The sequence below is a fragment of the Chionomys nivalis genome, chromosome 1 (genome assembly GCF_950005125.1).
Source record: "Chionomys nivalis chromosome 1, mChiNiv1.1, whole genome shotgun sequence".
NCBI classification, from domain to species: Eukaryota; Metazoa; Chordata; class Mammalia; order Rodentia; family Cricetidae; genus Chionomys; species Chionomys nivalis.
In genome coordinates, this window is record NC_080086.1 from 147,698,889 (window position 1) to 147,760,458 (window position 61,570).

The 61,570-nt window shown below is 45.4% G+C and overlaps 1 protein-coding gene, 1 long non-coding RNA gene and 1 other non-coding gene across 3 annotated transcripts; 2 read left to right on the forward strand and 1 right to left on the reverse strand.

Annotated features, from left to right (window-relative positions):
* Positions 1 to 746: 746 nt before the first annotated feature.
* On the reverse strand, positions 747 to 9,311 carry Tomm7 (translocase of outer mitochondrial membrane 7). Its single transcript, XM_057775020.1, has 3 exons — positions 9,124 to 9,311; positions 5,467 to 5,515; positions 747 to 916 (listed from the first exon to the last, which is right to left on the reverse strand). The coding sequence occupies exons 1-3, from the start codon at positions 9,224 to 9,226 to the stop codon at positions 901 to 903; spliced, it is 168 nt and encodes a 55-aa protein (XP_057631003.1). The 5' UTR covers positions 9,227 to 9,311; the 3' UTR covers positions 747 to 900.
* A 28,377-nt stretch (positions 9,312 to 37,688) lies between these two features.
* On the forward strand, positions 37,689 to 39,795 carry LOC130884764 (uncharacterized). The gene is made up of 3 exons (XR_009058109.1): positions 37,689 to 37,727; positions 38,212 to 38,253; positions 39,317 to 39,795. It is a non-coding gene; the product is annotated as an uncharacterized LOC130884764 (long non-coding RNA).
* On the forward strand, positions 37,785 to 37,855 carry LOC130889860 (small nucleolar RNA SNORD93). Its single transcript, XR_009058653.1, has one exon. It is a non-coding gene; the product is annotated as a small nucleolar RNA SNORD93 (small nucleolar RNA).
* Positions 39,796 to 61,570: the final 21,775 nt, after the last annotated feature.

The following is a 61,570-nucleotide window of genomic DNA, read 5'->3' on the forward strand; positions in this document are numbered from 1 at the left end:
TTTTTTTTTTTTTTGGTTTTTGGTTTTTCAAGACAGAGTTTCTCTGTAGCTTTGGAGCCTGTCCTAGAACAGAGCTGGCCTCGAACTCACAGAGATCCACCTGTCTCTGCCTCCCAAGTGCTGGGATTAAAGGCGTGCACCACCACCACCCGGCAACTTCAATTTCTTACACTGGAAGAAAATGATGCTATGATGTGCACACACCCAAAGAAAACTCTGGACTCCCATTTAACCTACAAATAAATCAGACAATTCCTCAACACCACTGCCACGCCCTAGCAGTGCAGACACTAAACCCTCATTTCTTAGAGTCAGAACCTAATCTGAGTGCATGGAACATCCCAGCTGTCACCAATAGAATCATTCCCACTCTCCACTGAGAATGTCTGAGAGGCTACTAACTCACTTGTGAAGGGAACCTGAGGTCCATGTGTTAAGTGAACAACCAGGAATTCATCGGAAAGGCTTTTACTTTTTAAGGAAGTATCCAAACACACACATAGATTTCCTGTTCTAAAAAAGAAATGTAATAAAAGGATTGATTTTTCACCTGATAGTCCCAGGACTGTTAATTCACGGAAGGCTCAAGGCAGACCAGTGAGTAAAACCATTTGCCAGCGAGTTATACGGCAGACGGAGAGAACAAACTTCTGTAGTCGGTTGTCCTGACTTCACACTGGCAAAACACACATCACCACCACCCCATTCCATCCCACCCTCCGCACAAATGTTTTAAAGACAAAACATAACATTGTTAAAGTATTTATTTTGAAAGTCTATCATGAGTCAGTACAGGCTCCACTCTGCCACAGACGCGTTGAAACGATGTCTTTCTCATCCAGCCAGAGTACACACCTTCCATGTTGGATTGCTTCCAAATCCAGATGACCAAACAGGCCTTTATCCCCAAAGTAGGCTAAAACATTTGTGAAGAGGAAAAATAAATTAAACATGGAAACAAACACTTTCCAGACACAGCTGAAGAACCAGGTCTTACATTTATGTTTGTGTTTCCCTATCAATCTCAGTGACTAGAGGACAAAAATCCATCAGCAGACAAAATGAGCAACGAAAACAATCAAACACAGAAATACAGTTTTATTACCGTGAACACGGCTACCTTGGGAAAGGCAAAGGAAATTTTCAGTTTATATATAAAATGAAATCAATAAAGACAAATGATTATTTTTATTAACTAAAAGGACCAAGGAGCCCAAATTAAATTTTATTATTATTATATAAAGCATCAGGAAAACAGAAGAAACCTTTCCCTAAGTACTTTCTATGAGTCAGACTCTGGAAAGTCCACACTCCAACTGGCATTTCTGCTTCTAAGTTACCATAATTCTGACATTGGAACGGCTACAGGATGGAGGAGGAAGAATGAGATGTGACCTGGGGCCTTAACCTTAACTACACACATCAATAGGATCACTGAGTTACTATTTCCACTTACACTAACTTCTACCCAAAATGTTTAATTCATGAAGGGCAGCAACTCCATGTCATTTGTTAAAGGGAGGGGTAGCACCGGGATTCAAGAAAGAAAAGAGATGCTTCATGTCTAAATGTTATTGGCTAAAAATGTGACTTAATGACAATGAGATTCTGTAGTTTATTTTTAAAGGCCATTCAGGCCATACCATGCCTAGAAAGCACAATGCATTTACCATACCTATCAGATATGAACTCAAGTTTCCCACTGAATCCAAGTATTTTTGCATACCATTAAGATTTGGAAACAAAACTCTACACTTATTCAGATTTCTTTCTCAGTGGATAAACACCCAAAATAAAGAAAAAAGACAATCCTCCCTAGTCTGACAGGTGACTTTGTCAGTCTCCCCGGCACAGCGGGTGAAATTACTAACAGGGCAATCCATTTTTCCCAGACAGGGTTTCATCTAACCAGGCTGACCTCACACTCGCTATGTAGCTTATGATGACCCTAAAGTTTAATATTCTTGCTGGGCAGTGGTTGCGCCCACTTTTAATTCCAGCACTTAGAAGGCCAGCCTGGTCTACAGAGTGAGCTCCAGGACAGCCAGGGCTATAACATAGAGAAACCCTGTCTTGAAAAACCATGTTTTAATCCTCTTGCCTGCACTTCCTAGGAACTCAAATTTCAGATATGACCATTATGCCCCATTTATGCCAGAGGTTGGACGTTAGGCAAACATTCTACTAACTGAACCAAATTCCCAACCTTCGACTCTTTAAGGGAAGACTTTTGTTAGCACAAAAAAGAAAAGAACATGAAAAAACAGAGTAAAGAAATGAAAATGCATACAGGAAGCTGCTCCATCTGGCCTGCAGTTTTGAGGAGTCAAAACCTGCTGGGATAACAGAAGGATGCATCCTGTCTCACAACTGGATCCTAAGCACTTAAGAAGCAAGGACAGCTGAGCAGCTATTCTACATGTGTGTAAGATCAATGAGTATAGAAGTAAGCCACAAGCAGAGCAGGAAAGACACTGAAGAATAGACATGGGACCTGTTTCAACAAGGAAAAAAGGAAGAAAGATGCAGCAAGAAGATATTTGAGGTTGGGGCTCTCTAGAAGCAGGTTTCGTCACATAGAAACTGAGGGGAAAGCATTCCAGATGTTAGGAGCACATGCCTTTGCTTATCAGACATGAGCAAAGACACAGTTTATTCTGCATTGCCATACAGTCATGTAGTTAGAGGGGAAATTTTTCCTTAAACAAACAAACAAACAATAGCGGTGGTAGCATAGCGCACACCTTTAATCCCAGCACTAGGGAGGCAGAGGCAAGTGGATCTCTATAAGTTCAAGGCTAGCCTAGTCTACGTAGCAAATGTCAGGGCAGCCAGGGTTATATAGAGGAACCTTATCTCCAAAACCAAAAACAACAACAAAAAACTACTTATAGTTTATTGACCAAATTACCCAACAAGTGGTGTTAATATTTACACAAAATATTGTTACTCAATTCTCACGGCAACCTAATTTAGGAGGTATTATACCCAAACTATAAAAGAGGAAAAGAGGAAAGAGCATTGAAAGTGTAATGGTGTCTTGAGGAAACATACTTGATACTTTCCAATATGTGGAAAATATTCACACAGCTTGACCAGTACTGACATCTACGGCAATGTGTCTTAAGTGAGTGTTTCTCTAAAGATACAATTGTTTGCAATCACTGAGCTGCTCAAGAGCAAACTGCCTCACTACTTTACAGGAAAATTCCTTGTGAAATTTATAGTTCAATGAATCAAGACTAATGGGGATCTGTGAAGGCAATTTTAAAAAGCCATTCCATGAGGTGCATTCCTGTAATCCTAGCACTCAGGGAGCTGAGTTCAAGGCCAGCCTGGTCTACACAGTGAATTTAAGGCCAGTCTGAGACAAACAAGACTTTGCCTCAACTCCCCTTGCTCTCTCCCCTCCCCCACAATGAAGTCACACAATAAAAAGAAGCTGTGTCATAACAGGACCAGAGAAAGAACAAAGTAAAGAAATAAAAAAGAGTCATCTGATAAGAATTTTAGCAGGAAAAAATTTAACTGCACACCAATCAAGTCAAGGGCACTTTGGGGATATCTACTACCTACCAACTGTGTGTCCTGTTCTGGAGAACGGAAGTGACAATTATAGATAAAATGTACAAATCACCTAAAATTACTGGCACATTGTAGATGGCCGCAAGTAATAATTTGAAAATCTGAAATTAGAGGGGTTGGAGGTATGGCTTACTGGTAGAATGCTTGCCTGCTATGCACAATCCCTCACTACTCCCAAGAAAAGGAAAAGAAAATTTGAAATCAGAAATACTTCTAGAGGCCGGGCGGTGGTGGCGCACGCCTTTAATCCCAGCACTTGGGAGGCAGAGGCAGGCGGATCTCTGTGAGTTCGAGACCAGCTTGATCTACAAGAGCTAGTTCCAGGACAGGCTCCAAAACCACAGAGAAACCCTGTCTCGAAAAAACCAAAAAAAAAAAAGAAATACTTCTAGTATGAGCATTTCAGGCAAGAAATACCCAAACTGCCCATTTTTCTAAAAAGGTATGTTCTGCCCATTCTTTACAAAGAAGTGACTTGGAAGAAGGTTTGAAAAAAACTGAACACTTGGTATATCAAATGGAAGCTGTTAGGGTAACAATGGATGCCTGAGAAACACGCTGCGTTCTCACGGCACCACTGTAATTAGTGCCCACGGTCAGCATAGTGACTGCAGCATCAGCCCTTCCAGAGCACGCCTTCCTGTTGAGACTGCTTTTACAAAAATATTTACAAAGCATTTACATACGTGTATATTGTTCTCACAAGTTGCTACATTTTAAAAGTTCAAATATAAAGGTCTACTGACCAGCCTGAAAGAATACTGGACGGTGATAGAACCTTTAAGAGCAAAGCCTTGTGGGAAGAAGTGAGATCATGAAGACATGTCCCTGCAGGGGATACTGGGACTCTGTCCCATCTTCTCTTGGCTTCCCCATCACCAGGAGGTGCAAAGGGTATCCTCTCGCTCCTACTACTGCCACGGACTGCACACCAACACCAGAGCAGCAGGGCCAAGCAACCACAGCCTAAGGCCTCTGAAAAGTAAGCCAAACAAACCTTTCTTCTTTGTAAACTGACAGCTAGCAAGTCACAATGAAAAGCTGACTAATAGATGAACACATGCATATACATTAATATGCACACTTTGCATGAAATTTTCAAATAGCTTATGTATCACCAACAATAATTGCTTCTGGATAACAAATTTGACAATGTATTTTGGGAGCTATATGTATTGACAGACTTCAATTTACTAATCTCATAAGAATTTATCATGAAGAAATAAAATCAACAAAAACTACATGCACTAAAAAGCCTTGGAGCTGAAGAGCTATGCTGGCAGTTAAGAGCACTGGCTGTTCTTCCAGAGGACCAGGATTAAATCCCCAGCACCTACATAAAAGTTTACAGCTGTCTTTAACTCCACTTCCAGAGGATCTGACACTCTCTTCTGGCCTCCGTGGTCACAGGCACACGCATGGTGCACAGACATACATGCAAGCAAAAGACACATACACAGAATAATACCAACAACAATAATTTTTAAAGGTTACATTGTTATATAGAATACTGAAAAACCTAAATAATTGACAAATAAAAAATTATATGGTTTATCAATTCTAAATTTAGGTGAAAAGACCAAAATTCTATATATGTATCTTTGTTAGACTATGGTGTAAAAGGCTTCCCTTTCATGTTGTAAGATGATTAACTCTTTTTAGAATGTATATCATTATGACTATAACACAGTAAATAGAGAGGGGAGGAAGCAAAGCAGTTATATAGTAAGTAATATAAGATAACTGGTCCACAGTTTTTCTCCCAACAACCCAAGAAAGACCACAGTGGCTGGTAAAATTATAGGTCACTGCTTCCCAAAGATTCAATACCAATTAATATATGGACATCTGCCTCCAAATGTTGATATTCAAGAGCAATACCTTAAAACCGATGGTTCAGGCATTCCAGGATCTGCACCCCTTGTAAATCCTGAAGGGAAAAATAAAAACTTTCAAATGAAACAATTACAACTCCAGTAGACAAAAAGCCTACAGTCACATCTCTTTCAATCCGATCCAGGATGTCTCAACTGACTTGTGCTGTTGAAGGTTTCTTTTTTCTTTCTTTTTTTTTTGGTTTTTCGAGACAAGGTTTCTCTGTGGCTTTGGAGCCTGTCTTGGAACTAGCTCTGGTAGACCAAGCTGGTCTGGAACTCACAGAGATCCACCTGCCTCTGCCTTCAGAGTGCTGGGATCAGTGTCACTATTCCCAGCTGTAATTTTAGTGCTTCATGGAGGATAGTACTATAAAGTATGACATGACAGAAACTGACGTTGGTAATAAAGAATCTGTTGGAACATTTGCCAGCAAAAGGTTTCTCGTTATTGAGACAGGGTTTCATTGTGTTAGCTTGGCTAGCCTCTGAGAACCAACTTGGCCTTGAACTCACAGAGATCCGCCTGTTAAGGCCTGTGCCACTACACCCAGCTGAACAATAGGTCTTAATATCCACCAACTGGAAAATAATTTTCTATAGTTTCCTGCCTTTCTGTAAGTCTTAGCTCATACCCTGATGACTATTCTACATTGACTATTGAGGATGTTCATAACAGGCAGCTTTGAAAAATATCACCTCTCTAGAGACACACTTACAGCCTTTATAGAAGGTTCTGGTTCCCAAACCCAGGAGTCCTGTCTTGCACATGGTGCAGCTGCTGTCTGGCCCTCTTTGCTTGGAGTTTTGCATTGGGTCTTAGGTTACTGGAGTAAAAGTGATATTCTTACTCCAGCTACTGTTGGGAAGAATGAACTCCTTTGTGTATGTCTGACCCAGAATCTTTTGTTATCTTCCAGTGTCTGAAAGCAGCAGGTTAGTTTGTTGTTCAAAGTAGGATACAATTCAGATCCCTCGCGGTTGTTGGTGTGTGGCTTTCTTTCTTGACAAACTTGGGATTCTACTACCATAGACTCCCCAGTGCTGGCCACCACACCCAGCCCTTCAGAGTTCTTGACATTATCCAGCAAATTTGTGCGTATGTGTGCAAATTCTATTTAAATGGTAAGTTTCATTTACTTGAACTTGTAATTAGAGTGTATTATTAAATAGGTGGATAAATAATATTAAGGGACTTCACTAGTCTTTGCTTTATAAAGAGAGTAGTTTGGGGAAGATAAAGTAAGATATCCTCAGTTATACCTTCAGAAAAGGTGTCATTTCCCTTTATCTCTAAGCTCTTCCTAGTCTTCCAGTGTGGTGTGGGACTTGTAAGAGTCTCGTGGAGTGACTGAGTGGGCACAAGGCATGTTGAGAGTGAGTTCCAAAACAGCTACATAATAAAGAAACCCTGTCTCAAACTACAAATAATAGCTGGGCAGCAGTGGTGCACAGAGCTAGATCCAGGACAGGCAAGGCTACGCAAAGAAACCCTATCTCGAAAATCAAAACTCAAACCATAATAATAATAATGAAAAAAATATGTAATAAATTAATCTGCAGTTTCAAGTTTTAGTGAGAGAAGATGTAGATGTTGAGCCTGAGAAATAGCTTAAACATAAACTGAACCTTACGTCAGTGTGCAGGAAAAGACAACGATAAACAGGAGTGAGCACCGGACACGCAGCTGTTAGCATCAGTCTTAAACACCCTGATTTGGATGCTGGGTGAAAATTATTACAGTGTCAAGTCCTAGGAAAGGAATCAATGTGCATCACCCAGTCCTCAGACCAAAGTGTCTGACAAGTTGCTACCGCTTCTAGCAAAAACAGAACCTCTATACAGACATAGCTGTGCAAACCTGCAAAACATTCACAAGTGGAACACAGGAGGATGTTGAGATTACAGCCAAGCAAGCCTAGGCTGCATGGTAAGGCCTGTATGGGGGCGGGGTGGAGGGGTCAGGGAAGGAAAGGGAGAGAGAGGGAAAGAAGAAAAGAGGAAGGGAGAAAGGAAGGATCAAAAGGAGAAGAACCCAGTACATCGTTAATTCCAACTACACCAGAGATTGAGGCAAGGCAGGACTTCAAGTTCAGCTGGCCTCACCTACAGAGAAACTATGAAAATAGAGGGGCCTGCAAAGAATTGTTTGGACAACATAGCCTACAAAAACAAACTGTCAGCAGGGCAAGGTAGCACAAGCCTTTAATCCCAGCACTCTGGAGGCAGAGGCAGCAGGATCTCTGTGCATTCAAGGCCAGCCTGGTCTATAGAGCAAGTTCCAGGACAGGCTCCAAAGCCAAACAGAAACCGTGTCTCAAAAACAAACAAAAAAAAAAAACCCAAAAAAAGTAACAAAAAAAAAAACAAAAATAGGCTGTTGCAATTATTTGTTTTAATCCTTGATACCTAAAAATGTCACTATCTGTTATTTTTTTTTCTTTTAAAATAGAGGAGAGCCTGGCGGTGGTGGCACGCACGCCTTTAATCCCAGCACTTGGGAGGCAGAGGCAGGCGGATCTCTGTGAGTTCGAGACCAGCCTGGTCTACAAGAGCTAGTTCCAGGACAGGCTCCAAAACCACAGAGAAACCCTGTCTCGAAAAACCAAAAAAATAAAAAAATAAAATAAAATAGAGGAGAAAGAGCTGAGTGTGATGGTACAGGCCTGTAATTCAAGCACTTAAAACATGGAGAAAAGAGAAATCAGGAGTTCAAGGCTAGCCTGAGCTATGTGAGGCATTGTCTCAACAAAAATACTAAAGGAAAAAGATTTAAGTCCTACCAAAACATACAGGTTATCACTGCTCGCACAAACCTCACAGGTACTACAGCTGCCTGGAGAACGCCCAGCCTCGCTAATGGCTCTGCAATTGAGCATATTTTATCTTACAGAATGCAAGTCATCTACAACAACTGGAAGTGGCACCTTGTGAGGGTCCTACTTGAACATGTGAAATGGAGATTTGAAATGTCAAGTTACATACTCAAGCCCAGAGAGCTGAAGCTAAAAGTCCACGCTGCTTCCCTTTGATGTTATTGACTGGATATGACAATTAAGATTAAAAATATAAAAAGAAAAAAAAAAACACTATTCAACCAGAGCCAGGGTAAGGTCTAGTGGGCAACTCTGGGTGAAAATATTTGCCTGAACACTCGGGCAAGGAGGGTGTGGCTTTATGGTTCGGTTTCTTTCCCTGCAAGATGGAGTCAGTAACTTTGGGGGGGGGGGGGGGTCACCGAAATCCTTCATTACAAAAGTAAGAAAGGTTAGGCTTCAACTACTGTCGTGATTACGCTTCGAGGCAGGGATGTTTTAACCTGATCTAGTTTCTTTCCATTTAGGTCACCCTACAGGAGGAGAAACGCTCTGAAAGCCGGAGGAGTTGACTCTTTCTTTAGGGGGCCACCTAACCCTAAAATCAATCCTGAAAGTTCTTGCTTTACAGATGTAAGGATATGAGGGGTTGTGACTGGTTAAACACTACCCACAGGGTTAAAGGAAGGAACTAGAAGTGGGTTCTCGAGCCCGGCCAGCCAGCTTCACAGAACGTGGACAACACAGTTACCCGGGTTTATTTTCCCCGCCCCGGAAGACCAAAAATGAGACTCCGAGACCCACCAGCCCCTGCCCTGCGGCTCCTCCCAAGTGTTTCTCCCACTGACCCAGGTAAATCACGAGAGGAATGAAGCCCCAGCGGATGGCAAACTGGCCGCCCTTGAAGAGCTGCTGCAGCCTCTGTTTGGCTTCTTTGCTCAGCTTCACCATGGCGACGACGGAGCACTGGAATGAGGAACCTCCACAACGACGACCGCGTCGGGATGCCGAACGGGAGAGGAACTGCGCATGCGACCTTTACGGCAGGAGTCGTGAAGCATCGCCGGCAGAGGCCGTAATTCGTCGTCCTTCACCTTGTCGCCCGTGAGAGGCGCGTGCGCTGTAGATTTGCTGCGCTCAGACTTTCACGTGTTTTGTTAGTTTGGCGTATGAATTGGGCTTTTTCTTGGGGTTGGGGGCCGGGGCGGGGGAGATGCAGGTTGTTTTGCTTTGTTTTTAAAGACAGGGTCTCTCTGTTTAGATCGTGCTGCCCTCGAACCCATGAGATCCCTGCAGCTGCCTCCCGAGTGCTGGGATTAAAGGTGCCACTGAGTTTATCACCTGCTTCCCTGGTTGCTGTAGGATGCAGTTAACAATTATTTGGGGCTTCCATTTGCCTGGAACTACTCCTGTTTCCCCTCCACACACACACAGTCTTTAAGCAAATCTCCCAGTGTTCTTTCTTGAGATAGAAGAGATTCTAATTAAATTACAAACGACAGAATTTCAGTCTGATTAGGTCTACAAGTTTTTTACCATCACAAAACCAGCTGCTTAAAGCTCTCCTAGAGCTATTTTATTTTATTTATTTATTGGTTGGTTGGTCGAGACAAGGTTTCCCTGTGTGCAGGAACTAGTTCTTGTAGATCAGGCTGGCCTTGAACTCACAGGCATCCACTTGCCTCCCTAGTGCTGGGATTAAAGGCGTGTGCCACCACCACCCGGCCATCTCCTAGGTTTTCTTCCACCTTTGCACCCATGCTCTGTTGTTTTGTTTTGTTGGTCTTTCAAGACAGGGTTTCTCTGTGTAACCCTGGCTGTCTTGGAACTTGTAGACCAGGCTGGCCTTGAACTCAGAAATCCTCCTACCTCTACCTTCCAAGAGTGTTGGGATTAAAAGAGTGCACTGCCTGGCCTGTGGTCTGTTTTTCACATCCCAACATTATCAGATTTGGGAAGTTTCACATGAAACTCCAGGTTTATTTGTCTGTTGTGACAGGGTCTTAACTGTGTAACCTTGGTTGTTCTAGAACCCTTCTATGTAGTCCTCAAACTCAGATCACCCCACCTGGTGCTGAGGTTAAAGACTGTACCATGAACCATGCCTGACCTTGGTCCAACAGATTCCATTGCAACAAACAGGAGTTAAGGAGCTGTGACTCCTGTTGGCGTCTGTGAGAGGGCTCCTCCTCTGCTTTAAGTTCCAATACTTAACTGACCTCAGGTTCACATCTTTTCCTCCTTAACATAGGAGGTCAGTGGTTGTCCTCTCTGGTTGGACATTCACTTTGAAGAGATTTAGAGCTATAGCCAGCCATACCTTCTGGAGGGATCTACACCTACAACACTTGATTAGTTTGGGGATGAGGCCATTTTTTTGTATATGAAGTTCCTTGAGTGTATCTGATATTTAGTAAGAATTCCAAAGTAGCTGTCTGGATGCAGTCATATTTGAATGTTTGATTACAGGTCTAGGACTTCTTGATTTCTCAGAGAATTTCTTCGTTGTTTGTTTGTTCAGTTTTGTTTTTCAAGACAGGGTTTCTCTGTGAAACAGTCTATGTCTATCCTGGAACTTGCTCAGTAGACCAGGCTGCCTTGAACTCAGAGAGGTCTGCATGCCTCTGCCTCCTCCCAAATGCTGGGATTAAAGGCATGCACAGCCACCACCCAGCCCAAAAGTTTTTCTTTTTTATGTGTCTAGGTGTTTTGCTTTTGTGTATGTTTTAATGGTTTAAGTAAAATCTTGCAGGTTCCCTGAGAAGTGCAGCAGCAGAAATGCTGCAGGTCCCCGAGTGGCAGCAGAGGCCATGAGATCACACCGCAGCGGGTATCGAAACCACAGCAGGCCACAAAGGCAACCGAGTCCCAGGCAACAAGCCACGTGGAGGGTGAGAGACCAAGATGGATAGGCACGCCATGCAGAGTGAAGTTGGATATTTATTTAGTGGGTTATGGTAGGGAGGTGTAGGGTTCCCTGGTATCAGTGTTGTGATTTTAAAACCGCTATGAGAGAGAAAGATGCCATGCAGCAAGGTTCACGTGGAGGGGTTTTTATTAGGGGAAAGGGAATATAAAGGAGGGAAGGGGATGGGGGGAGACAGGTCTCTGGAGACAGGAACGGGGGAAAGACAGGCAGAGAAGCAGAGAGAGGGAGAGGAGAGAGAGATGGAAAGTAGACAGGGCTCTTTTAAAAGGGTACATAATGAATGTGCATAGGAGGTGCCCTTAGTGGCTACAGCTGAGGACATGTACCGTCAGAACCCCAAGGGCAGGCCAGCACAGATGCATGAATACTCAACAGAGTCACAGGTGAATGTCAGCCACTTGATGTGGGTGATAGGAGCCAAACTCAGGTCTTCTGCAGAACAGCGCACTCAGCCACCGAGCCATCTCTGTAGCCCCAGTACTCTTTTTTTTTTTTTTAACTTTTAAAAGTTAAGCTATAATGTCATGATTTTTCTTACATTCCCCTTCCTTCCTCTGAACTCCTCACCCTCTAAACATTCTTTACCTTGCCGGGTAGTGGTGGTGTACGACTTTAATCCCAGCACTTGGGAGGCAGAGACAGGCAGATCTCTGTGAGTTTGAAGCCAGCCTGGTCTACAGAGTGAGTTCCAGGACAACCAGGGTTGTTACACAGAGAAACCCTGTCTCAAAAAACAAACAAAAATCCAGTGACTTCACTAGCCTTAGCTGGCTAGGTTTCCAGGACCTGGCACTGCTTCCCTCCTGTTGAGCAGGTCTTATGTACAACTAGACAGCTGTTAGTTACTGCCAAGACATGAGTGCCACTATTTCACCCCAGTGTGTAAGTCTTTATATAGCTCCTTGTTGACTGAGCTCCTCCAAAACAGACACTTACCTATCTTCCTACTCAAATGCTTGGATGATAGTGCGGTGAATCTGGAGTCTGGCCCCTCGGGTCCAACAGAACTGAGGTGATCTTCCTTTCTCAAACCCTCACTGAGCCTTACTGTGTGGTAGACTATTTCTGTGTTTATTTGCTTCTTCATTAGTTAAATGGAATGGAATCCAGAGCCTTGCACTTGATCAGCATGGACTGCACCATTGAGCTACACCCCTGGCCCAAGATAACTCTCTAAAGTGGTTCTTTCTTTCATCAGTGAGTAGTTAAGAAGGGACTAAATAGCTGAAGATCTGAGCTCTTTAGGACAAGATTGTGTACAAGATATGATAGAAAGACAAATGGAAGAAACGAAACGTTGCCTAGGAAACTCAAGCTTTGAAGACCCAGTGTCAATCCATCTGGAGAGAAGGAGAAACTTGAGAAGGTAAAATCAGTGGAAGCTGTGGGCTATGCTGAAAGATGTCGCCAAGGGTGGTGGCCCAGTTCTGAGTTTGTTCTGTTTACCCAGTCAAGACTGCCACTCCCTGACAGCCACAAAGTGATGTTACCATCCCTCAACATTGACTTCTACGGGAAGGTTGGGAATAGGGGCGATCCTGGAGTGACTGAAGTTTGTTGTTTATGTTCCTAAGGTATTTCTGTCAAAGGAGGGAGGTTCAGAATCCTAGCTGTCCTTGATGTGTCCTCCAGGTTCAAGTCACCTAGAGCACAATTTTATAATAGCCAGATGCTCGGGGGTCTTCCTATCTATGGTCTCCACCCACACTATCTAATCTACACACTAGTTAGCCTTAGACTTCTGATAGAGTTTACCCTTGTCCCTCCTTTCTTCAAATGCCTCCAGGGAGTTACAAAGAGTTACTCCTGTAAATCTGTTTTGTTTGTGTGATGGTTAACCTTTGTGGTCAGCTTGACTGGATGTAGAATCACTGTGGACAAACAACTCTGGGTGAGTCTATCGGGGTGCTTCCAGAAACTGAGGATAAGACTCACCTGGCAGTAGCAGCGCCATCTCATGGGCCGGGGTCCCAGGCTGTGCAGAAAAAAGAGATGAGCAACAGCATTAACCTCTGCCCTCTGTCTAGGGAGGAGATAGCTGTCTCGTGCTCCTGCCTCTGATTTCCAGACCAGGATACACTTAACTGATCCCAAATAAACTCTTGTCCTTAACTGGCCCTTGTCAGAACAATGAGAAAAGCAACTGGAAAGGGTACTGGGGATTGGACTAATGGCCTCAAGAATGCTAAGAAAGTGAGAAAGAGAGAAAGTATGACTGAGCTATAGCCATAGTCTCTGTCTCTGTCTCTCTCTAGATAGATAGATAGATAGATAGATAGATAGATAGATAGATAGATAGATAGATAGTCCTGGCTGTCCTTGCTCTGTAGACCAGGCTGGCCTCAAACTCACAGAGATCTGCCTGCCATTGCCTCCAGAGTGTTGGGATTAAAGGTGTGTATCACCACCACCCAGCTTCTGTCGTTCTTTTTATTTCAACAAAGATCTTACTAAGTTGTCTCATCTAGCCTTGAATTTGCAATCATATTCCTTCATTTCCCAAGTAACAGGCCTGGCTATAGATCACGCTAAATATGTCTTCTGAAAATAAGCATAATTTTCAGAATTCCTGTGAGGAATAAAAGTAGTAACTGTTTATGAAAGGTTTTTACAAACATGAGCGTGTCGACCGTGTTGTGATATCATAGTCGATAAGACAGGAGAGGCAACACCCTGGAAGACAAGAGTGTTTAAGTAAAAAATAGTTTCCTTTGTTCTTTTGGAATCAAAAAGAAAATCAACTGAATCAAAGGAGAGCTCGCAATCAGGAGAAGCTTCACGAAGAACAAGGCACTGAACTGATCTTAGCACCGCCCTTGTTAGGCATAATGTTTTGTTTATTGTTTGTTCTTGAGGATTGAGTATGGAGGTTTTTTAGTGACCTGTGCTCTGGGTCACTAAGGTACAATCCTCACTTACAGGTTTTACACTCTAGTTAGACTTGCAGATGAGCATACAAGTAAATTATTCTTTGTGTGACCAATTTTTTGAAAATAATAACATAAAGATAAGATAAAGCACAAAGACCTGGTCAAAAGGTTCGCACATTCCTGACTCTCACGGAGATATGTGATTGTGGTCAGGTCTCTTAGCCTCTTGGAATCTTCCTCACGTGCGGAAGAGGAAACGATACCTGCCACCGTTGCTTATGTAAGCGCTGCCGAGGAGCCTGATGCAGTGTAAGCTACGGAGCATCACCTAGCAGTGATTGGCACGCATAGCAAACGCTGTAGCTGCCATTCTTTGTAGTTTTTGACTAGTTTTAAGGATCAAAATTTTCCAGACTTTTTCTCCAATTCTAAAATTTCTATGGAAGAGGTTTCTTGGCACCAGCTCCACCTATTACACTTAACACTGCTAGGTGGGAAAGAAAATGGCATATATTATATGAATAATAGCATATGATACACCCAGTGTGTAGATGGAGCGTTCACTTCAGTGTCCTCGCAGTAGCCACACAGACACTTTTGCTGGCTTCTAGAGTTCCATCTCAAGAGTCAGTGTGCTCTCAAGGTGCACAGGCTAGGACTGCAGGTGATAAGGTAAGAAAGACCCTGGTCACGAGGGTGTCACAGGGAGTTAAGATTTATTTTTACTGTAAACAAAGCTGTAGGCTTTGGTGAGATTCCTAGAAAACTTTTGAGTTCATCCCTGGGAAAGGAGTAAGGCCATATATGCTTAAGCCTTAGGCATGGTCATTGTTTCAACATTCTTATTTGAAAATAGTTCTGTATAAAAGGAAGATTGTGTCGGCAGCCTCCACAGCAAATCCTGTTTGTTACTGGGTTGGAATTTGTGGCTCACCAGGTCAGAGTCTTCAGCCAGGCTCCCGAGTGAAGAGCTCCTTTCCTTTCCCCTGTCCCCTTAACTTTCTCTTTCCCTCTTGCCCCACTGTGTGTGTCCTGAAAGAATGCATCCGATTCTTAGTACAATGCAATGAAGAACGGCTTAGAAAACGAGACTCGCAAAGATCAGAAGTGCCAAGACAGGAGTAGAATTCTGCAATTGACTCAACAGAAGGTCTGTTGGACTCTAGCATCCAAACACCGAGGAGGAGTCGCCCCCAGAGACGCATCTCACACACCACAGCCGATGCAAAAGCATGAGGATTTTATTAATTCTGTCATGACAGGGTCCCCCAGCATTCGGGAAGCCGAGGGACCCCGAATAGCTGGTACAGTCTACTTTTAAAGGGGCCACAGAAGCAAGGGGGGTTATTCTTTGACTATTCTGGTTGGCTTATTCAAAAGGGCTATCACCAATAATTGACTGGAGAGCTGTTGCCAGATCAAGTGAGGTAAGAGGTCATTTTGACCCCGTTTCCCAGGGGACTGAACCAAAACATACGTATATGGGTAATTGTTCAGGAACTGAGTACATGCGAGTGTAGCTGTTAGGTCCTTGGTTCCCAGGGGAGGAGGGGAAGCACTATGGCACAGAGGCTGAGAGGATTCAGAATTGTCAAAAATGTCTTCAGGATTGTCTTAAAGTCTTACATTCCCTCCTCTTATTTGGTCAAATATCTCATCTTGAGATATTAGTAAATTTGGAGAACTAATTGGTTCTGTACACAGAAATTAACAAACCAGTGTTGTAGGCCCGTCATAGATCAATAGAAGGCACCAGGTTCTGTTGTCCTGGGACTTGGGAGAGTTAGGTTTGTCCCCAATTACAGGACATATGAGAGCTGATATGGTTGAAACTGCCAGATGAGGCTATTTCCTCATACTAGGGAGGTCCTGCTGACAAGCATAGCCAGCAAGATTGTGTCAAGCTGGGGTCAGTACTATTTAGCAAAGAAAAGGTTCCCACTATCAGATTAAACAGTTGCTGGCCTGTATTAGAGCTTGCCAGCAGTGAAGCAAGGGTTGCAGAAGGGTTCTTAGCACTAGGAGTGGGGCCCAGGGCCTTGGCAAGGAGGCGACCTCAGCAGGGCTAGCTGGCCCTGGTCAGGAATACCAGATTGGGCCTTAGTACTATGGTCACTGGAGGTGTTACAACAACTCACAGGGCGAACAGAATCCCTATGTCTTTTCTTCCTGGATCATACAACCATAAACCCCAAGTATTGCCTGTTAACTGGTTAGCTCTTTTTTTTTTTCTCAGTGAAAGTGATTGTGATTTTAGATTTTTTTTTTGTGTGTGTGTGGTACAGGTGAAAGAGACTAAGTTCTTTTTGTTAGCCCTCAACCAGGAGACATTGACATTGGTTTTACGTTTCCAGGCAGCACAATAAAATACTTTAGCCCCCCCCCCCGCAGTACTGCTTTTCCCCCCGGACAAATATATCATTCAGAATATTTGCATACAGGATAAAAGTTTTCAGGGGTTTGCTCAGTATCCTCCAAAGAGTCTTTTGTTAAAACTCACACAGGTCAAAAGTTAGCTGGGAGAACCAGGTATTCAGGGGATGAACTGCAGTGGCTAGCCTTAAGGCTCGCCCAGTCTCAAAGTCAGTCAGGGTCCAGGTTAAGTCCTGAGGTATAAACATCAGGGCAAAGATCAGCAAGCCTGGCAGAATCAGGCCTCCTTGAGAGGATTTTGGGTACGCTGAAGCTTTTATTTGGATGGTCCTGGGTCATCCTGTGAAAGTGCAGGCTTGATGTGAGACGCATGGATCCAGGCTGCAATACCGTCCACTTTGAGGGTAGTAGGTGTAGGGTCCCTTTCAGCGAGGTTCAAGGTTCTGGGACTGGTGTCTCCGAACGTACACAGAATCGCCAACCTGGAACAGGTGTGAGATTTCCAGGTGCCCGGGCTGGTGTTGGGAGGTGCCAGCAAAGAAGCAGGGAGAGTAGCTTAGTCCAGCGGGCAGCAACAGGGATAGCTAGGGCCCCTTAGGGAGGGTCTAGTCCGGCCGGCAGCAGCAGGCTCTGGTCAGCTAAATACCATTTCATGCCCCAAGTCCTTCCCGACACCCATGGAGACAGTCCTGCTGCTCGCCCCTGGGAGACAAGTGGGGGAGATGTCACAGGTCCCTGTGCTCCACATGGAGCATTGTTTTGGGGAAGTATTTTGGACCCCCATGCCCAAATATCTCCTCCAGGGGAAAATCTTCTGCCAGCCTCCAGGGGCAGCTGTGGGGGATATGTATCTTGGATATCCCAGGAGGCTAGCCCTGCTACTAGTTGACAGGAATCAGGGGTGAGGGCAGGGGTATCAAAACAAGGGCTTGAGAGGTGTGGATTGCAGGTATGAGAGGGCAGCTGCTGTTCTGGCTGTGGGGTGCTGCAGCTTTCCTCATGTCCCTCCGGATATACCCCAGGTGTCAATTCTGGAACAACTGAGAGATTTCCAGGTGTCAGGGTGGCCAGGGGTCTCTATGCCTGGGCTCAGAGGGCTGGAGAGCCTTCAACTGCGCCTGCAGATCGGGTGTGTGAGCAAATGGGTTATGAGGGGCCTTAGGAAACCAAGGGGGGGAGGTCCCCTATATTGGATCTCATAGGGGGTTAGTCCAAGCTTAGACGGGGTGTTTTGCACACAGAACAGGGCTGGGGGAGGAGCTGTACCCAGTCTCTAGTGCCAGATTCCAAAGGCTAATCTGGTTTTATTTATCCTTTTTACCTGTCTTGAACTCTGGGGTCTGTATGCACAATGTAATTTTCCCCAGTCTTACCTATGCCCTGACTTTTTTGAGCAACAAGGCAGTTTTACCATCAACCTCGATTACCTTGAGCAGGCCAAACCTCGAGAATATTTCTTCTTTGATCTTCTTAGTCCTGGTAAGAAGAAGCTTTTCTGCCATCCGCCCGATGTCTCTTTAAGTAGGCTGCTCAGCTCATTTACCATTGCTGCCCTGTCTTCTTACCAGCATGCGCCACCAAAACCAGCTCTTCTTGGGCATTTGCTGTACCCCAAGCTTCCCACAGCTGCAGTCTGGGAGCTGGGGGCAGTTGTTCTCTGTGAAACTTGCAAGCAGCTCTGGAAGGCTGCTTGGAATTGGGCTCCAGCATCTCCAGGGCCCTCCTCGCTTCAGTCAGTAGCTACCTGCCGGGGCAGGTGGCTGTAAGCAGAGTTCCAGGCTTGGGCTGTGACCAAGGCAGCAGGAAGGAGGATTCAGCTGGCAGTGGCTGCAAAGCCTTCCTCAGGAAGGTGGACATGGCAAAGGCAGAGAGCAGCCTGCTATTCTTTACAGCCCTGAAGAACAGTAGGGGAAGTCAAAGTCTCCAACAGGTCTTTTTCTAATAAAAGCGTGGGACACTCAGTCCTTGCGTCCATGGTCAAGTGCTTTAGACATAGCGAGGGGGAACTCTTCCCCTCCCCCCCATACACCCCAGAATCGAACACCTGGGTGCACAGCGTAAGGAAGGGGCGGGGGGGGGGGGGGATTTCAGTACTGTCACTGTGGCTGCTCTCAGGTGGGCAGAGCGCTGCTTCAGTACCCGGATGTGCTCGGCGCCATTCTCTGGCCCACTTCTGCTCAGCAGCTGCTTTGGGAAGTGTCTCCAGCCCAAAGTCCTGTAGGGTCACTCCTCCTCACTGAAGTCCACATTTGGTCACTCAGGGGCTGCTCTGTCTGAGGTGCGCAGTCTGCAGCTGTCGTCTTCTGTTGCCTCCCTATCTGTCTAATTTTTTCCCTTTACTAAGTCCTGGAGGGAGCATCTCTGCAGTCCCTCCATTCTCTGCAACTTGCTGTCTGATGCTGACTGGCCTATAAAAGACATCACTACATTGGCTTGGCATTCTGCTGCTGTGGGATCAAAATGGGTGTACATCCTGTACCCCTCCAATAGTCTTTCTAAAAATCCTGTAGGAGTACTATCAGACCTTTGTACTATTGCTCTTACCTTAGTCGAATTAGCAATTAGTGGGGGGCTTTGCAACCCTCCCCCTTTTTTTTAGACCCGCCAATTGGATTCTGGCAATAAAGATGGAGCTGCTCCCTACCAGCTGGAGTATTGAAGTCCAATCCTCTATCTTGTCCAGTGATTGGGTTGGCCTGCTGTCAGCTCCTGGGACATTCTTTTGAGCTTCAAAGAGAACTCACTGCTTTTCCTCTGTGGTTAGGAGCACCTGTAAGAGCTGCCAGCAATCACCCAAGTGGGCTGATGGATAACCAGAACAGATTCTATAAGCTCGGTCACGGCCTGAGGGTTCCGAGAAAAGGAAGGGTTGTTAGTAAAGATTAGAGGCAGAAAAAGGCAGTATTGTAATTGGCCTGCTACTGAGCGAAGGGGAAATGTTTGGGAAGTCACTCTCATCCTTCCCCTGTATCAGCATAGACGCTGAGTACTGAAGTTTTCAGGGCTAGGGCCCGACCAGCGGGGCTCCTCAGGAATGAAGTTCTTCCTCCGGAGAGGAGGGAGAAGTCTGCCACGCCCGAGCACTTGGCTGGATATCAGGAAGAACCGGAGGTGCCTGGATTCTGGGTTTCTTTCGCTCCTGTACAGGAAAGAGAGAAGACGAAAAGGCTTGGGGAGGGGCAGCCACCGCCTCCTCCAGCAGTGTGGCTGCTTTCGGAATCAGGGAAACTGATGATGGCCAGGGGGCTGGTGCCAGGTTGTGAATTCCTGCAGGTGGATTTTAACAAAGACAAATCAACATACAAAAACAAAAATACAAAGAGACAGACATAAACTCAAAACCAGAAGCTGGTGCTCTCACCACCACTCTGGTGTAGAACTAAAAATACACAAGAACAAAAAGACAAACATAGCAGAAGCCGCGCGCGGTAGCAGATCCAAAAATACAGATGGAGGATCACATCTCCCCTGGAGATTGGGCGACCTGGTCGCCCCTCCCTCCCATAAATGCCCATGAAACGTCTTTCAGGGCCGGGGCAAGGGATCTCAGGACACGTCTGCCTCCTCCCTGAGCCCTTCCCTGCGCAAGTACAATTCTCAGACTACTGATTTACAATTACACAGAAACAGAAACACAATTCACAAACAGACATAAAAATGAGCTCGTTTCTTTATACCTCCAACTGGGTTTAGAGAGTGTCTGGGAGCGACTTGTTTCCCAGTCAGGGAACCAAATGTTGAACTCTAGCATCCAAACACCGAGGAGGAGTCGCCCCCAGAGACGCATCTCATGCACCACAGCCGATGCAAAAGCATGAGGATTTTATTAATTCTGTCATGACAGGGTCCCCCAGCATTCGGGAAGCCGAGGGACCCCAAATAGCTGGTACAGTCTACTTTTAAAGGGGCCACAGAAGCAAGGGGGGCTGTTCTTTGACTATTCTGATTGGCTTATTCAAAAGGGCTATTACCAATAATTGACTGGAGAGCTGTTGCCGGATCAGGTGAGGTAAGAGGTCATTTTGACCCTGTTTCCCAGGGGACTGAACCAAAACATACCCATATGGGTAACTGTTCAGGAACTGAGTACGTGCATGTGTAGCTGTTAGGTCCTTGGTTCCCAGGGGAGGAGGGGAAGCACTATGGCACAGAGGCTGAGAGGATTCAGAGTTGTCAGAAATGGCTTCAGAATTGTCTTAAAGTCTTACAGGTCCTTGAGAATTGGTTGATAACACACCAAAGAAGCTAATTAGTTCACCATGGTTACCAAGAAAACAGTGCCCTGCTGTTAAAATGCAGCCAAGTAGATGAGCCAAATGAGAAAGGGAAATTTTTTTTATGCATCTTGTTTCTCAAAAATATTCTGCTTAGAAATATATGGGAGTAGAATACTATGTGCTTTCCTGGGCTTCAATTCGTTTTGTTTTTCGAGACAGGGTTTCTCTGTGGCTTTGGAGCCTGTCCTGGAACTAGCTCTTGTAGACCAGGCTGGTCTCGAACTCACAGAGATCCGCCTGCCTCTGCCTCCCAAGTGCTGGGATTAAAGGCTGGGTTTTAATTCTTATGTTGGTCTCTTTGTTCTGCTAGGGTGCTTTTGAGAGGCAATTGCCTGCTGTCATGATGCAGTTTAGAATTCTTAAGTACCTCAAGTAAGCATATGCATGAAAATTTTTTTTAACAAAGAAGAGACCAGGTAGCTCACACCTTTAATCCTAGCATTCAAGAGGCAAAGGCAGAAGCAGACAGATCTCTGTAAATTTACGGCCAGCCTGATCTGCATATCAAATTATAGGCTACCCAGTGCTGCACAGAGAGACCCTAACTCAAAAGAGAAAAAACAAACAAACAAACAAAAAAGCAAACAAGTATCCTTGCAGCTGGGCACTTCATGCGCTTCTCTAATCCAGCACTCAGGAGGCTGAAGTAGTAGGATCAGGAGTCAAGTTCTTCCTCAGCTAAAGTACACAGCATTCAAGGCCAGCCTGGGCTCCGTGAGACTCTGTCTCATAAAATAAAATAAACAAACAAAGCACCACTGGGACATTAACCAAATATATGGCTACATTAGGGAAAAGGAGTTTCAGGAAACCCAGCCACTGTTGAAAAGATTGTGACCATTTGTTTGGGGAGAGAGTACTCCTGGTAACCCTAAAGAGAATGGACCCAGCTGTAGGCAGACTGTGCATTGTCTTAGCAATCTAAAAGAAGAGTCATAGAGGGCCGGGAGTTGCAGGGAAGCTTCACAGACGTGAGCTAATCGATAGCTGATCTTCCCCCATGCTAACTTAAGTAAATTCACCCCCAACTCCCTCTACTCCCCCAGATCCACAGCCGATATTTTTAAGGCTTGAAAAACAAAGGACAGAAATGCAAGAGCATGCATATTGGGATTGGGGGGGAGGGGGGATCACAGGAGAGCACTTAAGTAGAACAGAAAACTCCAGAACTCCGGGCAGGAAACCATGAGACCAAGTTATAAGAAACAAGACAAAAAACAAAACTGTTGAGTTAAAAAAAGAATTGGGTTCTAGCCAGAGAGCAGTTGCAAACCTGCCAAGTATTTTTAGGAGGAAAAAAAAACATGAAAAGTGAAAACATTTTTTAGAGCTTAGGTGCCTCCCCCCTTCCAATTTTCTTTTCTTTATCGAAACAGAAATTGTAAACAATGGGGCAGAAAAACTTCCGAACTAGATTGCTCCATGGGCTGAAAAAAAATTTATTGGGATCAAACAATCCTTCTGCTCACCTGGCCAAAGTCCTTCTATTTAGGAGAATGTCAGCAGCACTGATTTATTTTTAATGGGGTGGGGGCTTTGAACCTAACACAAATAAAATCATGTAACTTAAGCTGAGACGGTGTGAAAGGGCACAAGGTGGATGTTCTCCTTCCCACTTTTAGTGCCAGTGTTCTCTACATTCTTCCAGAGGCATTTGCATTTGAAGGAAAAGGCACACTACAGGCCAACCCATCCTCCCCCCCAAAAAGGGGGAAGTTGAGACAAGGTTTCTCTGTAGCTTTGGAGTCTGTCCTGGAACTCTGTGGAGCAGGCTGGCCTTGAACTCACAGAGATCCACCTGTCTCTGGGATTAAAGGCATACATCACCCCTGCCCAGCTATCAACCCATTCCCTTTTTAAATGAGGTCAATATACACATATTTAACTCATGTTTTAACTAAAAAATTTAGTTAAATTTAGTTTAAATTTAGTTAAATTTAGAATTCATTTGTCTGAATGCCTTATTTTTAAAAAAATAAATAAATTGGATCATAAAACCATGTATTTAAAATTCTGTCTCCTCTGCACCTCGCCGCCCCATTCTACCCAGAGGAAACCTTGTGTCTGCCTTCTCGTATTTCCTTCCAGAAGTGACTAAGCATATGGACATGAATAAGGACTCGATTGCTGTCTCTCCCTTGCTTTTAAAATAGACAAATAAGATACATACTATATATACACTAGCTTGTCTCTCTTTTTACTTAAAAGTTTTTTAGAAATACAAATGACATCTCTGAATTGATAGTATTGCAGTGTCAGCTTCCTGACCGTGACCATGTATTATATATGATCATCTTATTTAGGGAGAAGCAAGCGAAAGACATGTAGGACTCTGCTATTTTGGAGCTTCTTGTGAGTCTTGAATTATGTCAAAATAGCCGGGCGGTGGTGGCGCACGCCTTTAATCCCAGCACTTGGGAGGCAGAGGCAGGCGGATCTCTGTGAGTTCGAGGCCAGCCTGGTCTACAAGAGCTAGTTCCAGGACAGGACGGACCCAAAGCTTCAGAGAAACCCTGTTTCAAAAAACCAAACAACAACAACAACAACAAAAAAAAACCAACAACTAACGTGCACAGCAGAAATCCTAATAGGAACACAAAGGCCAGAAAATCAAGAGTGTATATCTCTTACCCTTGCCATCTCTCGTCACTTCTTTTTAAAATTATTATTATTATTATTATTGTTATTATTGTGTGCATGTGCACACGTGTGCGTGTGAAGACAAGCACATGCCACAGTGCACATACACAGATCAGAGAAAGACTTTCAGGACTCCTTTCTCTCCTCCCACTTCCCAGTGGCTGGGGGATTGGACTCGCAAGTACTTTTACCTGTCGAGCCATCTCCCTGCCCACCTTCTCATCACTCTTCCCTTACCCGAAACACTGGAATTATCAGCCCTGCTACTTCACGATTATTCTGAGGAATCAGCAAGTTGATAGTTGCAACAATGCGTATTCAAGTCGAATCCACCGGCAGGCGTGATTCTCTTCTACAGGCTGATATCTCAATCCTCTAGTCACAGAAGTAGTAAGAGATACCTTGTGACAAACAGTCTCGGATGAAGGAGTGCAAGGAGAGCTGCCTCTTCCAGTTCGTGTTGTTTTTAAGAATAAAACGGGGGCTGCAGAGGTGCTTCAGCCAGTGAAGCACTTGCCATGCAAGCCTGGTGACCTGGGGTGATCCTAGCACCCATGTAAAATACAAACCTTCTTACAGAGGCCCTTGTCTCTCATACCAGCACTGGGGAGGGATAGGGGCATGGAGGTCTTTGTGCTCACAGACAAGAAGTAGGGGAACCTGGGGTGTTAAGCACACAGGGTTGTTCAAATGCAAAAGCGGTTTTCCTCCCAGAAAGCTGGAGCAGACATATTTTCTAGCCTGGTGATCTTTGCATAGCCTGTATGGCTGAAGAGTTTCCAGTACTGGGTCTTCCTCCAGCCCCTTTTTGTTTGTTTGTTTGTTTTTTGGCTTTTAGTTTTTCGAGACAGGGTGTGTATGTGTGTGTGTGTTTAACAGTCCTAGCTGTCCTGGAACTTGCTCTGTACCAGGTTGGTATACTCACAGACATCTGCCTGTCTCTGCTCCCCAGTGCTGGGATTAAAGGTGTGCACTGCCAGCACCCGGCCAGACCCGTTCTTGTAAGTTTGTTTTTCCTCAGTCTGTCTGCAGACCTCTCATTATGGAAGATGTTACACGTACTCTGCCAAAGTTTCAACGTAGTTCAATGTATTCACCTGTGATCTGTATTTAACTTATTTTGTTCCTCGAAGAGATTAAGGTATGGCAGAGAGAAAGAAAGAGAGAGAGAGACAGGGAGGGAGGGAGAGGGCGAGGTTGGTTGATCTAGGCAAGCTTTGTTGTGCATGGGGACTGAGTTCATCATCACAAGATTAGTTCTCGCCAGACTGTGCTGTGTTTAAATATGTCTAAAATAAACAACTCAGGGTCAGGCTCCCCAAGTTTTAGTCCTGTTGTGCAGAACTGCCTCCTGCCTTCTCACCTTCACGACTCTCAGCTGCCCGTGAAGGCTGCAGAGACTCCCGCGGGGAACAGAGGACTGGAAGATCCTGGAGGCTTGCTAGCAAAAAGTCTAGCTGAAACAGTGAGGTCCAGGTTCAGTGACAGAACCTGTCTCAGAAAATAAGGTGGAAAATAATTGAGGAAAACAGCACCATTAATTTTTGACCTCCATATGTGTGTGCAGCAGGACCACATACACAAAGGCACACACACACACACACACACACACATACTCATATACTCATAGACAAATACATAGAAAAAAACATTTAAAGCAGCTATAGAGAAGTTCCTATTAAAGCACTTAGGAGCCTGGCAGGGCAGAATTACAAATTTGAGGCCAGCCTGAACTACATATTGAGCTATAGACTAGCCTAGGCTATATAGGAAGACCCTGACTCAAAAAAAAAAAAAAAACATAAATAGGCCGGGCGGTGGTGGCGCACGAGAGGCAGAGGTAGGTGGATCTCTGTGAGTTCAAGGCCACCCTGGTCTACAAGAGCTAGTTCCAGGACAGGCTCCAAAGCTACAGAGAAACCTTGTCTCGAAAAACCAAACAAAGAAACGAAACCATAAATAAATAAATAAATAAATAAATAAATAAATAATTTTGAAATGAGTTTCTGGGTCCTTCTGGGTTATTTTTATTTTGATTTAGTTTTTGGTTTTATGGTTTTAGGTTTTTGCTTTTTGTTCTTTGGGGTTTTTTTTTTGCTTTTTGAATTCAATCAGAAGATGTGCTATGTGTAGTTATAAAGATTAATATTGCATTTGCACAGTGGATTCAGATTGAATACATATCTTTGCAACTGTCAACTTACTGAGCCCTCAGAATAGTTAGGAAGTAGTGGAGTTTGTGATTCAATGCTGCGGGTGGGACAGTTAATAACTACCCAACAGGTTGGCCTCATGGCAGAAGCATGAGACACATTGCTGTCCTGGACACACAAAAATCAGCTTTAATTTAAAAGTGAAACAGTCCAAAGGGCTCTCACGTTGGGATGACTTTCAAGCTATTAGATTCCATCAACCTCTAAGGCCCACTGGTTAACAAATACCGTACTAGTTCATATAGGCTGGAAAGTGGAATGCAACTTTTGTTTCCGTTTATTTTATGTTTTATGTTTTTTCCCCAAAGAGATCTTTATATTTACTTTCCCTAAGCTCGAGATAATTATGTTCCCAACACTTGTCTTTAAATGTGTTCAAGCTAAGCTGAATATTTGATAGTCCGTGGCATAGACCGAGCTTGGAACAGCCCAAAGACTTTTTTATAAAGGAGACTGGAGCGCCCCCTGCAGGCACCTCTTGCTCACTGCTGACACAACGTGGACAGCTCTTCCAGAGGCTTCCCCATGAGCCATTTATGGGCACACCCCAGGTGAGCGAAACCAGATAGGGGTCTCAGAACTTTCTCCAAGGTGACTATGGAGAATCTGGACGTGCTATCAGCCTGCTATGATCCTCCTGGCTGTCCTCCTCATCCACAAGAACGGTCTTTAGCAACCCTGTTCTTTAGGATACATTATTTAACAAAGGATTCAACTCAAACAGGGCCAACTAGTCTTTTCTCAAAAGAAAAAGAAAAGAAAAAGGTGGAATAAGGACAAAGAAACTCTACTTCTGTCAAGAATGGACTCATGAATGAAAGATGTAATATATAATGTGGAGAGGCAGAAGAGGCCATTTTTCCCACCACAGGCTCAAGAAACATAAGGTAGGAATCAATGCAAGAAGCATGAAGCACACACAAAGAGGTTCATCTGACTGCTGGGTGAATCCAGTCCTTCCTAGTCTACTGCCTTCCCCGCTGTGGCCCACCCGATGCAGAGGCAAGGGTTCAAGTATGAATATGGAGTGTGAAGTGTCGGTGAGTGTGTCTCTATGTTGTTGACACAAATAGGAAAGGAGGAGGAAAGAACCAAAAGGGGAAGAGATGGGAAACCCAGTGGATGAAGGGGGAAAGCAATGCCCCTGAAAGCACTCTGGTACAGGACTTACCGCTGTCTGTTAGAGGTAGGACCACGTCTTAGCAGAGGCATAGAGCTCAGATCTCCACACTCAAGTAGAAAATACAACCACGGGTAAAATTACCCTCCTGCATCTTTAGGAGATTCTGGACTTAAAAAATTAAAATCCAGTGTACTCTGTACCTACGTAGTACCATTTAGTATGGAGTATCTTCACTGAGCTACACACAAAAAATTTAAATCTCAATGTGAAAACATGATTTACAAAACTTTCCCACCGACCTATTACTTAATTTATTAAGCTCTCATTTCACAATAAATTCTTCCCCATAAAAGCATTGCTATTAAAGGATATTGACTGGATAGGCGATTATGGATGTAGACAGGTTGTTCGGGTAGCTGATCAAATAGAATTTGGAAGTGGTTTGTACTCTAAGATAAAACTTAGACATGTACATCGAAGTCCTCCTAGCGGGAGGTCCCACAGTACAGCACACCATCTGTTCAAATCCTTTTAACAGTGGCTTTTGCAGCTCACTGGCTCTGCAGTCTTGGTGCGTGAAAGCCAACGTTGCATTTTAAGTTATAATTACTATGTCTTAGAGATGCATGAAACAAAAATGCCTCTGACCTGTTCACCCCTTGCCCAAGGACCCATAGGTCCTGAAATGCTGGAGGCTATTGTTTATGGGCGATATCACGCCATATTTTCCCTCCCCTAAACAGGTTTGTTTGACCCATCTGCTCCAGATATGCTTGATCACATGTGGGCAAGAGGTTTACAGGCAGGAAATACATCGGGAAATACCCTTGCCCCAATTGCATGTCGGTTAGAGGTACATCAAAATGTGTGCTTGCTCCTGATTGGACCTGATGGGAAATGCAATGAATTGTGGGTTTTCCGTCTTAAGCCACTGAAAACTGTGACTCAGGGTCATTTTCCAGGAACGTGGATATGGACCTGGCCAGAGCCCATCCACCTGACCAGTATTTAGTTAAAGCCTGCTTCAAATTTGGCTTTAAACTGTGGTAGTAGTCTTATTCTTGATCAGTGGGATTAGCAGGTGATATATAGCAGATACCTTTAAGTGTTAGCCTTTATTACTGGCCAACAAGTGTGTAGAACTACACACTATCACTGCTGATTTCAGGCCAAGGCTTTTAAGTGATGGGACGTGCACGGGAGTGTCTTTTGGGGTACACTAAGCTGTTCCAGGCCCTGGAGGAGTAGGTAGCTTATGTAGACACAGTAGCTGAGGTCTGAGCAACAGCTCATACTGGGATGCCAAGAGAAGTAAAAGTTTCACCAAAGGGTTAAACTCCAGCAGGAAAAAGTGGAAAACAGGCCAAGGATGTAGTTTAGTAAAGTGTTTACCTAGCATAACACTTGAATATCAACATTTCTCCCTTTTGTTTACTATAAAACATGAGTTAGGGATAGCAAGTGGGGGCAGGAAATGAGGGCACCGGGTTCTTGAAACTGCTTCCTGCTGACCTGAGGGCTTCACATTTTGGGAGACCTGAAAAGACTAGGGTGCTGGCCAAGTCCAGAAATGGCTGACTGTTTTACTTCACTGTCCAAGTTCTGTGGGGCTGCCTGGTGCATGGGTACCTGGCAAGATGCTGGCAGAGGAGTAGAGGATAAAGTTAAGTTTAGGGGACAATTTTTTTTTAGGTAATTGAGGGAGGGGAGTCCCCAAACCAGAAAAAGGTGGGAGGCTTAGGCTGTTGATTGAGAGTACTTCATAGAGGGGTGCATTTGACCTTTTCAAGGTGGATCTAAGCCGACTCCCTGGAGCTTACAAGAATTCTTTAAGTTGATAAAAAGATAAGTTCTGGACACAATATCGACAGGGACACAGACAACCTTTACAAGAGGCCATTTAGAAGGGCAGAACTCCATTTCAAAACACATTGTGCCAGACATGGTGACACAAGCTTTTAACCCCAATACTCAAGAGACAGAGACAGGCAGAGCACTGTGAGTTCAAGGCCAGCCTGGTGGTCTACATAGTAAGTTCCAGGTCAGCCAAGGCTACACAGTGAGACCCTGTCTCAAAAAAAATTATATACACACACATACACACACAATTTTTTTCTTTTCTTTTTCTTATGGAATATTCATTTATTCATTCACACAAGGAATAATTAGTAACTGTCATATACTATACAGCATTTGATATACACCAGGAGATACAACATCGATATGAATGTTTCTCCCTCTTGGAGTGTCTGCTAGTAGGAAGGGCATGCAGTGCTAACAATTGCAGCAAATGCAAGCATGGTATTCTTTGTGTGTTGAGTTCTCTTCTAAGCCCTTTCTACAAATTAACTGCATTTGTCTTCAGTACAACTTATACAGTAGATGCTGGTACTATCCCCATTGCACAGAGGGAAGCTGAGGCATTGGCAGGCTAAGTAACTGTGTGCATAGAGTCTTGAATGTGGAGAATTCTATTTGTGTCTATGCATTTTGTTGATAAGTATAGGTGTGGTGGAGGGTGTGGGTGAGGAAATAGAAACAGGAACAGAGATGGGTAGGGATATAACTATTCACTTTTCAAGAATAGGAGACTCCCCTAAACTGAAGGAAATAAGAAGGCTTAACTTTTCTACTCAGGGAAACCAATTGAAAAATAGATCAAAAGATAGATAGAAGTCAGAAAGATTAGGGGCCGGAGAGATGACTCAGCTGGTAAGAGCTCTTGCTGCTCTTCCAGGGGACCCAGGTTTGAATCCCAAACCCCATTTGGCAGCTCACAACTGTCTGTGACTCCAGTTCCAGAGGCTCCAGTAGTGCAACTCCACTTGTACGCCTGTAGTGTACTGCCTGCATTACAGGATGGTTCGCAAGCCAGGCAAGGGGCTGGAGATTGAAACACATACACACATACACACAGAGACAGAGACATGGGTCATCTTTGAATTCCCCAAGAATGTCAACTTCATTGTGTTCCAGGGAAGCTTATATAGGCTCTCCTTGACTAATGGCCAAGCCCTAGCTCTCAGCTGCAAGCTCACCAGAAACCACTCCCCTGCCATCAGGAACTCCTGAGGGTCTCGTGCTCAGAGCAGCTGCAAACACAGGAAAGCAAGTTGTTTGCTCAGAGCAGCTGCAAAGCAAGTTGTTTACAGGAAATTCAGGGTCTGGGGGTCTGCAGTCCCCAACAGGCTTCAGAGCTTCTGGCCTCTGTGAGCACATGGTACATGGACAACTATATGCATAAATAAAAATAAAGAAACCTAAAAAAAAGAAGATAGGTAGATGATAGAAAGTAGACAGACATACAGATTGTAGATAGATAGATAGATAGATAGATAGATAGATAGATAGATAGATAGATAGATAGCTTAGGAAGCTGGAGCAGGAGAACCATGAGTTTGAGGCCAGCCTGGGTTGCAGAATAAGATCTTGTCTCAAAAGTAAAGAAAAAGAACAGAAAGAGGAGAAGTATAAAATAGGAAGCAATGGAGGAAAGGGTTTTTGGTTTTTCTTTTAAGTTGAGTAGCTAGGGTAGGTGACATTGGAATGGTCATGGTAGATTTGTAAGGTATCACAAGCCAAGAGCAGCAGGTCCCAGGGTTCAGCAGCAAACTCCAAAGATGATATAGATAGGGAAAGAATGATGTCTCAGTGGTCACTGTGCTGAGGGCAGCTCAGGCAGATGTGCACAGAGAGAACACATGTCAATTGTCCCCACCCCTGCCATGAGTCTCTCCACCCTTACATGATGCAGCTTCCATCTGGAGAGACACAAAAGGGGGGAATCAGAAACCCCAAAGACTGAGCCTTCAACAGAAATAGACTGAACATTGACCTCAAAAGCCTATTTGAATTATTGAATCTGAATAAATTTAAGTGAACCAGGATGTAAAGTCCCCCAGGCATCTTGTGGCCCCGTCCAGCACAATGCTGACTCATGGGTGAGCAAAACAGATCCACAGAAGGAAGGGAACACAGCATCCACGATGCTGCTGCCCAAACTTCAGGTGGCACCTCATGACTAGGACCGGGGAAATGATTGGGGATAGCAAAGAGAAGCCAGTGTGCTGCCCTGGCATGCCCCTCCAACCCTCCTCCCGTTAGCAGAAAGTCTGTCTCTCACAGGGTCTGAAGGACATGGGGAAGGGGAGGTTAGGAATCAAGCACACTGTGTCCTTCTCCAGAGAGAACAAAAAGATTACTCTGTTTTTCATACAGCTTTTCTATATCTAAAAGTGTAATTTGGGAGAATCTGTGGCATTTTCGAATTCAATTATGCAGCACAGATTTAGAGGGCCTAGTAGTGCACGCGCATAGATTTATTTCTCAATATCACATACCAGACTTTTCCTTTTGGGCTACCAACCAGCTCCCAAATCATGACACAGAGACTTTTTATTAGTTATGAATGTTTATATGAATGTTTAGTCTTCTCTTAGCTCTTATTTTAATCTGTTTCTCTTTATCTACATTTTAGCTCAGGGCTTTTTACCTTTCTTTCTGTACGTCTTACTTTCCTGCTTCCTCCAGAGTCTGGCTGGCTGGTGGCTGCCTGGTTTCTGGCCCCAGGTGTGTCCCTCTCTTTCTCCTCATTTTCTTTTCCTTTCTTCTCCTCTCTTCCTTTGAGCCTAGATTCTCCTCCCACTTATTTTCTCTGCCCACAAACCCACCTATACTTCTCCTGCCTAGCTATTGGCCACTCAGCTTTTTATTAGACCAATCATGTGCCTTAGCCAGACAAGGTAAAACAATGCAACACATCTGTACATAATTAAACACACATCATTACATCATTAAACAAATGCAGTGTACACAAATGTGACACATCTTTACATAGTTAAATATCCTGTAACAGTATCAGTTGTAGCTAGTGACAGACATAGGGCATAATCCTAGCCATGAGATATAAACAGAACCACCAAATGAAACTCTGGAATGAACAACTTATAGAAGAAAAGGCTACATCACATATAAAGGTGTGTTGCATGAAATGCAGATGAGCTACTGAATGTGCAGCAGCCGTCTGTGATCACGAGGAGTCCATCACAAGGGCCAAAATCGCATTTTATGATAAACACAGTAAGAGACTGAAGAGATGGCTCTGTGGTTGAAAGCCTTCACTGCTCTTCCATAGGACAGGAGTTTGATTCCCAGCACCCATACAGCTTCACGCAACTGTCTGTAAATCCAGTTCCAGAGGATCTGATGTTCTCTTCTGGCCTCCATGGTACCACATGCATGTGGTCCACAGACATCCAAGCAGGCAAAGTACCCATATACATACAAATTCTTTGTTCTGAGATGCCATGTGAGGAAAATGAAATCAGTGCTCAATTAAGTCTCTGTAGTCAGATTTCCCCCTTCCTTTCTTATGTGTGTGTATGCATGCTGGCATATTGTGTTCATGTGTGTACACGTGTGTATGGAGGCCACAGGACAACCCTTAGGTGTCATACCTGCAAGACACACAGCATGCGGAGGACATCCTTCAGGGGCATCTGCTAGAAAGACTCACTCTTTGGCCTGGGGTGACTGGCAGCCTACTGCCACCTACTGCAGGACGGACTCGCCCTCGCAGCCTCTGTGGGTCAGGAATCCGGCTGGGGAAAGCTCTGTGTAACCTCCCTGGCTTCCACAGGGGCGAACTCCTCCCAGGCTCCACGAGAATTCCCTTCTTAGTTTGCTTATGTGACTGTTGGCTGAGGACTTGAAGTGGGCCTCCCACAAGGCTGCTCGCATCATGGCTGCTGGCTTCTTCTGGGCAGGGCAGGAGGGTAAGAGACAGTGAGACAAGGTGCTTGTCTGAGCACGCAGTTTGTGACGGACGCTTTAGTCCTTTGTAACCTGCTCGGTAATAGCACATCACTTAAAGAGCTCATTTATTGTATCTGTACTTTCTACTTACTTATTTTAGCCCTGGCCGTGCTGGAACTTGTAGACTAGGCTAACCTTGAACTCAGAAATCCACCTGCCTGCCTTTCCAGTGCTGGGATTAAAGGTGTGTATCACCACCCCCGGCTTATATCTTTATTTTTTTAGTATGATTTCAATATGTATTTATTTAGTAGAGACAAGGCCTTGCTGTCCTAGATACCTCAACACCCCTACCTTGACCTCTAGAGATTGTTTGTATTACAGGTGTGTACCACCATACCGAGTTTAAGACTTCATTTAAATTTAAATTTTTAATTTTATTTATTTTTGACAACAGAGTCTCATGTAGCCCAGGGTGGGTTCAAACTCACTAGCCAAGGCTGCTTTGAACATTTTTGTTTGTTTTTCAACAGGGTTTCTCTGTGTAGTTCTGACTGTTCAGAGACCAGGCTGCCTCTTCCTCCGAGTGCTTAGATTAAACGCGTGTGCCAACACAGCCTGGCCCAAACTTTTTTTTTTTTTAAGGTAGGGTTTTACTACCTTTAAAGGGTAGACCAGGCTGGCCTTGAACTCACAGAGATCCACGCGTCTCTGCCTTCTAAATTCTGGAATTAAATGAGAGGTGTGTGCCATCACACCTGAATGCCTTGAACTCTTGATTTTCCTGCCACTGCCTCAAAAGTACGAGGATTGCAGACATGTGACGCCATGCCCAGCAAAAGTTTACTTTTCAGAGTAATTTTGCTTTTATTTATTATTATTTTTTCTCATCTGTATGCATAGGTACAGGGATCTGCTGAGTCCAGAAATGGGCATCAGATTCCCTGGAGCTGGAGTTACAGGTGTCTGTGAGCAACTGGAGGAGGATGCTGGGAACTGAACTCTGGAAGAGCAGAAAGTGCTCTTAACCACTGGAGCAATTTTAAATTCCTAGTGAGATTTAGCAGAGCAGGGCGTTCTCTCCGTCAGTCCTCGGCACAAACCAGCCCTCCATGCTCTCAGCAGCCCACACGAAAGGAGCGCATCTGTACGCTTACGAACCAACACTGAGAGTTCACTGTGCCGTGTGCTGTATGGATTGACAAGGACATAATGGCATGTGACCACTCTTATGTGCAGAATAGTTACTGTGTGCTTGAAAGACTCTAAATGCATTTGTAAACCCCCTCAACCCTAAGAAAATGTAAAACTTTAAGAAAAATCTAAAGCCATTTCTGATGACTCTCAGTACTTCCCCACCTCCCCTGGGAACCAAGGACATAACAGCTATGTATGCACGTACTGAGATGTTGGAAACTTTCCATCTCCCTGAATAGGGGCATGATAACCCTTAGGTGTTGACTCAGTTACTGATGTTTTGACTTAGTCCCTGGGAAGGGGCAAAGTGACCTTCAGAAGTTTCCCTTTACCTCATCTGATCTGGCAATCACTCTCCAGCTAATTATTGGTAATAGCCTTTTTGAATAAGCCAGTCCAATAAGTTGGAAAACAACCTACAGGTTCCCCCCCCCTTGTCTCTGTGGCTTTTTGCTTTAAAAGATGGGCTGTAACAGCTGTGGATGTCCTTCATATCGCGAACCTGAAGGACCCTGTCATGACAGAATAAAAATCCTCTTGCTTTTGCATCAATTTGTGGTTATGTGAGTGGTGTCTGGAGCAACTCTTCCCTGATGTTTGGGCATCTAGTCCAACATGCTAAAGAATACTGTTCTGTTCATCACTCCTCCCTCTGCTATCGATTTCCCCTTTTCTAAGTGAGCTGTTGTTTGATCACATAAAATGCAGCATTTTTAGACTGACTTCCTTCACTTAGTAATACACTGAGCTTCAGAGACTTGATAGTCATTTCTGCTCAATGCTAATAATATTCCATTGTCTGGACAGTTGATTCACCTACTGAAGGGCAGCTTGGTTGCTCTCAGAGTTTGCAATGATGAATAAAGCTGTTACCCGGCTCCTACTCAGAGCATAGATAGAATGGAGGACTGTGAACTACCTCAGTTTCCCCTCAACATTTATATCAACACGGGATCTTACTGATATTTCCCCCTCTGGAAGGGATGAGGGAAATTACCTAGTGCAAGTGGGAAGGAAACATGGAACACGCAACAAACCCGCTTAGGAGTTTATTAGAGGGGCCATGTACAATCCTGGAGAAGTCAGTGTGTAAAGAGAGAGAGCTGAAGATGGTGCCTCCAGATTTTAAGGGCTGCCTAGCGCGTGTACATAGGGGGATGGTGTGGTTATGTCATATGCAGGTGACGGAGCTCACGCATTAGCATTAGTGCAAGGGCTCACTCAGCTGCGTCACGCACAGATGATGCAACCATGCTACACGTGGGTCACGGGGTCCTTTAAGATTCCCAGGACCATTAGGCATTTCTGCTTGAGGGCTTGTCCATACAGGCGTGGCCCTGGAACTTGCAAGTGTCAGTCATGTTGTGTGGCTGAATCCTTAGTATGAGGAAAGGCTAAACAAGAGCCCAGAGCGTGATCTAGCTGAGTCTGGAGCTGGGGATATACGCTTTCTGATAGCATCGTGTGCCTTAACAATGCACTTGGTGGCGTCCAACAAAAATGCCAGCTCAGTTCTGGCCACCAGAAGCCCAAAAACCAAGGTGTCAGAGAATCAAACTACCTCTAAACTCACTGAAAGGAATTCTTCCTGTGCCTTCCTAGCTTCTGGCTGCCGGCACAATTCTTGGCATTTGGGATGTGCAGTCGCACCTCTCTCTCTCCACCCTTTGCTGTGTTTCTGTCTTCCAGTCTTAGAAGGATTCCAGTTGCCTTTAGTTAAGAGGGCCCACCCCTGCCGAGTAATGGCACAGGTCTTTAATCCCAGCACTCAGGAGGCAGAGGCAGGCGGATCTCCACTGACTTCCAGCCCAGCGTGGTCTACAGAGCAAGTTCCAGGACAGTCAGGGCGACACAGAGAAACCCTGTCTGGAAAAAACAACAACAAAAAAGGCCCATCCCAATGACCTTATCTTAACTTGATCACAAAACTAAGGCTATTTCCCACTAAGATCACATTCACTAGCACTGGAGGTTACCACTTCACGTCTTCTGAGGGATGTTTGATCTCTATCACCCATGTCTGGCCTCAATGCTGTTGATTTTTCTGCAATACCAACTTCTTCTCTCGTCCAGAGTCACAGAAGTGCTCCAAGGGGAGTGTGTTTTCAGATCTTGGCCAGCATCGGAAGTACATAGCCAGCAGTGAGATTTCCAGATGTGGGTCTTCTGCTTGCATCAGCCCCTCTTCAAAGATATTCCACTCTACTCCGCATGATGTCAACGTCACAGTTTCCTCAACAGGAGTAAATTCTGCTACATAATTAAGTGTGGATCTTTAAATGAAAATAAGGACAAAAGGGTGTGGCATAGTACTAAATCCAGTGTATCACGCTGCCCTACACTCTGTAGTACCAAGAACCTCTGCGGTCAGGGCGGTGAGTGGTTCTGGGTTGGGCGCAGGCTAGGACGCGCTGAGGCCACCAGGGGACGCGCGAGGGCTGGGGAGTTGGGATAGGGCGGGAACCCGGACAGGGCGGGCAGGGCGGGGCCCTGGGCCACTCTGGTTGGCTGCGACCCGCGCTTACTGTCCAGCCCATTTTAAACTTGGTCCGACCGGGCGTCTCCCCTTTTCCGCCGCGGCGTGCTCCTGGTAAGTAGTACTCGTCCTGCGGAACGCAAGGTCCCGCCACGTGGCCTCGGGGATCCTCACTGTGCTAGCCCCGCGTGCCGGTCCCGGCCCGGTGCGTGTCCCCTCGGTGTGGGACTGGGGCTCGGCCTCGGCGCTGTTCGGATTTGTCTCCTCCGGGGTAAAGGCACAGAGTCAAGACTGATCCCGGGTCCTTGGCACACTCGGGGCTCCCGCCTGCCCAGTAGTCTGGTGACGGGGACATCGCCTATTTAGGAAGCGAACGAGATCAGAGAGCAAGAGTAGCAGGATAATTCCAATGTTAGCAAGGAAAGGAGGTAATTTCGCCCACACAGCCGCGTTCTCGGCACAAGTGCCCTTAAAATGCCACTTTGTACAGAGACCTTTTTTTTTAAGGTTGGAGGGTGGCTTCTGAGAGCGGATGATTGCAAGCGAGTCAAGCAGGGCGCTCTGCGCACCCACAGTAGCAGGATTAGCCAGTGCTTTATGCTGCCTAGCCTTACTCTGACACAAACCTAGCCTGCCTGGGTTTTGTGTCCTTGGCAAAAATCTGAGCCTCTGGGTCCACACTTGTACAGGGTATTAGATACCTAACTTCTGTGCTCCGTGATGTAAAAACACTTTGTTCCTAAGACCAGTCATAGCTGTCTTCTGAGCACTTGGGAGTCCTGCCTGCTCACTACCGCTTTAACATTTGTGAGGTCTAAATTTAGACGTGAGTGAACGAAGGAAGGTACTGCTTGGGTTTTGCTTTTTAATTGGGATGTGAACTTGTGCTTGTTGGGTTCCCATTCTGGCCCAGGGAATCTTTCTGCTCTAGTACTGTAAAGTGTTGGGACTTAAGGGTACAGCAGTACAGAGAGCCCCTACGCCTCGCGAAGCCCATTTCAGAGCAAAAACCTTCTTCTGGGCTATTGTGAACAATATCTAGTATTCCCTTTGCTGCAACAAAGGAACATGCCGTAGTTTTGTCTCGTTTAGGTTTCTATTGAGTCCTTCGGATTGACACAGTCTAAGCCTAGAGTGAGGGACAGCGTGAGGTCTAGGACTCCGGACAGAGAAGTTCCAGAACTACGGGTTTCTCCCCCCTCCCTTTTCAGCTTCAGCAAGTGTTGATTGATTGGTGCTTCTGATTTTGAAATCAATGAAAGTGCTTCAGCTTGCCTTAAATACTGCAGCTAGTCGTTTTGTTTCTAAACTTGATAAATTATCTGATTGTGTGACGGATTCATTTGGAACGATGGCACAGAGGGAACAAATAGACTCCCAGCTGTCAGAAATGTAAAGATCACAACTTTGTACAGGAGTATTCAGAGGCAGGACTTAATGTTATCAAAGGCAGTTAGGAGCTCCAAGAAAGGTTGGTGTGTGCCTGTGGTTCTTTTGACGGGGCGGAGGGGAAGCTATGGCCTGGTGCTTGTGCCATTGTTGACGCTTTTTTTCTTACACAGGTGCTGTGTGTTATGCCCAGTGCGTTAGTGAGCACAAGGTATGAGTTAAATGAAAAGATTTGACTTGTCGGGCACAATTCCAGAAACAGAATTCTTGGCCAAGGATGAGAGCTCTAACCTGATTGGATATGCTGCTCTGATGGGTTGAAGGATTTACCTGAGGCCAACTTAATAGGAATTTAATGTAGTCACACCACCTCTTTATAGACAGGGACAAGGGGACCGTGTAGTAAGGTGGTTTAGGAATACCAAACCTGACCTTTGATTTGGTTCCTGGGCCCTATGGGGGAGAGAACCAAGTTATCCGTGGACCTTCATGTGAGCGCTGTGGCACCTGTGTGCACACAGAATAATAAATCCGTGTTGGTAAATGGATTAATACTCAGAGGGCAAGTTGAATTACCAAATGTACTGGATAGCACATTGAGGATTCTGTTTATGCAAGGTCAACATAGTCTACACACCAGCGTGTTACTATAGTATTGTTGGTCTAATTAGTTACCGCCTGCATTTCTCCTGCAGCCTGGTGCTTGAGATGAGCTAGTGCAACTTCGAGAAGCAAAGGTATGCAATTGTAGTTCGAATAAAAGGAAACGTTCATTTGGGGCAGTCCCAATTGCATAGATAGAAACATGCAAATGTTATCCTATAGAATTCATTTTCGTTAGTTTAACACAAAAGATCTTTTTGAGGTTTTATAAAATTTTTTTTTTTGCCTGCATGTACCATGTGCCTGCAGTGCCTATCGAGATCAGAAGAGGGCATCAGCTCCCCTGAAACTGGAATTAAAGTTGTGAGCTGCTATGTGGGTGCTGGGAATTGAAACTAGGTTCTCTAGAAGAGCAGCCAGCTAGAACTTTTTTTTTTTAAAGATTTATTTATTATGTGTACAACATTCTGCCTCCATGTATGCCCACATGCCAGAAGAGGGCACCAGATCTCATTACAGATGGTTGTGAGCCACCATGCGGTTGCTGGGAATTGAACTCAACCTCTGGAAGAGCAGCCAGTGATTTTAACCACTGAACCATCTCGCTAGCCCTAAACTTAGGCAACTCGGGAGAGTGAGGTGTTGGATGGGATCCGTTGGCTGTCTGGGCTCAGTACCTGCCGTGTGTGCACTGTATTATGCTCAAATGCCTTGTAGAGAAAATCAAATTGGAATTTAAAATTTTTTAGAGAACCTCATAATTGGGAGTCTCGAACATATGTACATGGAGAACTTCACACTCTCATCTAATGAAGCTGTGACGCCCTCAGACATAACTGGAATAAACTTGGGTCTGGTGGGATGGGGTTGGATGGTCATAGTCTGTCCCTATCTAGCACATGCTAACCCCGCTGGCAGACACTGCAGGAGGCGACCTGGGCCTAACTCCTCTTCCCATCCCTGGCATCATGCTGACAGCAGCACAGAACGCACATGCCTCTTCTCAGGGAACAGTGCTGTTACTATAGAGACAATCCTGGCCCAGTGGAAGAGCGCATAAAAGAACTTCCTTAAAGCTAGCCGACTCCAGCATGGGAATCTGGCGGTGGGGCCCTGGGTCCTACTCCTCGGCCACTGGTCTCTTGTCTCACCATAAATATTCTTGTTAATATGTTTTTTCTCTAATATTTTTTTCAGGGAAATGGCAGTGAAATTACCTGATGGTGAGTAAATCAGACGTTCCCGACAGTTTGCTCAGGTCTGCCATCACCTGCCAGCTGACTTAGCCTGCTTTGAGCACCCATCTCCAGCCCTGCTCATGTAGAAAAAGACGCGCCCCCCTTACCATGCACTGTTGCAAAGTAGCCTTGTAGTGTGGCCAGATGGCTGCCTGAACTTGACCTGAGCTGATAGCCCCTAGGAAATAGAAACGCGCCCCTCCCCCCGACTTTTTCAGGAATTCTGAGGCCAGTTTCCCATTCCTCCCTAAATAGCTAGTCAGCTGGCCCCTCCAGGTGACATCATAACACATCCTGGTTACATCAGGCACAGACCTGGGGGCCTGGCTGGGACTTCTGTTTTGCCCATAAAAGAAAAAAAATTAACCCACGAAGGAAGAATCTGCCCTAAACCTTCAAAGGCCCTAGAAAACCTAACTTACAGCTCTCCCTGGCCAAGATACTGTTTTCTGCTCCAGCATCCCTATAAATAAACTGTTAACCTGTCTATGGAGTGCTCTTGTTCTGTGTTTTCATTATGTCAACTTGTAAGTTCCAGAGGGTTGCCGGGTTGCCTTTTTCTGCCGCCATGCACCCTCCCTCCCCGCCCCCCACAGATTTAATGTGATAACTGTTTGCCTGCATATATGCCTAGAACCTTCAGAGGTCAGACAGGGCATTAGAAGTTGTTAGCCATCATCTGGGTGCTGGGAACCAAATCTGGGTCTTCTGGGAAAATAGTGCTCCTCTCTGTGGAGCCATCTCTGCAGCCCCACTTTTGAGGGTCTTTAATACTGCATTGTAGCTGCATGATAGGCCAGCCTGGTCTACAAGAGCTAGTTCCAGGACAGGCTCCAAACAACCTTGTCTCGAAAAACCAAAAAATGAACCCATTGTATTAGATGAGTTGGCAAATACACGTGTCTCTACCGAGATAACTGCCATCTGTGGGAGAGACAGTGCCATGCCTATTTGGCCATTCAAGATGGTTGTTAGGCATCTACTGACTTGTCAAAGGGAATAATTTAGATTTTGGGTCATAAGGAAGATTTAATTGTGAGGAAATGAATACCTAGTTATACAGTTTCTACCACATTCCTACAATGACTTGGGATTGTTGTCAACAAATACTGAGCAGTACAGTAATTAGAAGAGGGAATGAAAGCCCAGCAAGAGGACGGCAGGGAAATAAATCACAACGACATTCCGTGCTGTCAGCTGGGGCCTGTTTGGCTCTGAGCTAAGCAGCAAAGAGCCAGCTCTAAAAAAACGGCTGTGACAATGGAGCATCATTTTAAAGCAGAAGAGGGGAGGAGCCACCTGCACTTGAGGCTTCCCAAGAGTGAGAGCATGCTTTTCCCTGTAATCAGGAGCACTGGATAACTAGAGGAGGATCTAGAGAAAGTGGAAATGACTGGGTTTGGCCCCAGAGTGGGCAGACAGGCAAAGGTTCATAGGAAACCTGGATCCACTCTTTTGGATGTCATACGGAAGCCAGGCTAACACAGAACCAAGCCATGGTGGGACAGAACAAGATCAGTCGGGTGTGCTTGAAGGGTTTTTATCCTGTATTTAAAAAGATTGCGTTGACAGGATTTACCTTGTATTTATAATCTGAAGACTCCTGATCCCCTGTTCTCTGATATTGATACAATTGTGGTTTATCAGGGGTCATACAGCCAAGGTTAAACCGCCTCCTGATGATGCCCGCAGTAACTGCAAGGAGCCAGAAGTCTTCACCCTCCACCACTGACAACTGCATCCCCAGGCTCCAGTCTCTTTCAGAGACAGATCAAACTCAAATGTTTGGTGTGTGTCACCTTAATTTTGTTTCTGGAAACAGAATGAAGCATTAGTATTGAACCAGTAGTATTGAACAAGTCCCCTGGCCTGTTACCCATAATCTATAGCAGAGTAGCACCCACTCTATAGCTTATCAGCCTCCCACGGAGGCACTTGGGAAATCATAGTTTGGAACTATTCTAACATGGTAGCTGCCGTTGACATGTGACTTCAATACTTGAAATGTGTCCAGCACATTTGGTGTGTGCTGTGTTGTAGAAATCAGATGGGATGAATGTGGAAAAGAAAGATTCCAATTTTACAATGATTATCATTGGGTTGAACGAAACAGTTTGAAATTATGCAAATATGGTTTGTATTGTATGTCTATTGGACAATACTGGTCTAAGATACAAAGCAAAACATAGCCAGGGAAATAAATAGTGGCCCAGAGTGTAATAGTACAGCGTTGCTGTTCTACCACAGAGACCCTCGGAATGGTAAATTAGCAGCTAAGATGCAGGATTTGCAGGGAAGCAACTGTCTTTTCCAAGGGTGGAATTTGAGAGGCGAGCGAGCCAGTACTGCTTGGCACAAATCCACATGCAGCTTGTAGTCCTGGTGATATTAAAGACTTTAGTATATTTGCTAAACAATTTTGTTCTACCCAGTCTGCATAAACGTTTGTGTGCTCATTAGGGAAATCAAGAGCCAACATTTAATGCATGATGCTGCAGGAAAGTGCAAGCTTCCCTAGTGAAAAGCAGATGCAGAATCCTGGTGCCTCCATTTGTGTGTGTGTGTACGTGTGTGTACGTGTGTGTGTGTGTGTGTGTGTAGTATTGCAGTCTTCCAGGCATTTTTACAGACGGAGAGAAGTTAAGAGAGGTGGTACATAAATACCACCAGGACTTGTAGAAAGTATTTTTTTTAAGGCCTTATGTTTAGCAAAATGTTTCACAAGATTCTCTTTCCCTCATTTTCACTTAACTACAAAAAGCAATCCTGTGAAGATTCCCTTTGGAGTTTTCTTGCTACTAATAATATTTTGTTTTCTTCTGCAAGACGGTAGAGATTCAATCCCAGGGCCTCAGGAATGCTATTCCAGCCTGTATTTCTAATCCCAGCATTTGGAGGCTGAGGCAGGTGGATCTCTGAGTTCAAGGCTAGCCTGGTCTACAGAGAGTTTTAGGACAGCCAGGGCTACCTACACAGAGAAATCCTGTCTCGAACCACTGCCCCCTCCCCAAAAGTGATTTCCCATGGAGTTACAGTCCTGGCCGGTCATTCTCTTCACAGTGAGGAAATTCTTCCTTTGGTTTTCACGTTTTATTAAACAGGGGCTCTTAACCGGGGAAACACTTGGTAATATCTGGAGACGTGATTTTCATAACTGGATGAGGGATAATCGTCTAGTGGGTAGTGACCATAGGTGCTACAAGATCTCCCACCAGGGCAGCCCCTACAACAACGGATGGTCTGACCCAAAATGTCAACAGTGCAGGAGCTGATAAATGCTCTCCACCGACCTGCCTAGGTTACTCCCCCCACACAGAGAGGTGCGAGTGCTCAGGGGGTTTTATTGCCACCCCCAGTGCTTTCACTTCCAGATGGCCTTACGTTGCATAACATTTATAAAACTGTGACTAATCACTACTTCAAGCTGAGAGCTATACTGCTTTTCTTCTAGTTTCCTCAAAAAGCTAGCATTAGTGTTGACTAAATGGTGACCAGAAATCTCGTGCTCACTGTAAACTACATGGATTCTTACTCAGAGCTGGTCTTAGCTTGATCGATGAAGTGAGGCTTGCTCACACTGGCCACCAGACTGTTAGGAACAGACAAAAGAAATTTAGCCTAAGTACTGCCATTTTGTTTCAGACTTCATTTTAATTATAAGGTGAAGTTAAGTTCAAATCCCCAGGGCCTAGGGGAGCTGGGGACTTTCTAGTGCCTGACCAGCTTCCTCAATAATCAATAAAATTAGCCTGCAAAATAGCTTGTTATTTTTCTGTTCCCTCAAATAATAGATGTTTCTAATCACAAAGAACAGATAGGTTTGATTGGTTGTACATTTAACATAGATCAACCACGTAAGGAAAGTCCCTAATCCCTGAAGTTCGGCTGGTGGAAAATTGTAACTGTAACTTGGCACAGATGGTCGTGGGCTTTGCACTTAAATACGTGCTGAGATGAATGTTTAGGGACACAGTCAGCTCCCGAGTCTGTGCTATTGTCCCTGACTGATCAGCTTCTTTCCCTTTCCCTCACTTTCCTGCTGCCCAATTCAATAACAATCTTGCTCTGTGTGGACTCTGCTGCCTGCTTGGGTTATTTCGGATTCTTGGATCCTAACATTTGGGGATGCTTCTAGGATCTGAACACCTACCCAGCAGAACCCCAAAAGACAGGACTGTTTTTCTGTCATTTGGACTTCTGGAAGTAGTCTGGTTTCCGGTTGGCACCTCTCTGGAGCCTAAGAAAGGAGAAACTGGATGCAGTGCAGGAGACGTCCTGGCCTCCCACTGACGCCTGCAGGGGAACACCTGGTTCTGTGTCTCCCTTAAATGCGTCTGTCTCATCTTGTCAGTCTGTCCATCTCTGTCAGTGTTGGTCTTGGGTTTCACTTTTCTGTCATTCTCGGTCTTGTTGCCTACTTTGAAAGCATGTATAAGCTTCCTCAGCCCTGACACCCCTGGACCTTGTCTTACAGGGTTCAAACTATTCACAACCGACACCTAGGGGGACACTGTCTTCCCAGGGAAGCTCCACACTCTCTGTCAACTTGAATGGCCAGCCCTCCAGGTCGGATGGCCATTCGAAGGCTCTTTTAACCTGTCTAATCCAACTGTAGTTAGGAACATCATTTTTGGGTGACTGGGTCATCCTGACCAGGTCCCTTACATCATAGCCTGGATCTTACTGGGGTAGGAGTCTCCAAAAATAGCTTAGACCTCATCTTCCACCTAAAAACGGTTCTATTCTGTCCCTTCTTACTCTAAAGACCAGGGCGGCAGTTTTGCTTACATCTGAGAAAGAAATGTCATATCTTACTCGCTCCTGCCTCAAGCATGGGTGTCATCACCTCCCACTCAACCTACCCCTTCCCCCATTCTTTACCCTGATCTTAGTTCTCTTCCAGGAACCCAGTCCTGAGACACCCCCCCCCTCAGAACCCTTTCTTATCCCCTCCCCATACTTGCTCTGGTTTGATTCACCAACCCTCCACACATTCATCCTTTGTCCCCCACCCCCTTCAGCAGGCAGGCACGGCTGACAGAAGGGAGAGGAAATAATCCTTTCTGTCTCTATACTCCATTTGCTACCAATGAGCTCTATAACTGGAAAACCCCAAATCTCCTTTTTCTGAGAAACTTCAAAGTTTAATCTTCCTTTTAGAAACTATTGGGATGACTGCCAACAGCTCCTGCAGACTTTTTCCTTATGAGGAGAGGGAAAGGATTCTGAGGGAAGCTGGGAAATTGGCTCCTGGTGAGAACAGGTGGCCCAGCACTAGTTTGGCGATCTTTGAGGCTGTTTTTCCATAATTCCACCCTGACTGGAACCCCAACACTGATGGAGGTAAGGATCCCTGAAAGTCTACCACCAGACTAGTGGGAGGTGTCTGCGCAGCTGCTAGGTGCCCTAACAATATGTCTAAAATTAATCATTATGTAGGAAGCAAATGAGTCTCTTAGGATGGCTAATGGAGGTCTGTTGCTCTTATTCTTCCATTGGCCCCAAAGCAGAAGGAAACAGGAGAGCCATAAGCATTGCCTTTGTGCCCCAATCGGCTCCCAACATTAGGAAGAAACTACAGAGGCTTGAAGGATTTGAGGGAGAAAATCTCCCCAAATAGACAGAAATAGCCACTAAGGTCTATAATCAGGAAGACAAACAGGCAGAGAAAACTGTTAGGATGATGATGGCCACTTTCCAAGACGAACAGAGATCCTGGCCTTGGGAGTCCCAATTCCCTCATCTAAAATGACTTCTAGCCGGGCGGTGGTGGCGCACGCCTTTAACCCCAGCACTCGGGAGGCAGAGGCAGGTGGATCTCTGTGAGTTCGAGACCAGCCTGGTCTACAAGAGCTAGTTCCAGGACAGGCTCCAAAACCACAGAGAAACCCTGTCTCAAAAAAACAAAAACAAAAACAAAAAACCCACATATAAAATGACTTCTAGAACTTAAAAAAAAAAAAGACCCTTCACCACTTCAGAGAAACCAATGTGCATTTTGCAAAGAGATGGGCCACTGGAAACATGAGTGTCCCCTTTAGTCCCAGTACTAGGGAGTCACAGGCCTCTAATCCCAGCACTAGAGGGAATATAAAATGATAGAGAGAGGCTGTCTGCTTAGTCTGTGGCCGCCCAGCCTTGGTAGAGGTGAGACTTCTCTAGTGGCTTGGCTGCTTTGCTTTTCTGGATTTCAGGTTGAACCCTAATCTCTCTCTCTGGGTTTTTACTATTCATGCTACAGATATCCACCCCATGGTAACCAATCTGTGTATCCTTCTCAGCATGTTGTCACCAGAAAAACAGGCTTACATACTTCTGGTCTCATCTTCAGCATCTCCCTGGCCCCTTAGCACCAACCTCTGCTTGCCTTTGAATGAATTGACCTGGAGACTTGTTTCAATGGACACTTGACAAGGATTCACTTACCCCAAGGATTCAAAACTCTCCCAGTCTTTCTAATACAGCTTTAAATGCATAGTTGGGTGAGTACTGCCTTACTTCCTCCCAGGTTGTACTTCTGCAATATGTGGATAACTTATTGACTGTGGCATGAATGAGATGGACTACAAAGAAGCTGCAGAAGGACTGTTAAGAACTCCGGAGATGCTGGGATATTGTGTGTCTGCAAAGAAGGCACAGCTCTGCACCCAGAAAGCTGGATACCTGGGGTTTGACCTCCAGGAAGGAAAGAGATCTCTGTCTATGCCAAAGAGGCTACTTTGGGTATATCAATGCCAATGACAAAGAGACAAATAAGAGACTCCAGGGGACGGCAGGGTACTGCAGACTCTGGATTCTGGGATTTTCTGAAATTGCCAAACCTCTGTATGAGGTGGCAAGGGCTGGAGGGTAAGTCCCCATGAACCAAGTCAGAAGATAAAGTTCTGCTATAGACACCAGCACCCGCATTGGTCTTGCCTGATGTTGCCAAGCCTTTCTACCTATCTGTAGATGAAAAGAAGACCTTGGCTAAAGTAGTATTCATTAACCCAGAAACTTGGGCCTTGACATTGTCTTGTGGTCTACTTACCAAAGAAATTAGATCCAGTGGCTGGTGGGCCAGCTTGCTTGAGAATTATTGCAGCCACTGCCCTACTAACTAAAGATTCTGGCAAACTGACTCTCGAACAGAATTTGACTATTACCACTCCCTGAATGCAATACAGAGCCTATTAAAAAGCCCACCAATCGATGGATAATAAATGCCAGGTTAACCCATTCCCATGCTCTCTTGCTAAACCAGCTATCTTAAAGTGTCTGTTGCTGTGAAGAGACCACAACCATGACAACTCTTTAAAGAAAAACATTTAATTTGGTGCCTTAAAGTTCAGAGGTTCAGTCCATTATCATGATGGCAGGACATGGCGGTGTGCAGGAAAACATGGTACTGGAGAAGGAACTGAGAGTTCCACATCTTGCAGGTAACAGGAAGTGAATTGGACACTAGCTGTGGCTTGAGCGTATATGAGACCTCTAAGTCTGCCTCCAACAAGGCCATACCTACTTCAACAAAGCCACACCTCCTAATAGTGCTTCTCCCAATTAGTTTATGGGGGGTCAATTGCATTCAAACTACCACACCAGTCAAATATTAATTTTTCTCAGGCTACCACCCTAAACTAAGCCACTCTGCTACCAGAAACAACTGAGAGTCCTCTGCATAACTGTTTGGAAATCCTCACCCACTTCCAGGGTCTGAGACCCGACCTGACTGATATTCCATGGGACTCTCCTGATCTAGAAATGTTACTGATTGTGGAAGGAGGAAAAGAGTTGGCTGGGGTGGTGGCAGTGACCTTAGAGAAAGTTTTATGGGCACAAGCTCTCGCCACTCCCTGGGGGCATTCACTCAGAGGGCAGAACTGATAGCTCTGGCCCAGACTCTCAGATTAGGGAAAGGAAGCCAACAGCCAATATGCCTTTGAAACCATACACATGCAAGGGGCCATTTACAAGGAAAAAGGACTCCCAATAACAGAGGATAAACCATTGAAAACAGTCAAGAGATTTTAGACTTGCTGTCAGCCCTATGGACCCCAAGTAGGTCTCCATGATTCACTGTCTCTGGGGACACTCGGGAAGAAGGAACCCGTTTTTGCTCTTCCAGCTACCTTCTGGCAGCATCACCCTACTCATTGGTTTGCAAAAACTCCGACACCTATGTTCTGCTGAGCACCAGGTGGGCTGCTCTAAATGAAAGCACCCCTTTGGTTGCTCCTACACCACCTCGGTTTTCTTGTACCTTTGACTTAATGCCCTTCCTCTCTCTAGAGCATTTCATGGAAAAGAAAAAACCTAAGCTTTGTGTGTTGGTTCATATCATGTCTCAAGTCCTGTATTATAAGAGAGAGTGGGAAGGATGCACATGGGAACCGTAGGCTTGCTGCAAACCAAGAGGGAACCTCCCATCCTCTGTCCCCCCTCACTGGGTCAACATCCTTGGGACATCAGCCTTAGTCACTGAGGATCCTGAGTGAACAAACTGACAGAGATAGCTCCTGTCTCTGTTCCTGAAGAATCAAGTTGACTCCCTGGCAGAGGTGGTCCTACAGAACTGGATGGGGCTGGACCTACTTTTCTCTGAGGAGGGATGATGTAGGAGGGTTGCTATCTGTTGCTTTCATTGGGTAATTAATAAAGAAAACTGCTTGGCCTGATAGGTCAGAACATAGGTAGGCGGGGAAGACAGAACAGAATGCTGGGAGGAAGAAGGCAGTGAGGCAGATGCCATGGAGCCAGCTGCCAGGTCAGACATGCTGAATCTTTCCCAGTAAGTCACCACCTCATGGTGCTACTACACACATTAAGGGAAATGTGTCGTGCCCATCTCGACCAGCAAGGAAGACGCGACACTGGAGCTCTTCTTGCAAGCAGTTTATTCAGGACCTTATTTACAGCCTTTCCCCCCGCCCCCCCCCCCACCTCTCCCAGCCCTTAAATAGGCACGGGCCGCCAACCCCGGATTGCCACGTGGGCACTGTCCATAGGTCCACGCATATGCAAGCAGCTGACGATCATTGCGTGATAATAGCATAAGTCAGGCCTTAGCCATATAAGGAGTTGATTATCACAGAGAGCACTTGCTTTCGGGATTGCAGAGGGCGGAAGCCAGCACCATCAGGTGCAGCTCCATGCAGCTCTCTACAGAAATGGGTTAATCAAGATGTGAGAATTAGCCAGTAAGAGGCTAGAGCTAATGGGCAAGGCTGTGTTTAAAAGAATACAATTTGTGTGTTGTTATTTTGGGTATAAAGCTAGCCGTGTGGGAGCCGGGCGGGACGAAAAGCGGGCCTGCTCGCCTCATCACTACAGAGGGAGACTTATGTATGGCCTTGGAAGAGACGTGTGGCTTCTCTGCCAATCATTCAGGTGTTATTAGGGAGGCTCTAACAAACATTAAAGAGAATCTCCACATTAGGGAGGAGGAAAGAAAACAAAATTCTGACTGGTTTGAATACTTTTCAACTGGTCCCCCGGTCGTCAACCCTCATCATAAGTCTAATAGGTCCCCGAACTCCTGCTCCTTGTTCTATTATTTGACCCCGTGTTATTAACGCTTTTGCATACTGTGTTCAGGATAGCATAGGCACTGTCAAACTCATGTTTATTTTTAAATAATAAAAGTCCATATGTACAAACAGTTATATTAGCCAGGTGGTGGTGGTGCACATTTAATCCCAGCACTCGGGAGGCAAAGGCAGGCAGATCTCTGTGAGTTCAAGGCCAGACTGGTTTACAAGAGCTAGTTCCAGGACAGGTAAGGCTGTTACACAGAGAAACCCTGCCTTGAAAAACTAAAAAACTAAAAAAACTAAACAAACAAACAAAAAAAGTTATATTTACTCAATATCAATGTCTTGGATATTTAGGTCAACAATACACATTACATATTAGTCTAATTTACCTGCAAAGAAAGTTTTCTCCAATCCGCCTTTGTGATCTACTTGAGCCACTCTGGCACAACAGACCTCAAGGTTTTTTCTAGACTAAAGTGCTTGAGGGTGGAGGTAGAGGAAGGAGAAATTAAAACACAAGATATGAGCACAGAGAAAAAGCTGTGCCCCCAAGCCCAGCAAGTCATGAGATAACTTCCCATCGTTTAGGACCGGAAGGTGTGTGACCAGGCCTTTTGCCAGAGTCCTGGCCTCCCTCCCTCCCAGCCCACAGCAGCAGCCATTCTCAGAGCGTCCACCAAGTCCTGACAGCCCCGTCACCCACGCTCCGCAGCTTCCATCACCGAACAAACTCATGATTTTAATCCCTTGTTTGAGACCCAAGATAAGGATTTGTCTCACTAGTCACAAGACAAGGTGGGAATGTTGGGAACAGAGAAAAGAAACTTGGCCTAAGTATTGCCATTTTGTTTCAGACTCCATTTTAATCATAAGGTGAACTTAGGTTCAAGTTCCCAGGGCTTAGGGGAGCTGGGGACTTTCTAGTACCTGACCAGCTTCCTCAATAAACAATAAAAATAGCCTGCAAAACAGCTCGTTATTCTTCTGTTCCCCAAAATAATAGATGTTTCTAATCACAAAGAACAAATAAATTTGATTGGTTGTGGATTTGATCAACCACGTAAGGAAAGTCCCCATTCCCTGGAGTTTGAGTGATGGAAAATTATAATTATAACTTGGCACAGATAGTTGTGGGGTTTGTGCTTAAATACTTGCTGAGATGAACATTTAGGGACACGGTCATCTCCCAAGTCTGTGCTATTGTCCCTAACTGATCAGTTTCTTCCCCTTTTCCTCATTTTCCCGCTGCCCAATTCAATAAAATCTTGCTTTGTGCACACTCTGGTGCTTTCTTGGGTTATTTCAGATTTTTGGATCCTGACAAGACCACAAAATCTCTGGTTTGACCCAAGGTTTGCAAGCCAGGTGAAGACTGTCATTGTCTCCAGCAAATAGTGTCACTTCATGAAGGACACTTAGCACACCAGTCAACGGGAACAGCAAACTCTTACCCAAATAGCCAAGACCAAACAACATCTTCTATGTCTGATTAGAACATGGGCCAGAATATTCCAACTAATTTTTAGTTTCCAAAAATAATTAAAATATGGAAACACCGAGTTCCTTTTCATCCTGAGTCTCTGAGCTCACGTGGAGCTGAGAATTACCTTGAGTTTCTGATCCTCCTACCTCTGCGTCCCAAGAACTGGGATTACAGGCATGTGCCACCACATCCAATCTTTATTTTATTTATTTATTTTTATTGAGACAGGGTCACTCTATGTACTCCTGGCTGTACTGGAACTCAGAGATCCACCTGCTTCTACCTAACAAGTGTTAGGATTAAAGGCATGCACCACCACTGCCCAGCAAGAGATTATATTTTATACTTCAGAAGCAACCTGGGGCACTGATGTTTAGTCCTCAGGGTCAGAGCCACCAGCTGTGCTGCTGCTCTGTGCAAGCTGTGTGGTTACCTCTCTTCTAGGGCTTCCGGCTCCTTTCCCTTTGGAGACCACCATCCAGCTTCTGCCAGCCTGGTTGGTTTCCAGTTAGCAGCCTTCTGGATTCTTCCCCAACACTCGGCACTGACTCTGCAGAGGCCTCTATCCCAACTGCCCGACTTAGGGCTAAACTCAAAAATTATATGGCAACAATGTCCCTTGTTCTCTGTGGTCTACCTTCGCAGACCCTTGCTCCTACAGGTGTGGTCCTAGGCTGGGCCGCCCTGGTCATGTTACTAGGGCATCCTCCACAGGCTCTGATGCTCTCCCCATCCCCTTGGCTTTCCTGATTACACCATATGGCCTCTAGGTCCCTCCAAGCTTGCTGGGCAAGGACATTACCTAGTGCTGGACTATGGCCCAGAGCTCCGTTCCCCTGCCCTGGCCCTCAGCAAGAAATGCTCACAAAGATAGAAAGGATTTGCAGTATGCTTCGGCAGTACAATGTGAAGTGTGGGCTAATTATACACTGAGAATTAGTTCTAAATTAAGGGCGGGAAGAGTTACAGTTCTTAGACTGTAAAAAGGGAAGCCACTTGTGCTGACTTTTTTTTTTTTTCAACTTAACGTTAACTGGAGTTATCAGGGAAAAGGAAGCCTCAGTTGAGGAGCTGCCTCCATCAGATTGGCTTTTAACTCTATGGGGCATTTTTTTGTCTGATTGATGTGGAGGGCCGTGCTAGGTAGGGGGTCCTGAGTTATATAAGGCAAAAGGAGCAAGCCAGAACACAGTGCTCCTCCATGGTCTCTGCTCCAGTTCCTGCCTTGAGTTCCTACATTGGCTTCCTTCAGCGATGGACTGTCAGCTGTAAGAGGAAGTGAACCCTTTCCTCCTCTAAGCTGTTTTTGGTCATGGTCTTTATTGCAGCGATAGAAAGCAAGTTAACATAGCATTGCTACATGCTGTGCTGAACATTCAGACTGTAGGCAGAGTTCTGTAAGTTGATTATTTATTTTGGGGGAGTGGAAACACTTAATAAATGCCTAAGGTGAGCTCTTTGCTGCTCCCAACAAGGGGACCACTCTTCCTGGCTACAGGTTTGACCACAGCAACCATACTAAGAGAGGCCTGCACATCCTTCTGAACAGCAGCTGTTCAATTCTGTAGTTCCAGGACCGCACCACCACTCAGCACCAGGGTTATCCGCAACCCTAACAAGAATAAATGTAAATGGTCCTTGATTACCGGTATTGCGGGGGGCAGGAGTCAGGAAACCTTGACACCATCACTCAGTCCTGTGGTCCCTCCCTACTCCACCCTTATTTCACGGCAATCATGCAAACACTAAAATCGCAGCTGAAATACAGTCATGACAGGGTGATCAAGACGAGAGTTAACAGAGAGTTAACCACAGTTTTGAAAGTGTTGTGCTGGCCACATCGCCTATAGGAGTTAACCTCAAGACCTCCCTGATGGGAATATACCCTTGTCATTGTCCCCCTACAGATCAGCAAACAGTAACTAAGGGGCCTTGCTAACATCACCGGATAACCAGGTTCTAGTAACATCCCCCAAGAGAGGCAAGAAAGTTCTGGAATCCTCATCTGAGAGAGAAATGTCCGAGAGAGAGAGAGAGAGAGAGAGAGAGAGAGAGAGAGAGAGAGAGAGAGCGCACTCTGGAGTTCTGAACACATCCCCAGATGGTAGTGCTGTGTTCAGGCTTTCCTCTTCACCAGTTAAACCCAGTCACCCCTGCAGTGACTTATCAAACGTATTTTGAATTACGTAACTCTTTCCTGGGAAGTCTTCTCTCAGCGTGTGTGATGGAAGCATAGAAATGGAATTTAAATAAAAAGCAATTCACCTGTCAGGTGCCTTGCTCAAAATACTTGAGGGTGAAAAAATCTCTGGATGAAAAAACTGGCTTCTTGTTATTGTAGACAGGGTCTCTATGTAACCCTGACTGTCCTGGATCTCGCTATGTAGAGCAGGCTGACTTTGAACTCACAAAAACCTGCTTCCTTTTGCCACCCATTGCTGGGTGTGCACCACCACGCCTGGCAAGAGCTGATTACTAAATCAGTTGTTTGGAGCAGAAGCATACTGTCCGTCCCTGAAAACATATTACAGTGGAAGAGTGAGCTCCCAAAGCCAGCCAATCTACAGCCCCGAAGCAGCCTGTAAAACGCGTTTCTTTTCTCTCATTGTCCTCACGCTTTAGCAGAACAAGGAGCTCCTGGGATCCAGACAGAGAGCAGCAGCCAACAGCCCAGCCCCCGTTCCTATCCCACCAAGGCCCTGGAGATGATGGGATGCTTTGTGGAGACTTTGCTTCAGTTCAGTCCTTGAAAAATGTGGTACCCAGGGAAAGTCTGTGCAAAGGCTCAGGGAACTTGGTTTTTGACTCGCATCTCCCACTCACCGCCATACATCCTGTCCCCCTAGTTTCTGACCCGACAGGACTGGTCTGGGTTTTGAACGTGATGACTTTAATTTTGGGAACTTTTGAATTTGGCAAAGAAAAGGTGCTGCCTGCTTGAAAGCCCATTCAGAGGGATCCATGTCCCAGGTCTCTCCAGCTGGGAATCTGTAGGTCCAATCAGAAGATCAGGGTGTTGCTAGTTGGTTTCTGTCACCATCGCCATTGTTCTACAATGACATTTTAGGGTTGTTACGCATCAAAGAAACAAAGTTTAGTTATTTTCATTTTATTTTATTATTTTTTAAAAGACTACTTATTATGAATAGTGTTCTACCTGCATGTGTGCCTGCATGCCAGAAGAGGGTGCCCGACCTCATTATAGATGACTGTGAGCCATCATGTGGTTGCTGAGAACTGAACTCGGGACCCCTGGAAGAACAGTCAGTGTTTTTAACCACTGAGCCATCTCTCCAGCCCAGCTATTTTTATTTTTAATAAACACCCTAACAGAAACAGGTATGTTCTTACTGTAAGTATGACTGGCCTGATATGACGGCAATGTGCAGATAACAACTGTGAGGGACAAGAAGGTTGTAGCCTCATGGTTAGCCCCACCCCATCTCTGGGAGAAGGAGTGCCCTGACTTCTCTCCCATGAGGTTACTCCTCCTGCCTCATCTCTGTTCTACAGAGAAGAGGCTCGGTGAAAACCTAGCTTTCCCGTATCTGTCTGTAGCATGCACATACCCAACTCCCAGGCAATAACCGTAGCATTTCCACCTCCCCAAATCTTCAAGCTTTTACTTTTCAAAGACATCTTTGCCTCACTGTGCACTATCTGGAGCAGCATCCCTCTCTTTGCCCTTGGGAGATCTCAGGCTGTGCCGTCCTAGAAGGAGGCTTCTTTGGCCCCGGAGACCAGACCTGAAGTCCTTCCTGTGTGTTCTCAAGCTACCTGGCCTCCCTATTTTAGTTCCTTGGCCACACTATTTGTAACATTTACATATTGCCTCCCTCTCCGACTATCACACGATGAGACTAAGGTTTTTGTTTGATCAAGTCATGCTTGTGTCCCCACCCTCCAGGGCAGTTCTTGACACATAACAAATCTTTGATGAACAATGCTGAAGACATATACAGTGGCTTAATGTGGAGACCAGTGCTTCTAAGATTACCTACTAACACCACATGCTCTAGAACCCCACACCCCACATGACTCAGGATCACATCTGAGAAGAGCAAGATGATAAAAATGTAAGACTCTGGCTGCTCAGGGTCCTGCTGGCCATCAAACAGAACTTGCTATTGGTCCAGTGCATGCCGAGCGGTTGGGGAAGATGGACTACTTTAGGTTTCTTTTGAAGGTGTAAACATGTACCTGGTCACCCTTTAGCATCTCGTGATTTAAAGAGGAATTCTTGCTTACTGGGAGGGAGAAGGTAGCCGTATCAAAAGGACTTCCTAGAGCAAAGACAGAAAACACACAGTGTTAGGCTACCTACATGGAGTCAACTGGAAATGATCCCTGTGGTGACCAAGCCATAATGCTTCTGGAGCCAGGTAAAGAGATTTGTTCCCATTAGGGCAGAGACAGCCAAAAGGGCTGTGATGATGCTGAGGAGGGAGCCCCCAGTACCCCAGGTATAGGCAGAGCCTGTGGTAATGCAGTCAAACCCCAGAATGGTCATGTAGAGTACCTTTCCCATTCCTCCTGGCATGTGTGGAACAGCCTATGTGTGCACTGAAGACAGTGGAGAAAGAAGCCCTTTGGTTGTGGCTTGCTGTTCTTCAAAGCTAGAATTGGGGTCCTTTGGTTTTCCCTGAGTTCTAGGTTTGTTGATGAATCTATTCATGGTTTCTCAAAACTCTGTTTCACCTAAAATAAAATCCAGATAAGCTTAAACTCAATACACAACCATCTCTCTCAGTTGTCCCTCCCAGACTCCTCTGCTCCCATGTTGGACAGTTCTTATGTATGCCCCTAGCTTCCCTTTCTCAGGCACATGACACTTGCTGTGGGTGCTGGAAGGTGAGTGGTATTCTTTAAGTTCCCCAGGGAACAATCTCACCAATGAGTGATAGAAGTTGCTGGATGTAACGCTCCCATCTTCTTGGCCTTTAGTGGAACAACCCTGAGGTACATCCTACACAGCGTCTCTGAAGGGCCCTGACTCTCTCACGCATTCTTCAGGCTCCCTTTATCAGCTTTTCTCCCTGCCCTCTCCCATCCCACTTCCCTTCCTCCACCCTGGACCACATTCTAAACAGATTTTTTTTCAGCCTCGAGTCTTGTCTCAAGATGTGCTCAGGATGAACCAAGCTAAGACACAGAGGACAGGTATGCCGGGTAAAGGGCTGGCTCAGGGAATGGGAAGACACAATGTCACATGCTTGAAGTATGAGTGTGAGCTCCAGGAAGTCATCGTGGGTGTTTGCTTTCTAAAGAAGTGGATGCTTGAGGAGGCGGATTATGTAGTGAGGAGCTATAGGCAGGCCTGCTTTTCGTCCCACCCAGCTCCTGCACAGCTAGCTTTACACCCAAAATAATAACACACAAATTGTATTCATTTAAACACTGCCTGGCCTATTAGTTCTAGACTTTTATTGACTAATTCTCACATCTTGATTAATTCATTTCTAATAATGTGTATAGCACCACGAAGTGGTGGCTTACTGGGAAAGATTCAGCATGTTTGACCTGGTGGCTGGCTCCATGGCATCTGACCAACTATGCTTTCTTTCTCCCAGCACTCTGTTCTGTCTACTCCACCTATCTAAATGCTGCCCTATCAAAAAGCCAAGGCAGTTACTTTATTAACCAATGAGAGTAACACATAGACAGATGACCCTCCTCCATCAGGATTAGAAATAGATAACGATTTAGACGTACTCAGCACAAAGAAGGCAAGTCCTGAAAAGGACCAGAGGAGCTGAGTGGGGTTCTGGAGGAACCAGAGGGGCAGGGGGACCAGATCACAGGACAAGAAGTGGGAGCTTTCCATTATACAAATGAGCTTACTGCCAGGCAACCAGAAACAAAGATAATAACAAACTGATGACAATGGAAACACAGCTAACGTTGACTTCAGCCTTACTGTATGGGTAGGGATAAGACTAGGCTTCTATTGACCACCCTACTTAATTCTCACAGTGTTCTGGTGAAATTAGTTCTGTAATCGTCTTACTTTGCAGAGAGGCAGAGGATGTGGAATACAGTAACCCTGAAAGCTCACACAGGCAGCTCACAGTAGATGAGAAGGACATCTGCCATTTATGTATCCATCTAGCCCTTTATCCATCATCGAGATATGTACTCTATATATTTATCTCTCCAAATACATGCATTTTGCTCATGAGTTTAATCTAGTGGTATTTATCTAAAAATAATGAGAAAAATGAGTGCTAATCATAGGCCCACAAAGAGAACTGAGTTAACCAGGCAGATGGGCAACATTGTCAAAGGTGAAGATGGCTCTTACTTGAGCAGAATGAGGTCATATCTGCTGACATGTCTCTGTTCCTGTTCATCCCCACACACTTAGAAAATGTCTAACTTTAAACACTGCAGGAATACACTATATTATCTTGATCAAAGGGTAGCCCACACTCTTTGACACAGTCACCTCTTTTAAGTTTAGGAGCTTTGGGGTAGGTGTTCATGAGCAAGATGGTGGGATAGTCTATGCAGGTTGTACCCTGCATTTCCACAGGGGGGTGATACTTACACTGAAACTTCTCTGAATGGAGTCCCTGGAGTTATGCACAATCCATTTAACTGGACAAAGTAACCCTGCCTGCCCCCACCAATGTGGTCAAGTCACATGAGCTTCGTGACCGTCGGCACAGCTGCAGCCCTCTCGTTTATCATTATTTTAGGGACACTTGCAGACAAAATATTAAGATTGCGGTTAGACACACAGTCTGGAAAGAAGAAACGAAACATTAGTATAGAAGGACCAGAAAGAACAAGAGCTCCTCGGGTGTGCACAGCCTCCCACTGCCTCTCTAGGAAGCACCCCACTGTGTGGTGTTGGGGTTTTACAGCCAATTGGGGAACTAGTTGATAAGCTGGACAGAAATAGAAACTCTACAAGAAGTGAAACCAAGTTCCATCCAAGAATGAAACCACAAGCAATCACATGAGATGCCCATACCATCACCTGGCCCATTGTCAGGGGAGCAAATATACTGATGATCTGGTCCAGCCTTCATCCCTGCAAAGGAGAGGAAGAGACATGGAGACTCAGTGGATGGATGCCTCCTTCCTCCTGGTGAACTTGACACCACGTGTTTGCTGGGTTTGACAGTCAACCCAGGGTCAATGAAGGGGACAGCAGGCTTGCCTGCAGATGAGCGGTGACCTTTTAAACCTGGACAACTGCAAGAGCAGCCTTAGTAGAACATGAGCGATTAGATCGGTGAACTGACTGCGCTACCCATGGCCGTGCTATGCTAGTAATACTAATGGCCATAACTAACCGCCAGCACAGTGGTGTGGGAAGGAAGGCAATGGGAGGGTAGAAGAGAATGGGTTGGATTCTTACTTTGTGCCAGGCACACAGTCCCGAACCATACATCTACACTCATCTCTGTTCATCCTCACAAGTCTAAGATGACAATGGCACTTCCATTTTACAAGTTAGGAAACGGAGGTGCACAGAGGGAAACTCCTCAGGATTGCAGAAAAAGAACATTGTCGATCTGAGACTCCAAATCCAGCCAGTCTGACTCCAAAGCTTATGGATTCTACCACCACTGAAGAAAATGTTCACAAGTTCGTCTTCAAACTTGTAATAAACTCGGGCCCAAATCTGTTTTCCCTTGGAGTCTTTTAAAAATGAATTAACAGAGAATGGGAAGGTTTTCTTGACCCCAGCAGAGAGGACACACTGAAGTGTCGCCTGGCTTTTATCCCCACGCCTCTTATTCCGGGTGATGTTATTGAAGCCACAGCACATCCAAATAAGTGCAGTTTAAAAGAGAACGTGATGATGGGGGCTGCTACTCCGCAAGGCATGTATTTTAGACTCCTTAATAGCTTCCTTTATCTCGCCATCAACACTCAGGCACTTCAACTGCTCAAGTATAGGGTACGGTGGTGAGATCCTCAGCTCTAAGTGGGCAATTAGAACAGGCTGCAGTGAGGGTTGTTCACGCTTCGCAAGTGGGAGAAAAAGATAAGAATGTCAGGCCATTCCGCTGCACTCCTTTGCTAGAAAGCGAGCTTCTGCTTCCCCTGTCAGCAGTGATCAATAGTCACACTGGGGATAACTGGGTGGGGGGATGTGGAAGGTATCACTGGTGAGAATTTAGAAATCGTTCGTTCATTTCCTGCCTATGTCCACAATGGCTGCAGAGCATCTGTAAATGGAAAGCCGCCGCCTCCTGACCCACCTGACCTGTGCATTAGCTGAGAACAGTGGTGGGCATTTCTTGGGTGTGTCTTCTGTGTAGATTTATGCTAAGTACTTACAAAACCTCAATTTCATGGAATCCTTCCTTCCCCAGGGTGAACTCAGAGAGAATGAATGTGTATGTGGATATGCATGCATGAAAGTGTGCTTAGGCGTCTGCGTGTATGCATGCGTGTGTGTGTGTGTGTGTGTGTGTGTGTGTGTGTGTGTGTCTGTGTGTTTGCCCCATGCTACAGATGAGGGAAGTCGAGCTCAGAGAGGTTAAGTAACTTGCCCCAGGAAATGCAGCTGGCGAGATAGCAGGGTTCAGGTGAATTCAATCCCAAATATGGTTGGTTCCAAATTCCTTTCCTCTCCAGGCTAGGATATTGCCTCTCCTTGAGCCCTGGATGGCTTGTCACCTCTGCTTCTCTGCCCATCAGAGGACTGGTGAGGGTGGCCCTGCCCACCAGCCAGCTGGCCTCTGTTGTCCCCCATGAGACTTACAATCCAGTCCCTCTGAACAGTGACAGTAAGTGTAGTGGCCCCCAGGTTTGTCACCGCCACTAGGGTAATCACAGCATAGCAGACTGCCTACCAGAGGAGACAAGGAGAGGTTGGAAGGAGGCCAATAATAGACTTTTTCGCACAGGGTAGAACATGGTTATTTGCCTGACAGCTTGCAGGACCTATAAATGAACACAGTGACCTTTGAGAGGAAAAGGCTCTGAGTTAAGTCTAAGCCAAATGCACTTTCTTCCTCTCGCCCCGCCAGCACCAGGCGCAAAGCTAATTTGTACCTTGCAGACAGCCACTGCCGCACTCTCTGTGGGATCTGGGCTCCAGTTCAGGAGTTAGGGCCAAGGGGGCAGTGAGGAAAGGGCACAATGAGGCAGCTGGACAGAGAGTGCCTCCCAACAGACTCTTGGGTGTGCCGATGGCATGCGCTGTCGTGACACAGATGTGAGAGGGGAGACACTCACAATGGCCAGCCATGCCAGATTTGCTCATCTCCCTCCTGTAGGAGAACACCGGCAGCAGGACCACACAGCAGGCAGTGACAGAGGCCTCCTGAATGGAGAGGGAGGCCTGAGCAACTGCAAATGGAAATGCCCGGGGCTCCGGATTTACTGTTGGCTTTAAGAGGCAAATCACAGCTGCATCACCACCTCATGCAGGGTCATTGTTGGCCCATGTGCTTGTGCCCACCATGGTCATCATTTTCCATCAGCAGTCCCAGGCTTAGGCAGGACTTAAAAGGCGGGCTCTGTTATCACTGAGGCCTTTGCAACGAAATTTAAAAAAAAAAAAAAAATTTAAATAAACCAACCAGGCGAAACTTTGCTGAACTTTGCAAGTGAAGGAGAGCGTGCTTGGCATGAAAGATGACAAAAACAAAAATAAAAACAAACAAGCAAAACGCAAGGCCAGGCTCCAGATAATTCTGATAACTTGAAATTCTACAGCTACCTCAGACTCTGCTGGATTCATCTCTAATGGACACTTATCAATTGGGCCTAAGGAGTAAACACTCCAGGTCTTGAAGCAACTGACTTTTCTATGATGTCTCTCCAAACCTGCTGGGAGTGGTAAAAAAATAGCCTTGCTGACTAGACATCAAAAGAACAGGACAGTTTGGGGAGGCACAGGTTTCTAATGGGCAAGGGAGATACTATGAAGATATCAGCACTAAACACTAAAGGAGATCTCCATTTGAGCAAATGAGTCTCTGGATGCTGAGACGAGGTATCTGGTACAGGGAGATCTTTCACATAGAGAGTGTCCTCCCTGAAAATAAATGCATGTCCTGACTGAACAGGTAACGCTAGGATATTAGGAGAACATGCTTTCTAGTAATTAGGACTAAAATCTTCTTCTTGGTAAGAATCTAAAACCCTAAGTCTGGTGGTGGTATCGCATGCCTTTAATCTCAGCACTAGGGAGGCAAAGGCCGGTGGATCTCTGGTCTACAGAGCAAGTTCCAGGACAGCCAGGGCTCCATGGAGAAGCCCTGTCTAGAAAAACAAAAACAAACAAAAATAATCTAAAACCCCGTTCAAGGGTTCAGGCATGTTGCCCTGTGACAGTGCTTCCCCAGCATGTGTGAAGAAGCTCCGAGCCTTATCTGAAGAACTGCACAATAATAACTAATGAACTAAACCACACTGGTGGGTTTAAAATGGAAACATTGAGAATGTGACCCAAAGCTAAACAACTCTTTCCATGGAGTTTTTCAGTTAAGCCCCACTGCTATTTAGCACAGTTTGGTGATTTATTTCATGCTGTAAAGTCCCAAAGCTGGTGAGGTTATAACCAGCCACATGTCACCTGCATCCCAAAGGAAAGCATTACCTTTTTTTTCTCGGTTTCCTGTCGACCCAGTTACCAATTAAAACCCCAAATGTTAATATAGAGCCAGTCATCACTAAGCCAAGCACCACTGTAAGGAGAAGATTGTGTCCGTATTGCTCTATCAGGAACACAGCAAAGCTATAATCACTGAGAAAGGTGGAGGAAAAGTAACTCCAAAAAGATACATTTGCTCCAAATGGCACACCAACCTTAAAGAAACAGAATGTCAAAAGCCAACTTCTATGGAGAGTAATTATGACTTTATTTTATGCACTGTACTTTTCACCTTAAATATTTTTTTTTAAAAAATCAAAAGCATAAAAAAACAAATAAGCAAATGAGAAAATATCAGAAGAACAGGAAATCGCCACCTGAGAGCATCTGCTGATCAAAAGCAATAGATGCACCAGCCCTGGAGCCTTGTTTGCCTCAGGATATCAGCAGCAAGAAGCACTTTCTACAGAGCCCATAATACTTGGAACCACACCCTCAGGGCAAGGCAGCTGAATGAAAAGCAAAACAATCCTTTCACGGTTCACGTCCAGCTATCCCTTATCTGCATGGTCCAGGAGACCTCTCCTTACACCTGGATTAATTAAGCAACATTTTCATCCCCATCAACAATTGAAGCCTGAAGCCAGGGACAAA

Coding starts and splice junctions, on each gene's coding strand:
- Tomm7 (XM_057775020.1), bottom strand. CDS start 9,226: ATGGTGAAGCTGAGCAAAGAAGCCAAACAGAGGCTGCAGCAGCTCTTC. Junction 5,516..9,123: donor TCCTCTCGTGATTTACCTGG/GTCAGTGGGAGA, acceptor TTTTCCCTTCAG/GATTTACAAGGGGTGCAGAT.